This window comes from Chiloscyllium plagiosum, unplaced genomic scaffold (assembly GCF_037043375.1).
Source record: "Chiloscyllium plagiosum isolate Xiang-an unplaced genomic scaffold, Cpla_swu_hap1 HiC_scaffold_12, whole genome shotgun sequence".
Lineage (NCBI taxonomy): Eukaryota > Metazoa > Chordata > Chondrichthyes > Orectolobiformes > Hemiscylliidae > Chiloscyllium > Chiloscyllium plagiosum.
In genome coordinates, this window is record NW_028270150.1 from 94287464 (window position 1) to 94359552 (window position 72089).

The following is a 72089-nucleotide window of genomic DNA, read 5'->3' on the forward strand; positions in this document are numbered from 1 at the left end:
CTTACATTGAGTATCAGGGGCCTCCATTTTTACAGCGGGAGGGAGGACCAGAGGGCTGCTGGGAAAATAAGTTGAGCATTTTAAAGCTTATCTTGAGCATCAGAGGACTCCATTTTTACAGCGGGTGGGAGGACTAGAGGGTTGCTGGGAAAAAGTTGAGCCTTCAAAAGCTTCTCTTGAGCATCAGTAGCTTCCATTTTTACAGCAGGAGCGAGGACCAGAGGGAACGTAAATCAAGCATTAAAAGCTTACCTTGAGTATCATGGACCTCTACTTTTACCTCGTGTATAGGAGGAGTAGGAGTGGACACAGGACGGCTGGGTAAGTAAGGTCATATATTTGTGTGGTTGCTTTACCCGAAACACAAATATGGTTGTGTCTCTCGCCCATCCTCCTCCATGAACCAAAAAAAAGGATTATGTAGGCGGGCTTGGTAAGTTACTCGCTTTATTTCTCTAATAGTCTCTTTGGGAATCAAAACACTGGACAGCGAATCCACCACCATCCTCAGAACAACATCGAAAGTACTCAGGCCTGGGCGACTGTGGGATCCTCAATCCTGTAAGTAGCTTAAAAAGAACATTGTTAGTAATTTTTATGGAGTTAAATTTTCTGCTGCCTTGAGTGGTCTGAGCAAAGGCAAGAAAGTTGGGGAAATATGGCAAGAACGAAATTAGATTTTGTCATGAAAAGTATTTCCAATTTCCACCTTTCTGGATTAAACAGCAAATTCTGAATCTCACGAGTGAGGCTCGACAACTTCATTTCATGCCGTTCTATGTCACTATGATTAATATATACAGGATGTAACTGGGCAATTTTACACATGGTTGGTAAATACCAATGTTATAACTGTACTGGAACAGCTTGGCTTGGGGAGCAACAAGTTCTGGAGCACATGACTCCAGTATTATTGCTGGAATGTTGTCAGGGCCTATAGCCTTTGCAGCATCCAGTGTATCCAGCCATTTTGTGATGTCATGTGCAGTGAATCGAATTGCCTTAAGACTGGTACCTGTAATACTGGGCAACATTGGAGGAGGGTGAGATGGATCATCCACTCAGTACTTCTGGCTGAAGTTTGCTGCAAAATGTTCATCCTTATATTTTTGCACTGATTTGCTGGAATCTTCCATCATTCAGGATTGGAATATTTGTGGAGCCTCCTCCTCCAGTGAGTTGTTTAATTGCCCATCCCCATTCACGATTGGATGTGGCAGGACTGCAGAGCTTTGATCTGATCCATTCGTTATGGGTTCGCTTAGCTCTGTCTGTCACTTGCTGTTTATGCTGATTGACATGCAAGTAGTTCAGTTTGGTGGCTTCACCAGGTTGATACCTCATCTTCAGCTGTGCCTGGTGTTACTGCTGGCATGCTCCCCTGCACCTTCCATTGACCCAAGGGTGATCCCCTGGCTTGTTGGTCATGGTTGAGTTGACGATGAGCTGGACCATGAGGTCACAGACTGTGCTTCTGTTAATGGCCCACATCACACCATGGATGTCAACCCATGAGTTGTTAGATCTGTTTGAAGTCTGTCCCATTTAGCATTGGGATAGAACCACTCAACACGATGGAGGTTATTCTCAATGTGAAAGGGAGACTTTGTCTCCTTAAGGACTGTATGGTGATCGCTGTTCCTGACACTGTCATGGACAGATGTATCTGCTCATGGCAGATTGCTGAGTGTTACAACCAGGTCAGACACCCTCAAAACATTTCAAGAAAGTAGTCAAGACCCTAACTATGCTCGTTATTTAAAGCAATTGTAACGTGGCTATTCCAGGAGGTATGCAGTTGGTCAAACCACATAGTTTTAAATAAAACAGAATTTATTTCCAAGATTGCTGAATGAAATACAAACAAAAGACAACTGCATACCAGCAACGCCCAGATGCCACCAATGAATAAATAATGTCCTCTACACACCTCCATGCTGTCCTTGATACAGATTCATCCCCTGCACTGTGTGATACTGTGACTAGTGACATGAAAGCCCAACATATTATCCCACCTTAATGATGCTGTTTCAAATACCTGCAACAAAACCCTTAAAACACCTTTGGGATCCATAGGTAAACTAAACACAGGGTCTTCCAGGAGAGACGTCAGAGAGAGAGAGAGAGGAGGATCAGCATGGACCTGCTCCTTTGGGTCCAGCAGCTTTACAACAATGAATAGCTAGACTGCCAAAACTCAAACCAAACCACAGGGAAGCTGAGCTGTGAGAACTGGCCTCTCCACTTTCATTCTTTAAATATAAAACCTGAAAGCCTTTTGCCTGAGGCAGTATCTGTTATTTGTTAATCAAACTGGCCCAAAAACCCATTCAAGCTCAGACTTTTCAGACTCTGTGTTTTTACAATCTTTTGAAACTAAAACCAAGTATAACATCACCTTGTGTAAACGAGCAGCATCATCGTACCTCACCCTAAAATGAAATGAATCCCCAAAACCAAAGCACTCTTCATACTTCATAACAGACACATACATTACAATGACAACAATCACACAAACATGCATTGGTACATTTTGTTTCAGTCTATTTTATTCCTGCCATGAATGCCTCCATTTCTCATTCAAGTCTCGCCACTGCATCTGCAATCATGTTTTGTCATCCTGCCACGTGCACAATTTTCAAATTGAATAGCTAAGCAACAGGCTCCATCTGAACAGACTGCATTTTTGCTCTTAAATTTCTCCAGAAATTTCAATGGGTTATGATTAGTGTGTAAGATTGTCTCAGATACGTATCTTCCCACAAGAGCACAGCATTGTCGGTGTGTGTGGGCATCACCAAACCCCAGCCTCACCACATCATTCTGGCTGCTTTCAGATTAACTCACCCTTCACTGTGGAGCTCAGAGACAGTGATGTTGTACCTGTTTCTGCCAGGTTGGTTCACAGTCAGGGGCATGGGCACATTTCATGCAGCGACATAGGATGTATCATCTGGCTCTGAGCTAACTTTCTAAAGGCTCATTCACTTTGTGTTACTTGTGGGCTGTCAGGTTTATCTCAATGTTTAGTGCAGAGTGACAGGCATTCACCATGTCACTAGTCAGAGTATCACACAGTGCAGGGGATGAATCTGTATAGAGAACAGCATGGAGGTGTGTAGAGGACATTATTTATTCATTGGTGGCATCTGGGCGACGCTGGCTGGGCCAGTATTTATTGCCTGTCCCTAGTTGCCCCTTGAGAAGGTCCAGGTGAGTTTCCATCTTGAACCACTGCAGTTCACCTGTTGTGGGTTGACCACAATGCCGTTAGGGAGAGAATTCCAGGATTTTGAATCAGTGATGGTGAATGAACGGGATGTATTTCCAAGTCAGGATGGTGAAGGGCTAGGTGGGGAAATTGAAGTTAGTGGCATTCCTATATATCTACTGCCCTTGTCCTTCTAGATCGAAGTGGTTGTGGGTTTGGAAGGTTTTGTCTGAATATACTTGGTGATTTTCTACAGTGCATATTGTAGATACGACACACAGCTACCACTGAGCCTCAGAGATGGAGTGAGTGCATGCTTGTGGATGCAGTGCCAATCAAGAGGGCTGCTTTGTCTTGGATGGTGTCAAGTTTCTTGTGTGTTGTTGGAACTTAAATCATCAGGCAAGTGAGGAGTATTCTAACACACTCCTGATTTGTCTCTTGGTGAGTCAGGAGGTCAGTCACTCAGCATTAGCCTCTGAACTGCTCTTGTAGTCACTGTGTTTGTGTGGTGAGTCCAGTGGAGTTTGTCGTCAATGATAACCCACAGGATGTTGGTATTGGGGGATTCAGTGATGGTCACAGCATTGGAAGTCAAGGGGTAGTGGTTAGATTGTCTCTTACTTGTGATGGTCAATCACACTGCTGTGGGTCTGGAGTCACATGTAGGCCAGACCAGGTGAGGACAGCAGATTTCCGTCCCTGTCAGATATTGGTAAACCAGATGGGTTATCCCAATTTATGGCAATTTATGCAGATGGGAAAGCCAATTAAACTAACCATGCACACATTATGAGCAGGTTGGTGTTAAACAGTAAGTTTTAATTAACATTGAGCACTGGGCCAAATGAACTACAAAACAAGGGTTCAGCAAGTCTCCCCTCCCTCCCTTTTATCTTAGCCTGCTGGGCACACTTTCCTCATTCCTGAAGAAGGGCTTGTGCCTGAAATGTCAATTCTCCTGTTCCTTGGATGCTGCCTGACCTGCTGCGCTTTTCCAGCAACACATTTTCAGTTCAGCACCATCTCCCTATATCCTGGGGGAAGTTGAAGTGTGTTCCTTGACCAGGATGGGTTTTGTTCGATCAAAGGTATGCCTTTTTTGGGTTTAGCAACTTTCAAAGACAGGAGTCAGGGGCTTTTCTCCATGTGAGCACTTGAGGTGTTTTGTCTCAAGGAAGGAAGTGATTTTGTATCCCGGAGTTAGGTTTCAGACCCAGTTTGATGCCTGTCTTATATTTATGATGAGGATAATTGGGCAAGTGAATGACAATGAGAACAGGGACACTTAGTACAGGACTGAAGGTGTCATACCTGAATGCACACAGGATAAAGAATAAGGGAAATGAGATTGTGATGCAGATCGAAATTGGCAGGTATGACATGGTGGGCATCACGGACACTTGGCTGTAAGGGGTTCAGGATTGGGAGATGAATGTTCAATGATATGCATCCTATCAAAAAAAAAGCCAGGTAGGCTGAGGGAATGGTGATGCCTTATCAGTAAAAAATAAAATTAAATCAATAGTAAGAAACAAAGTAAGGTCAGATGGCGTTGAATCTGTGTGGGCAGAACTGAGGAACTGCAAATTTTAAAAAAACATGTTTGGAGTTATGTACAGACCTCCAAACAGTAGTCAGGAGCTGGGGTGCAAGATACACAAGGAGATAGAAAAGATGTGTCAGAAAGGCAAAGTTACAGTGATCATGGGGGATTCCAATATGCAGGTGGACTGGGAAAATCAGGTTAGTGGTGGGTTGCAAGGAAAGGACTTTGTGGAATGTCTGCTGATGGCTTTTTGCAGCAGCTTGTGGTGGAGTTGTGTGGATTTAGTGCTGTTCAATGAGGCAGACTTGTTAAGGGAGCCTCAGGTGAAAGAACACTTAGGAAGCAGTGATCATAACTTGATTGAATTTACACTGTTATTTGAGAGGGGTAGAATTGACCAGGAGAGGAGCCGAGCAGGAAAGACAGTGGAACAGTAATGGCAGGGGTTTCTGGGAGTAATTCAGGAGACACAGCAGAGATTCATACCAAGGAAAAGGAAGCATGGTACAGGGAGGATGAGGCCATCATGGCTGACTATGGACGTCAGGGATAGCATTAAAACAAAAGAGAAAGCGTATCATGTGGCGAAGGTCAGTGGGAAACCAGAAAATTCGGAAGTATGCAAAGACCAACAGAGGGCAACAAAAAAGAAATAAGTATGAAGAAGATTAAATAATCAATTATATATAAAATAAATTAAATATTTAGAAGGGAGTAAGGCAAATGATGGAAAATGACAGACCGATTAGCCTAGCCTCAGTCGTGGTTGTGATCCATGAATCCATTGTGAAGGATGAGAGTTGAAAAATGTGTTGCTGGAAAAGCGCAGCAGGTCAGGCAGCATCCAAGGAGCAGGAGAATTGACGTTTTGGGCATAAGCCCTTCTTCAGACATGAGGAAGGTGTGCCAAGCAGGCTAAGATAAAAGGTCGGGAGCAAAATAAAAACACCAATTCGACTGGGACAACACATCTATCCTGGGACAGGCTAAGCAAAAACATGTCAGAGAATTCCTCGACGCCTGGCACAACGCCATAAACAATCACATAGATCTAGATACCATCTATCAACCCCTCAGAAAACGAACAGGAAATGACATCACCACAAACCCCAGGAACCCCATCCAGGACAAACATACAAATAGAAAGCAGGAGACAACAGCTTCGCTTCACTTGGAGGTCGCCACTGATGATGTTACCGAGCCAGGTAATGAAACGTCTGGATATCAAACCTACAGCTCAGCAAGCAAACCTACACCCTAAAGAATACAGAATGGCCTGGACAGAGTAGATTTTGGGAAGATGTTTTCAATGGGAGGAGAGATGAGGACCCAAGTGCAAATTCTTAGAGTAAAGGGAAGACCTTTTGGAATAGAGATAAAGAGAAACTTCTTCAGCCACAGAGTGGTGAATCTATGGAATTCATTGTTACAGAAGGCTGTAGAAACCAGGTCATTGAGTATATTTAAGACTGAGATTGATTGGTTCTTGAGTATCAAAAGGATCAAGGGTTACAGGGAGAAAGTGGGAGAATGGGTTTGAGAAACCTATCAGCCATGATTAGATGGCAGAGCAGACTCCTCTGTTTTATGGTTTCAGAACATTGTCTCTTGCATGTTATTTCAATAGAGTTTTGTTGTCAGATGAGTCAGCTTTACTTAAGGAAACTTAACACAATCAAATATTGTTTACTATTTCAGAGACCCTGTCTTGGCTCATGTATAGTTGAGTTAACTCTGTAAACTTCCTTTTAAAACTGACAAAGTATTTGTGGCAGCACATACAACATGTGTTTTGCCTCACTGTACAATAGTGTGTGGAATGATCTTCCAGATAACAGTGGAGGCAGGCTCATTGATGACTTGTATGGAAGCGTTATGTGACTTCTTCACCAGGGTTGGAAAGCAGGTGGAAAAGGGGATTAAGGCAGTAGTTAGATCAATCATGAACTGATCAAATGGCAGATCAAGACTCAAGGGCGAAATGACACACTCCTTATTCATATCAGTATGTTCACATGTATCCCAGAGAGAGCGGACTAAACTCACTGTGTCTTTGTCACAGACCCAAGAGAGGACAGATTGTCCCTACTGTATTAGTGTCACGTACTTTGAGTAGAGTAGATTGAATGCACAGTGTCTATATCATTGACCCAGAGACAACAGACCATTTACTCTGTGTCTGTGGTAGATCACCAGGACTGCCAACTGAAGATAATCAGTCTGTATCACAAAGATTGGGGAGGGCAGATTCCCCTCACTGTGTCTGTTTCAATGACCCCACGGAGATGGATTGCATAGAATCTGAAACTGAATTCTTCAAACTACCTCATCATTTAATGAATTTCACAATTTGAGTACAAGGGTATTTTACAATGCTCTTAAGCTGTTTCCTGAACTTAGTCTGGGTCACAACATATATACAAGTGTTTGTGCAGCAACTTAGGAGCTGGAGAATGAATCCGATATCACGTTCAAAATAATGTAGATGTATGGCCCGATACCCCATTTGACTCATGCGTTTCCATAGAGAGTATGCCATGAACACTGACCATAACAGGATGAAATTCCCTGAGATAACAAACAATAAAATGATGGACTTCCTTCGAGTCCCCAATTCTGGGTCACTGGGATTCTCCCCACTGCTGTGAGCCTGAAGTCTCCTGCGGACTCTGCTGGCCACTAAAATGTACCTGACACTTAAAGCATTGAGCAGCAGAATCAGAACAAATGACACTGCTGTGTTCAGGATATAATTAAGGCACTCGATTGTTCCCCAGGCTGGAGATGACAGAATATCAGTTGGTACTAAACAAAACCAGGGCTGATTCCTGAGCAAATACTGAGATGTGAACATAAAGTTCCAGAAAATGTTCTTCAAACCACTCAGCACAGTCACTGTTCCCAGAACCACAGCTGCTGTCTTCTCAGTACAAAATTTAATTTGCAGATTTGGGCAGCAAATGGCCACATATCGATCAAAGGTAAAAGTGATGGTAAACCAGACAGAACAGTCGGTGGCTGCATAAAGGAAGACAGCGTGGATATTACAGATGGGGATGGCCCATATGAAACGTACATTTCTCTTATAAACAATTGGAATGTGCCTCAACAGTGGATCGAGGATAATAACCAGGATATCTGCTGCTGACATCGCCACCAGGTATCGAGTAATACATTTTGACAGACCGCACTTTCCTTGTAACAGAATTATAATTGTTATGGTGTTCACTGTGAGGAAGGAAAATAAACTGAAAAAAATAATCAAGCTTCTGAAAATGTTACCAATTAAACAGAGTACATCATGTAATTTCTATTTGTGTCTCTCTTTCTGAAAAATGTATTGAGATATTTATTCCTATGTTTATCCAATCTACTGGATCAAAAAAAACATCAATTATGAACTCCAACTTGGGATGAAACAGAAAATGAGGAAATGCAGTTTATAACAAGTGATGGGGAGATTGACACTACCCTGACAGGTTATTGAAATGTCAACAAAAGAATGCAAGAAATATCACAAAGACCACGAGAGATATGCTTTAGTTTCTGAAGTGGATCAGAGATCAGTGACCCTGTATTGGGGTGGTGGAAATGTCCAGGTTCCTGTTCTTCATCTTTACAGAGTCATTCAGAATGAGTTTGGAAGAATCAGTCCCAGTTCTCCTTCATTGGTATCTGGTGATCATGGTGGGTATCATCACACATTTCCTGCTCCTGATCATCATGCAATGAAGGACAATTAATACAGGGCTATCTCAGTCTATGTTATAGTCTGACACCTATTCAGAGGTAGTTTCCTTGTCCAGCTAATTGATTTGAGACGGCAGAGTTTGCTACTTTGGAAAATTCTATCAACGGGCTCTTACACATCTTCCACATGCCGCACATTGCTGCTGGGGTGCAGTGAGGGTGGAAACCGGCAAAGTTTGTGGATCTGGTGCCAGTCAAGGGCACTGCTTTATTATCAAGTTACTTGAGAATTGTTGGACAGACCTCACCTTAGAAAAGTGAGGAGTATTCAATCACAGTCCTGACTTGCACTTTATCGATAATGGGCAGACTTTGGGGTATCAGGAGGTGAGATATATATCATAGAATCACCAATTTCTGACATGATCATGTAACAGTGGTAATTAGATAACTAGACCAGTTCAGTCTATGGTCTATTACAACACCTTCCCTCCCCCGCCACTCCCCCCCCCCCCCCCCCGCCCCCTCCCCCAGGACGCTGACCGTGAGGAATTCATTTATATGAAGAGAAATGGTTACAATCTCTCTTTTTGGAGATACCTGACACTTGTGTGGAGCAAATGGCACTTGTCAGCTCAGACCTGAATATTGTTCAAATGTTGTTTCAAATGGACATAGTGTTTGACAAGGAGAAAGGGAGGACTGCAGATTGTGAATATCAGAGACACAGAGCATGGTGCTGAAAAACACAGTCGGTCTGGCAGCATCCAAGGAACAGGAGACTCGACATTCCTGATAAAGGGCATTTAACTGGAACATCAATTCTCCTGCCCCTCGGTTGCTGCCTGACTGGCTGTGCTTTTCCAGCACCACACTCTTTGATAGTGTCTAACAAGGCTGAAAGGGGACTAAACATTGTGGAACAATCAACAAACATCCTGAATGCTGACCTTATGATGGAGGAATTGAAAATGATGAAGCAGCTGAAGCTAACTGGGCCGAGAACACTTCCCTGAGGAACTCCTGCAGCGATGTCCTGGAGCTGAGGTGACTGACTTCCAACAAACACACCCATCCTCCAACGTGCCAGGAATGACCTCAACCAATGAGAGTTTCATCCCATTTCTCATTATTTTAGGTTTCTTTCAGGTAAGACTTGGTCACTTGCTGCTTTGATGTCAAGTGCAGACTCTCTCACCTCAGGGGTCCAGCTCTTTTGTCCTTGTTTGGATATTAGTTGTTATGAGGTCTGGTGCTGAGCAACCCTGCAGAGCTGGACACCATTGAACAAGTTATTGCTGAGGGAGTGCAGCTTGATAATACTCTTGATGACACCTTCCACCATGTTGTTAATTCTGATCAGACTGATGGGGTGGTAATTATTTGTATTTGCTTTTTTCTACACTTTGAAATTTACCTGTTTAAATCCCTATATTAATAGGTGGTTGCTAGTTTTGTAATTGCACTGGAACAGTTCAACTCAGAGCATGGCGAGTATTGGAGCTATTAACCACTGACAAGATATTTTCAGAACCATTGCTATATACAGTGCCTTAGCTGTTTCTTGTGTTATCTCCTGGTGAACATTAGATAACCTCTACTGAAGCACAGTCCAGCATGCAGACTACATACCCAGGAAATGGAAAGGGAGATTATGTTTAATAATCACCCCATTACCAGAAAGAAGCCATTCAGCCCATCAGATTTGCAAGGGCTGTCTACAAGTTTGGACTTAGTGACAACCACTTGCTCTTCCCCATCACCCTGCACATTGATTCGATTTCAATAATCATTTCATCCCTTTTCATTGTCTCAATACAACCTGACCAACCTTGCTTCTCCATCTACTATCAAGTTAATTACTTATTCGGAATGGGACCTGAAAATTTATTATTTGTCAGAAACGGAAACCATCAGCTCAACATACTCTCTTTCACAGGATATCTAGTGATCCAAATTTACAGCAACATTCTAATAATTTATTAGGTTAGGCTAAACCTGCGGAGAGCTAAGATAACATTTCAGGGTGATGATGTTCTGTCAGCACTCCCAGCCTTTTCTGTCCTTATTTCAGACTTCCAGCATCTGCAGTATTTTGCTTTAGTTAAATCATTTTATAACTTTCCATTAATATTGACAGAATTTATCCGAAATCTCATGAACTGTTTTGAGTGACCTCAATGCAATTCTGGGAATGCTTTCTCAACCCCGTGGTGAATGGCGAGACTTTTGAAGAGTCTTGGATTGCAATACATCTCAAACTGGTAACAGGTCTCTGTACCTCAGAGTAGGATTCATTTTATTATGGCACTGTCAAATTAGTGATCATATTGTTCAGTATAAAATTGTATTCTATATGTAATATAGTCAGAGAAGTGAGATGGATAGGCTCAACTGAACATTAGTTACAATTTTGTACAAGTCATGTGATGCGGTAAAATGTTGGAAAAGATTAATTCAGAGGATGTAAAGATCCTTTAGTTCAAAGTTGATAGAACATGGATTTGCATATTCGCCAGTGACACCCACAGACTGGAACAGCCAAAACAGCCATGAAGAGGGGCACGTGCATCATAGTCTCACTAATTGGTCATTTTAATAAATAAACAACAAGGAGAAATGGATTTCAAAACCAGGGTATTATCACAGAAAGGACAGTTAGGTAACAAGTTAATTGAGTAGATACAGAGCTTTACTCAATATAACACAGAACCAAGTGGCAAACTGTGTATAAAGTAATGGTTTGTAAGGCACTAAACATATATCCTGAGGGAAAGGCAGCGATAGGCTGCAGTTAAGGGACAAGGTTGAGGACTGCAGCTTGAGGACGGGTGTTCCATTGTGAATGTGACAACTGACCACTGCCCTTTGCTCAGTATCACAACTTTGTGTCTATTGTGGGAAATGTAATCAAGACTGTGAAACTTGTGAAAACGCTCATTATGCTCATTTTTTTGAAGCTAATCCAACTAAAATTTCCTTTTGATTAGCTCTGCCATCTTGGTGTGTTATTGTAATTGACCTAAGGCTTGCAATGACATGATAGCAAAGGTCAGAAGTTATATCAGTTTTAATCTGGTTAAAATCTTTACAGTAAGGACGAGAAGGAAGAAAAGAAAATGATAGAAAGTAAACAGGAAATGCTGGAAATTCTCAGCAGCTCTGGCAGTGCCTGAGGGGAGACAGAGTTAACATTTCAGGCTGCTAACCCTTTGTCAGAACGGGAAATGTCCTGAAACAGGATGTAAACCAGTCATGGAAAGGAAGGAACAACAAATGAAAAGATCTGTGGTAACCAGGGAGACAGGAGACATTAGATGGGAGAAGGGATGAAAACGAAAAGCAAAATGGGATTGTACCAGGACAAGTAAAGGAGCAAAAATTATAAATAAGAAAATCCAAAATCATCATCAAAGATGTTTCCCAAATAATGGGACAATGTTTACATTAAACACTGAGTTCAACAACTTCAGATCAAAAGCTCGAAACCATTCTATTGTTGTGACAGAATGATGATTTTGGATTTATACATCTTCAAGATATATCTTTTCTCTCTTTACCATTCATGACAATTCTTGCTATCCTTTAATCTCTCCTGTCTTCCACCCAAGTACAGACCTTTCCATGTTCTCCCCAGCCATCTCATTTCCCTTCCCTATTTAAATAAATACCCCTGACCACTCTGAGTTCTGACTCCAGGTCTCTAACCTGAATTCCTATCTGCCTCACTCTCCATGGATGCTGCCCGATCTGTTGAGTACTTTGGGAGTTGTGGTTTTATTTCAGGTTGGCAGAATCTGCGGTATTTTACTCCATACGGGGAGTTAAATGTTGGACTCTCTGATAAATCCCCACACCTCTAATAGGCCGGACAGAATTCCATTACGACAAAGCAATGATTGGAAATGAGTCCGCTGCAAAATCAATGAAAACATAATCACAACTGACACCTCATTGTAAATCAGGGAAGTTGGACATCAGGTTTGGAGCAAAAGGAACACCTGAGGATGAAACAGGGATTTCCTCAGTAGGTTGAGGAGTAAATAAACTAACAGGATCATATTGAATGGGAAAAATAACAGGTTACTCCATATCATTGAGGATTGTGACAATGTTCCGATGGACTTTAATCAGAGTTGTGTTGAACAGATATTACACAGACTGGACGCTTACAAACATCAGTGACCCTGTACTGTTCCACTGGGACTGGTGAGATACACTTATGGCTCCAACTCTGAGTTGTAGGGCAACATTTCAAACTTTGATGACATTTCAAACTCTCCTGCAAATCCTCCTGCTACATGTCTCAGCTCTGGGCCATAGAGTCATAGAGTCACAGAGCACACAAATAAACCTTACTGTCCAACTGGTCCATGCCAACCATGTTTCCTGAACGGAGTTCGTCCTACTAGCCTGTATTTGTCCCATATCCCTCTGAACCTTTCCTATCCATATATCTGTTCAAAATTACTTTAAATGTTGCCATTGTCCCAAACACTAACACTTCTTCTGGTAGCTCTTTCCATAGAAACACCACACTTTGTGTGATAAAGTTGCCCCTCAGGTTCCTGTATTTGTCCCATATCCCTTTGATGACACGTGGAAATAAGTGAGGAAAATTGTACAGGAAATCAGGTTGCATTGACAGGCAGCGAAATGAGCAGATGCATGTCAAATGTGAGAGGTAACACATCTTGTCCAGAAGAATATTTATTATCTATGAGCACACAGAGTCACAGAGCTCAGCAATAGCTTTGTCAGTGACTAGACCGAGTTCTGTAAGCCCACCATCAGGTTTAGACAATGGACACTCTTGTTCAGTCAAAGGTATTGTTTGGACGGTACTATAGCTATAGCCTCAGATGGTTTCTGCATTCTCACTGATGTTGGTATCTGCACATAGGGCTGAGCCAGGCTGGAAACAGTGTAAAACACCCACTGTTGCTCATGGGAGATGAAAGCGATTGGGTATGTAGTGGGGTCTACAGTGAGGGATTGGTGTCTGCTTAATGTTCTCTCCTGCAAATCCTCCTGCTACATGTCTCAGCTCTGGGCCATAGAGTCATAGAGTCACAGAGCACACAAATAAACCTTACTGTCCAACTGGTCCATGCCAACCATGTTTCCTGAACGGAGTTCGTCCTACTAGCCTGTATTTGTCCCATATCCCTCTGAACCTTTCCTATCCATATATCTGTTCAAAATTACTTTAAATGTTGCCATTGTCCCAAACACTAACACTTCTTCTGGTAGCTCTTTCCATAGAAACACCACACTTTGTGTGATAAAGTTGCCCCTCAGGTCCCATTCAAATCCTTTCTTTCTCGCCTTAAATCTGTACCGTCTGGTTTTGAACAAGTTTGCCAAATGCCTTCTTCATGACCCTGTCTAACTGTGATGCCAGTCTCATGGTACTACGTGCCTGTACCCCTTGGTTTCTCTGTTCGACAACTCTCTCCATAGCCCTCCTATTAACTGTGCTGACTCCTTGGTGTGGTTAACTACATGGGGGTGGTGTGGAGGAAAAAGAATTGCAGCTGGGGTTGAGCAGGTCATTGAATAAGCTTGTGTTGGAGACGATCTTCTCCAGTACAAATACAGGAAGACTCTCTCATAGCCAACAGGCATGGCACTGAGACCTTTGCCTGGCTTTGGATTTAGTCAGACATTGGTTTGGACATACTCAGCAGTTTGAACAAAAGAGGGGTCATGGGTCACTTGGAGCATGGGAATAGATTGGCGCACAAGCAGTGAAACCAATAACAAGTCCAAGAACAGGCATTGTCTGGGTAAGTTAATCGTAATTGAGCAACAACTTTGAGAAACAATGCAAGGCAAATTCTGAAAGTCCCCAGTTTACCTACAACTCTGTTTTCTTGGCTGCCAGTCTTGAGAGAGCATACTTGTTTACGCCTGATGTAGCAGGAATGGGGGTGGGTGGGTGGCGTGGTCGGATATGTTGGTCAGGATGAGGAACTGAGAAGGTGAGTTGACTGAAAAGGTCCTTGTGATGAGACACACTGTGGAAACAGTGGCTATCAGAATCAGTGCCAAGAAGAGCATGAGGTTGACAAAGCTTGGGTTCAAATCCCTCCTATCGGAAGGATGTTGTGAAACCTGAAAAAGTCCAGAGAAAGGTTACAAGGATGTTTCGAGGGCTGGAGGATTTGAGCTACAAAGAGGGTCTGAATAGACTGGGGCTGTTTTACCTGCAGTGTTGGAGACTGAGAGGTGGCTGTAGAGCGTTTTAAAAATCATGAGGGGTCTGGATAGGTTAAAAAGACACGGTCTTTTCTCTGGTGCAGGTGAGTCCAGAACTGGACGGCATAGTTTTAGGGTGAAAGGGGAAAGGTTTAAAAGGAACCTAAGGGGGAACTGTTTCATGTAGAAGGTGGTGCGTATCTGGAATGAGCTGCCAGAGGAAGTGGTGGAGGCTGTTCTAAAATTACAGCATTGGGATGGTTATATGAATACGAAGGGTTGAGAAAGATATGGGCCAGGTGTTGGCAAATGGGACCAGATTAGGTTGGGATATCTGGTCAGCATGGATGGGCTGGACTGAAGGGTCTGCTTCCGTGCTGGACATTTCTCTAACTCTTTGACTCTAAATGGATCGGTAAGATTCTGAGCAATCTCACTGATCCTCATGACTTGGCCAAGGATGGGGTGAGCGTCAATGGATAACGATGAATGACAAGAACATTAATAGAGTGAAACATGATTTTCAGATCTAAAGGGCGGACATATCCTCAGCAGGGACTCCAGTAACAGTAGCAAGGAGGAGAGAGGAACTGGCAGGAAAAGCACTGCAGTTAGTCATGACTTATAGAGCTAATAGCAGGGCTAGAGACTTACCAGGAACACCAACAATAACAAGGGTGGGATAGCAAATACGTTGAATAATCAGGAGTATATAACGGATCCTGGTTGTTAATGACATCATGTGGTAATTTGCAGAAATATAATCAATTGTTGCTGAGAAACTCCTGCCCATTGTTGTAAAATTCCGATTTTCTGTGTTCAGATTCCAACCCATGGTTGTAAAATTCCAATCTATTGTTCTCAGATTCAAATCCTTCTTCTCCTGAGCTCCCAGTCTCTGGAGCTGCCAGTCCCTGTTAGTGCTGGGGGTGATGCTGGAGGTGATGCTGTCACTGATACTATCGCTTCGTACATTGTAAGGAATTTGTAATTAATAGAAGAGGGAAACCCTCCTGGGACACAATTATGGTCCACAGAGTTTGGCATTAAATGCAGTCACAAAGCAAACAGGTTCAGTTGAAGTGTTTCAATCCAGTAAAGTATTCCCCATGACAATAGGACTTGTACCCACCTTGGACAATATGGTTATGAGTTACTGAGAGGACAGATCGCGGAGGCATTGACCATAATGTTTCATTTCTCTGGAGATATTTAAGTGGTTCCAAAGAGATGGATGGTTATATACAATGGACACCTCCTCAAAAAAATGTGAGAGGAATAATTGCTGTTCCTCCAGCCAATAACAAGGAGAGAAGAACGAGGAGCAGGGGTAGGCTGTCTGCCCCTTCAAGCCTGCTCCGCCGTTCAATAAGATCATGGCTGGTCTTTTCATGGCCTCAGCTCCACTTACCCGCCCTCTCACTGTGTCCTTTAATTCCTTTCTTTTTCAAAAATATCGATCTTTGTTTAAAAACATTTACTGAACTAGTGTCAACTGCTTCCCTGAGCAAGGAATTCCATGGATTACCAACCCTCTGGATGAAGACGTTCCTTCTCAACTTAGTCCTAAATCTGCTCCCTCGAATCTTGAGGCCATGTCCTCTCATCCTAGTTTCACCCTCCAGTGAAAAAGTCCTTTCTATTACTATCTTGCTTATTTCCTTCATAATTTTATATTTGTCCAGAAGAACCCCCCCCCCTTATTCTTATGAATCCCAATGAATATAATTCTAATCCACTCAGTATTTCCTCATAACCCAACTCCCTCAAACCTGGAGTCAACCTCGTCTCCTCGAGGAACCCCCTCTGCACCCCCTCCACTGCCAGTATATCGTTTCTCAAGTAAAAGGAGACCAAAACTGCACACAGTACTCCAGGTGTGGCCTCACCAGCACCTTGTACAGCTGCAACATTACCTCTCTGCTTTTAAACTGAACCCTTTTAGTAATAAAGGACAAAATTCCATTTTCCTTCATAATTACTTGTTGTACCTGCAGACCAACCCTCTGTGATTCATGCACAAGGACACCCAGGTCCCTCTGTATAGCAGCATGCTGCAACTTTTTACCATTCAAGTAATAACCGATTTTACTGTTACTCCGACCAAAATGGATGACTTCACATTTATCAACATTGTATTCCATCTGCCAGATCTTTGCCGACTCACAGCCCACTCACTCAGTGTATCTATGTTCCTCTGCAAAGTTTCACCATCCTCTGCACACTTTGCTCTGCCACTCATCTTAGTATCAGCTGCAATCTTTGACACCCTACACGTGGACCCCAACTCCAAATCATCGATATAAATTGTAAATAAGTGCTGTCCCAACACCGATTCCTGAGGCACACTGACTAGTCACTGGTTGTCACAACCATCTCCCTCTGTGTCTGGTCTGACTCCAACCACCGGAGAGTTTATCCCCCATTGATTCGCGTTTTGCTCGGACTCCTTGATGCCACACTTGGTCCAATTGGCCTTGATGTCACAGTCCGTCACTCTCCCCTCCCCTCTGGAACTCAGCTCTTTTGTCCATGTTGGAACCAAGGCTGTAATGGGATCAGGAGCTGGGTGGTCCCGGTGGAACCCAAACTGGGCGTCACTGAGCAGGTTATTGCTGAGGAGGAGCTGCTCAACAGCACGGCTGATGTCACCTTCCATCACTTCACCAATGGACTGATGGGACGGTAATTGGCCGGATTGGATTTCTCCTGCTAAATATATACATGGCGTACCTGAGTAATTTTCTACTTTGTCGGGTAGATGCCAGTGTTGTAACTGTACTGGAACAGCTTGGCCAGGGGAACAGCAAGTTCTGAAGCACACATCTTCAGTATTATTGTTGGAATGTTGTCAAGGCCCATAGCGTTTGCAGTGTCCAGTGTATCCCATAATTTTGTGATATCACATGGAATGAATCAAATTGGCTGAATACTAGAGTTTGTAATGTTGGGTACCATTGGAGGAGGGTGAGATGGATCATCCACTCAGCAGTTCTGATGGAAGATTCCTGCAAATGCTTCATCCTTATCTTTTGCACTGATGTGTTGGGGTCTTCCATAGTTGAGGATGGGAATGTTTGTGAACCTACTCCTCCAGTGAGTTGCTAAATTGTCCATCGTCATTCATGATTGGATGTGGCAGGACTGCAGAGATTAGATCTGATGCCTTGATTGTGGGATCTCTTAGCTGTGTCTGTGACTTGCTGTTTATGCTGATTAGCTTGCAAGTAGTTCCATTTGGTGACTTCATCAGGTTGACGCCTCATCTTCAGCTGTACCTGTTATTGCTCCTGGCATGGCCTCCTGCACTCTCCTTTGAACCAGGGTTGATCCTGTGGCTTGATGGCCATGGTTGAGTGGGGGATGTGCTGGACCATGAGGTCATTGCGCTGCTGTTGATGACCCACATCACATTCATGGATGCCAATGCCTTAGTTGCTAGATCTCATTTCGCACGGTGATAGTGCCACACAATGGAAGCTATTCTCAATGTGAAAGTGGGACTCTGTCTCCTTAAGGACTGTACGGTGATTGCTCTTCCTGCTACTGTCATGGACAGGGGAATCTGCAGTCATCAGATTGGAAAGTGTTAGGGACCAGGCCAGACCCTCTGAAAACATTTCAAGAGAGTAGCTCAGAACTTAACTGTGATAATTTTTTATCGGAGGTATAATGCGGATATTCCAGGAGGAATGCAGTTGAAAACCCAACAAGCTGGCCCAACATAATGATGCTGATCCAAATATGTGCAACATTCCCACTCAGCACACAAGGTAAACTCAAACACAGGGTCTTCCAGGAGAGATGTCAGAGAGAGAGGAGGATCAGCATGGACCTGCTCCTTTGGGTCCAGCAGCTTGAAACCTGCCTGACTGCTTTCAGTGAATAACCAGACTGCCAAAACACCAAACCAAACTAATGTGGCCTTAGAGTGAACCAGATGGGTTTTGCCATGGTCATCTGTATGTTTTTCACTGCAGATTTTATTTTTAAATAGAATTCAAATTCCATCATCTGCTGTGGCAGGAGTCAAACCTGGGTCCCCAGATCATTGGCTGAGTTTCTGGAGAGATAGTCTCATAATAATACCATGAGATCATCACTTCCCTGACTCCACTACATGGAGGTGTCGAGGATATTTCTTGGAGATTTATAGAGGACTGTATGGAGGAGTATAGAGCACTGTATGGGGGGTATAGAGGACTGAATGGAGGTGTATAGGAAACTGTGTGGAGGGGTATAGAGGACTGTATGGAGGGGTATAGAGGACTGTACGGAGGGGTATAGAAGACTGTATGGAGTGGTATAAGAGACTGTATGGAGGGGTATAGAGGACTGTATGGAGGGGTATAGTGGACTGTATGGAGGGTATAGGAGACTGTATGGAGGGGTATAGAGGACTGTATGGAGGAGTATAGAGGACTATATGGAGGGTATAGGAAACTGTATGGAGGGGTATAGAGGACTGTATGGAGGGTATAGGAGACTGTATGGAGGGGTATAGAGGACTGTTTGGAGGGTATAGTAGACTGTGTGGAGGTGCATAGAAGTTTTTGTTGAGTTCTAAAGAGAACTGCATGGAGATGTAGAGAGAATTTCATGGAAGTCACAACAGCAAATCTTCTTTCTCAGAAGGCGAAGGAAATTCAGCACGTTCATAAGGACTGTCACTGACATTTATAGCTGCACCATAGAAAGCATTGTATCTGGGTGCATCACAGCTTGGTACGGTAACAGCTCTGTCCAGGACCATAAGAATCTACAGAAAGTTATGAACACAGCCCACACCATGACACAAGCCAACCTTCCATCTATCAACTCCATCTATAGTTCTCGATGCCGCGGAAAGACAGCGAACGCCATCAAACACCCCTCTCACCCGGTCAGACTCTCTTCCAATCACTTCCATCAGGCAGAAAATGCAGAAACTTCAACACACATAGCCACAGCTTCTTCCCTGCTGTTCTTAGACTGCTGAATGGACCTCTATAATTTCAAACCGAATGCTGATGTGTTTGTACATCTCCTGTGTAGCTGTAACCCTATTGTATCTCAATCTGTCGAAATACCTAATGATCTGTCTGTATGTTATGATTCTTAGAACACACAACATTATACTGCAGTACAGGCCCTTCAGTCCTCGATATTGTGCTGACCTGTGAAACCAATATGCAGCTCATCGAACGTACATTATTCCATTATCATCCATGTTCAGTTAATGACCATTTAAATGCACTTAAAGTTAGTGAGTGTACTTCAGTTGCAGGCAGTGCATTCCAAACCCTTACTACTGTCTGAGTAAAGAAACTACCTCTGACATCTGTCCTATATCTATCACCAATCAATTTAAAGCTATGTCCCCTCGTGCTAGCCCTCACCATCCGAGAAAAAAAAAGCTCTCCCTGTCCAACCTGTCTAATCCTCTGATCATCTTGTACGTCTCTATTCCGTCACCCTCCACCTACTTCTTTCCAAAGAAAACAGCCTCAAGTCCCTCGGCCTTTCCTCTTAAGACCTTCCCTCCATAGCAGGCAATACCCTGGTACGTTTCCAATGCTTACATGTCCTTTCTATAATGTGGTGACCAGAAATGTACACAATATTCCAAGTGAGGCTGCAGCAGAGCTTTGTACAGCAGCAACATGCCCTCATGGCTCCAAAACACAATCCCATTACCAATAAAAGCTAACACACCGTATGCTTTCTTAACAGCCCTATCAACCTTGGTAGCCACTTTCATAGAACATAAAACATTACAGCACAGCACAGGCTCTTCAGCCCTCGATGTTGCGCTGACCTCTGAAATTAATCTGATTCCACTCTAACCTACACCGTTCCATTACTTTCCCTATGTATGTCCAACGCACATGTAAAGGCCCTTAACATCAGCGAGTCTACCTCCTTTGCAGGCAACGCATTCCACGCCCCTACTACTCTCTGAGTAAAGAAACTACCTCTGATATCTGTCATACATTTATCACCCTTGAATTTAATGCTATATCGCCACATGTTAGCCTTCACTATCTGAGGGAAAAGGCTCTCACTGTCTTCCCTGTCTAATCCTCTGATTATCTAATAGGTCTCGATTTAGTCATCTCTCAACCTTATTCTCTCTAATGAAAGCAGCCTCAAGTTCCTTAGCCTTTCCTGTTCAGACCTTCCCTCCATAGCAGGCAACATCCTAGTAAATCTCCACTTTCCAAAGCTTCTACATGCTTCCTATAATTCAGTGACCAGATTGGCATGCAATATTCCAGGTGCGGCCTTACCAGTGTCTTTTACTGCTGAAGCATGAACTCATAACTCCAAAACTCAATCCCCCTCCCAATAAACACCAACACACCATATTCCTTCTTAACAACCAATCAACCTGAGTGGCAAATTTCAGGGATTTATGCACCTGGACAGCGAGATCTCTCTGCTCATCTACACTGCCAAGAATTTTACCATCGGCCAGGTACTCTGCATTCCTGTTACTTCTTCCAAAGTGAACTCCCCCACATATTTCTGCATTAAACTCCATTTTCCACTTCTCAGCCCAGCTCTGCATCTTATCAATATCCCTCTGCAACCCACAACATCCTTCAGCACTACCCACAACTCTGCTGACCTGAGTGTAATCTGCAAATTTACTAAGCAATCCTTCTCCGCACAACTCCAGATCATTTATAAAAATGACAAAAAGCAGTGGCCCCAAAACACATCCTTGCAGCACACCACCAGTAACTGAGCTCCAGGATGTGCACTTCCCAACAATCACCACCCTCTGTCTTCGTTCAGCTTTCCAATTTCTGGTCCAAACTGCTAAATCACCTTCAATCCCAAAACTCCATATTTTGTGCAATAGTCTACCATGTGGAACCTTATCGAACACCTCACTGAAGTCCGTATACACCACATCAACCGCCTTACCTTCATCCACCTGTTTGGTCACCTTCTTGAAGAACTCAATAAGGTTTGTGAGGCATGACCATTTTGACAGAACCATTTTGACTATCCCTCATCAAATTATTCCTTTCCAGATGATTATAAAACTTATCTCTTATAACCTTTTCCAACATCATACCCACAACCGAAGTAATGCTCACTGGCCCATAATTACCAGGGTTGTTCCGATTCTCCTTCTTAAACAAGGGAACAACATTTGCTGTTATCCAATCTTCTGGCACGACTCCTGTCGACAGCTATGACATAAGATTCGAAGCCAAAGGCTCTGCAGTCTCCTCCCTGGCTTCTCAGAGAATCCGAGGGTAAATCCCATCTGGCCAAGAGGCCTCATCTATTTTCAGACCTTCCAAAATTGAGAAAACTTCTTCTTTGTTGACCTCAATCCCATCTAATCTTGTAGCCTATATCTCCATATTTTCGCTAACATTGCCCTTTTCCAATGTGACTACTGACGAAAATTATTTATTGAGCGCTTCCCCTATGTCCTCAGATTCCACACAGAATTTTCCATTACAATCTTTGATTGGCCTTAATTTAGCTCTAGTAATTCTTTTCTTCCTGATATACCTACAGAAAGCCTTAGGGTTTTCCTTGATCCTATCCGTCAACAACTTCTCATGTCCCCTCATGGCTCTTCTTCGCCTCTACTGCCCACAAAACAAAACCTTTCACTGTACTTAGGGACATGTGACAACAATAAATCAAATCAAATGTTGTACATGGGTCTGAAAGGGTTAATACTGATTGAGTTTAAAATAGACAACCCACAGCAATCAGGACATGGTGGGAAGATCGAGGACGAGTCAAACAAAACATCGGATCCTTCTAACAGTCTCTGTTACAGTGGACAACACATCCTTCTGATGTGTAAATAATCACTGAGAGGCAATGAGCTATCCCCTGTATGATATGTGAGATTCACGTTCTGGTTAGGGAGCAATTCTCAGGCCTCTCGTATATCTAGAAGATTGGAAGTAATTGGAGATATAGGATTTAGTATAAAATTTATATAATCTTGTGTTTTTAGAGAAGCTTTACAACTCTTCACATTTGTTAATCTTACACAAGCGAAAGAGGCCACTGTTTCCTTTCCAAAGCAGTCTACATAAAGTAAGCCATCTTTTACAGTCACACAGCTGCACTGAATCCCAGAGCAGTACCACACCAGTCTGTGGGTCTGAACAAAGCAACTACATTAGAAAACACTTACATTATGCTGGAAGTGACAAGTAAATAAAGCACTTGAGATGTTTTGTCTCAAGGAAGGATGTGATTTTGTACCCATGCGTTAGGTTTCAGACCCAGTTTGATGCCTGTCTGGTATTTATGATGAGGGTAACTGGGCAAACGAATGGCTGCAAGGGGATCAGGATTAGGAGCTGAATATTCAAGGATTTACTTCCTATCGAAAAGATAGGCAAGTAGGCAGAGGATTCAGGAACTGGGACACAAGATACACCAGGAGTTAGGAAATGTAAAGTTACAGTGATCATCGGGGATTTCAGGTGGACGAGGAAAATCAGGTAGGCAGTGGAGTGCAAGAAAAGGAATTTGTGGAATGTCTACAAGATGGCTTTTTGGAGCAGTTTGTGGCGGAGCCCTCTCGGGAACAGGCAATTCTAGATTTAGTGTGAAAAGCAAATTTTTAGTGTTGTTCAGTGAGGCAGACTTGATAAGGGAGCTTAAGGTGAACAGATCCTTAGGAAGCAGTGATCATAATGTGATCGAATTTACTCTGAAATTTGAGAGGGAGAAGATAAAATCAGAGGTAACAGTATTACAGCTGAATAAAGGCAGCTCCAGAGGCATGAGGGAGGAGCTGGGGAGAACTGACTGGGAGAGGAGCCGAGCAGGAAAGACAGTGGAACAGCAATGGCAGGGGCTTCTGGGAGTAATTCAGGAGACACAGCAGATATTCATCCCGAGGGAAAAGAAATATGTTGCAGGGTGGATGAGGTAACCATGGCTGACTCGGGACGTCAGGGATTGCATAAAAGTGAAACAGAAAGTATATAATGTGGGGAAGGGCAGTGGGAAACCAGAGAACTGGGATACTTACAAAAAACAACAGAGAGTATGGAAAATAAAGACCATGAAAGCATGGGAAGGGTTAAAGTATGAAGACCACTGGCGATCTGTGCTCTGTGGAAGGCAGGATGGGAGAACCATAGTGGAACATTCTTACACTAATTAGCAGAGTAAGGTTAAGGCTGAAAGATCACTATGGCGTGATGAGATAACACAAGTAATAAAGCAAGTTTCTCTGTTCAGTGTTATTATTATAACAGGATATTTGGCACATGACATTAACATATCCAGTTAATAGTTAGTAGAGTCAGCTTGAGACAGGAGACTATTGTAATAGATGGAATAGCTAAATATCTATCGTGACAAGTTAGTCTTGAATGCAAAGATCACTGTAGCAAAGTTAGCAATAAATATCTAACCGTGACAATAGAATAACATTAAGTAGAATGTACAACTAAAGAGATAATGGGAACTAAAATCACTGGCTTATTGTGTAGCTAGAATGAGGTACTTTGATTAATATAGTTGGACATGCTGATAAGCTAACAGAAACATAATAAAAACAAATCCACAGACCCTCAGGTCCGTAGGCATTTGAGAATCTGCTTTCTCAGTGTCACGGTTTTTTGTTTGCAAATAAAATACCTACTTCTAGAAGAACTCTCTGCATCTCCTGGTGTTTCTCTATATTTTCTTCACAACAACGGCAACAAAAAATAGAAATAAGGAGGGAGAAGATTAAATGTGTGGGTAAACTAACCTACAATATAAATGAAGACTGTGAGTTCCTTTAGATACATGAAGAGCAAAAGAGAGGCAAAAGTGGATATAGAACTGCTGGAAAATGACACTGGAGGGATAGTGGTGGGGAACAAGGAAATGGCTGAGGAACTTACTTTACATCAGTCTTCATGGTGGAAGACAACAGTAATATCCCAAAAATGCAAGACAGTGAGGAGGCAGAGTTCGAAATGGTGGCCATCACCAAGGAGAAGGTGCTAGACAAACTGAATGGCCTGAAGGTGGATAAATCACCTGGACCAGATGGACTACACCCCAGGATTCTAAGGGAGATAGCTGAAGAGATAGTGGAGCAAAGTTAGCATGGTTTAATCAAGGGAGGGTAATGTCTGACAAATCTTCTAGAATTCTTTGAGAAAGTAACAAGCAGGTTAGACAAAGGTGAGTCAATGGATATTATCTGCCTGCACGTCAAGAAGGCCTTTGACAATGTGCCTCACTGGAGGCCACTGAGTAGAATAAGGGCCCATGGTGTTGGAGGCATGGTGCTAGTGAGGATCTAAAATTTGAATTTAGGGTATCGTCAGAAGCAACAAGTATATGTAGACTTTTATTAAGCACAAAATGGCTTTTCAAATTAAAATAACAGAACAAAATGTCTTTAGATTTTTCTTTGACACTGTGAACTTGAACTGATGCTTTGCTGAGTTGGTTGTATTTAGAGAAAAGAGGAAACAATGGAGTTTTCATAATATGAAACATAAGACAGTGATTTGGTATTTGAACTAACCTTGAACTAGCAAGCACGGGATAATTGGCGCTTAAAAGAATCTGTTTCTCAGGAAGTTTCATTGGAATAACCTGCTGTCAATCATGTCACCTTATTACTTTTGATTGGTCTTTTCTTGTAATTAAGGCTGTGCTGTCTCTTAAAAAATAAACATCTCAATAATGTGTAATTTTCGAATGTAATGGCACCATTTCTGCACGGAACAGAAACACTTTTAACCTCTGTGTTGCTGGACAAATCTGCGCCAGGCTTCCTTAATTTATTAAACTGGTAACCTTGCTTTAAACAAACCGTACTCATAGGGATTCATTTGACTGATCTTGAGACCGTGGGGTCCGCCCTGGGATTCGAGATTTTAACAAACATGGATAGAAGCCTGGCTGTCTGGCAGAAAGCAGAGAGCGGGGATGAAAGGGTCCTTCTCAGGATGGCAGCTGGTGACAATTCATGTTCCGCAAGACTCAGTGTTGGGACCACAACGTTTCACTTGATACATTAACGATCTAAATGAAGGAATCAAGGACATTCTGGCTACGTTTGCAGATGATACAAAGGTAGGTAGAGGGACAGGCAGCATTTTGGAGGCGGGGAGGCTGTAGAAGAATTTAGACAGATTAGGAGAGTGGCAGATGGAGCACAATGTTGGAAAGTGTGATGCACTTTGGTAGGAAATATAGAGGCATAGACTATTTTCTAAATGAGGAGAAAAATCAGAAGTCTAAAGTGCAAAGAGACTCTAGTCCAATATTTTCTCAAGTTAAACTTGCAAGTTGAATTGGTAGCTAGGAAGGGAAATGCGATGATGGTGTTTATCTTGAGAGGACTTGAATACAAAAGCAGGGATGTATTTCTGAGGCTCTGCTCAGAGCACATTCAGAGTACTGTGTGCAGATTAAATTCCACATTTCAGGAAGGATGTACTGGCCCTGGAGCATATTCAGAGGTGGTTCACAACAATGTCCCCAGAAATGAAAAGCTTAACATATGAGGAATGTTTGAGGAGTCTGTGTCCATAATTGATGGAGTTTAGAAGGATGAGGAGGGATCAAGGGGAAACATACAGAATACTGAATGGCATGAACTGACTGAATTTTGGGAAGATGTTTCCATTGGGTAGGATAGACTAAGACTGAGGGCACAGCCTTAGAGGAAAGGGAAGACCTTTTAGAATAGAGATAAGGAGAAACCTCTTTCGACAGAGGGTGGTGAATTTAAGACGGAAATACACAGGTTCTTGAGTATCAAGGGCATCAGGGGGCATGGTGAAAAAGTGGGAGAATGGGTTTTAGAAATGTATCAGCCATGATTGACTGGCAGAGCAGACTCACTGGGCTGAATGGCCTAATTTCTGCTCCTCTCTCTGAAGGTCTTATACCATTTGTGTTTCTTGCATGTTCTTTCAATCGAGTTTTTTTGTCACATGAGTCAGCTTTACTTCATGAAACTTAATACAATCAGATATTATTCACTATTTCCAAATGCCTGTCTCACCTCATGAATATTTCTGCTGAACCTGAAACACTTGAACATCACAGTTTGAAGCGATTTGTCCAAGAGTCCTTCAAACACATTGAACTCATCCAAATTCTGTAAATTCCCTTTTAAAACTGACAAAGTATTTGTAGCAGCACATACAACATGTGATTCACCTCACTGTACAATAGTGTGTGGAATGATCTTCCAGATAACAATGGAGGCAGGCTCATTGTTGCCTTGTCTGGAAGAGTTATGTGGACTCATCACTAACAAGGGATTCAATGGGGATAGAAAGTGGGTGGAAAAGAGGATTAAGACTGCAGGAAGACCAACCATGAACGATGGCAGATCAGACTCAAGTACTAACTGACTTACTCTTCATTCATATTAGTGTATTCACATATATCCCAGTGAGAGAGCAAACCAAACTCACTGTCTCTTTGTCATAGTCCCTGGAGAGGGCAGATTGTCCCGACTGTATTGGTGTCACATATATTGGGTAGAGTAGACTGACCGCACTGTGTCCATATCATTGACCCAGAAATAACAGACCAATCACACTTTGTCTGTAGTAGATCACTAGGACTGCCAACTGAACACACTCAGTCTGTGTCACAAAGATTGTAAAGAGCAGGCTCCCCTGACTGTGTCTGTATCACTGACCCTATAGAGAGTGGATTGGATGGATTCTAAAACTGAATTCTTCAATCCATCTCATCATTTCGTGAGTTTCCCCATTCGAGTAAGAGGGCATTTTACCATGTTCTTCAGCTGTTTCCTGAACTTAGCCTGGGTCACAACATATATACAAGTGTTTGTGCAGCATCTCAGGAGCTGGAGAATGAATCCGATCTCTCGCACAAAATAATGTAGATGTACAGCCTGATACCCCATCTGGCTCATGCGTTTCCATAGAGAGTTTAGAATAACACTGACCATAACAGGATGAAATTCACTGAGATAACAAACAATAAAATGATGAACTTCCTTCGAGACCCCATTTCTGGGTCACTGGGATTCTCCCCACTGCTGTGAGCCCGAAGTCTCCTGCGGGCGCTGCTGGCCACTAAAATGTACCTGACACTTAAAGCATTGAGCAGCAGAATCAGAACAAATGGCACTGCTGGGGTCAGGATATAATGAAGGCACTCGATTGTTCCCCAGGCTGGAGATGACAGAATATCAGTTGGTACTGAACAAAACCAGGGCTGATTCCTGAGCGAATACTGAGATATGAACATAAAGTACCAGAAAATGTTCTTCAAACCACTCAGCACAGTCACTGTTCCCAGAACCACAGCTGCTGTCTTCTCTGTACAAAATTTAATTTGCAGATTTGGGCAGCAAATGGCCACATATCGATCAAAGGTAAAAGTGACGGTAAACCAGACAGAACAGTCAGTGGCTGCAAAAAGGAAGACAGCGTGGATATTACAGATGGGGATGGCCCACAGGAAATATAACTCTCTCTTGTATATAATTAGAATGTGCCTCAACAGTGGGTCGAGGATAATAACCAGGATATCTGCTGCTGACATCACCACCAAGTATCACATAATACAGTTTTAAGGACCACACATTCCTTGCAACAGAATTATAATTGTTCTGATGTTTGCTGTGGGGAAGGAAAATAAACAGGAAAATTAATCAAGCTGGTAGAAAAGTTACCAATTACACAGAGTACATTGTGTGATTTCTGAGTCTGTCCCTGTTTCTGAAAATGTATTGAAGTATTTATACGCATTGTCATGGAATCTGCTGGATCCAAAAAAATCAGCCATTATTTAGAAACACAGAAAATGAGGAAATGCAGTTTGAGAGATGATGTGAAGATTGACACTATGCTGACAAGTTATTAAACTGTAAACAAGGGAATGCAGGAAATATCACAAAGACCATGAGATATATACTTTAGTTTCTGAAGTAGAACAGAGATCAGTGACTCTGTATTGGGCTGGTGGAAATGTCCAGGTTCCTGTGCTTCATCTTTACAAAGTCATTCAGAGTTAGTGTGGAAGGATCAGCCCACTAGATTCTTTCGTATCTAGTGACCATGGTGGGTATCAGCAGACATATTATACCCCTGATCATTATCCAGTGAAAGTGGATTAATGTGAGGGTATCTCTGTCTATGTTATCCTCTGATAACTACTCAGAGGTCGTTTCCTTGTGCAGCTGATCGCCTATTGATTTGAGACGGTAGAGGTTGCTACGTTGGAAGATTCTATCAAAGGCTCTTATACACCTTCCACATGCTGCACATTGCTGCTGGGGTGCATTGATGGTGGAAGATGGCAGTATTTGTGGATGTGGTCGCAATCAAGGGCGCTGCTTTATTATCAAGTTTATAGAGAGTTGTTGGAGCAGACCTCACCCAGACGAATGGGGAGTATTCACTCACACACATGACTTACCCTTTGTCGATAGTGGACAGACTTTGGGGAGTCAGGAGGTGAGGTATGTACTATAGTATCACCAATATCTGACATGGTCTTGTAACACCGGTAATTATGTAACTGGTCCAGCTCAGACTGTGGTCTATTGCAACCCCCCCGCCCCTCCCCCAGGATACTGATACTAGGGAATTCATTGATGTCAAGAAAAATGGTTACAATCTCTCTTTTTGGAGATAACTGACATTTGTGTGGGGCAAATGTTACTTGTTAGCCTACAGCTGAATAGAGTCCAAATGTTGTTATGTATGGACATAGTATCTGACAGAATTTGGAGATCAGAATCAAAGAGGTGTGGCATTGGAAAAGCACATCCAGTCAGGCAGCATCCAAGAAGCAGGTGAATCGACATTTCAGGAATTCTGATGAAGAGCTTATGCCCGAAACGTCGATTCTCCTGCTCCACAGATGCTGCCTGACCTGCTGTGCTTTTTCCAGCACCACACTCTTTGATAGTGTCTGATGAGTCAGGAATGGGTCTAAACTTTGTGATCAATCAACAAACATCCTGAATTCTGACCTTATGATTGAGGGATTGTCCATGATGAAACTGCTGAAGATATTTGGCCTTGGACCTTTCCCTGAGGAACTCCTGAAAAGATGTCCTGAAGTTGAGGTGTCTGACTTCTAACAACCACACCCAACCTCCTATGCACTAGGAATGACACCAATCAATAAAAATATCATCCCATTTCTCATTATTTTAGGTTTCCTTCAGGTCAGGCTTGGTTAATTGCTGCTTTGATGTCAAGTGCAGACTCTCTCACCTCACCTCAGGAGTCCAGCTCTTTTGTCCTTGTTTGGATGTTGTTATGAGGTCTGGTGCTGAGCAACCCTGCAGAGCTGGACACCAGTGAACTAGTTATTGCTGAGTGAGAGCAACTCGGTAGCTCTCTTGATGACACCTTCCATCGTGTTGCTTATAATTGCGATTAGACTGAGGCGGCGATAATTATTTGGATTTGATTTGTTCTACTCTTTGAGATTTACCTGTTTAAATCCCTTCATTAATAGGTGGTTGCCAGTTTTGTAACTGTACTCAGTTCAACTCAGTGCATGGCGAGTATTGGAGCTATTAACCACTGACAAGGTATTTTCAGGGCCATTACGACACACAGTGCCTTAGCTGTTTGTTGTGTTAGCTCCTGGTGAGCACTGGAGAGCCTCTACTGAAGCACAATCCAGCATGTGGACTACACACCCAGGAAAGGAAAAGGGAGATCAGGTTTAATAATCACCCAGTTACCAGAAGGAAGCCATTCAGCCCATTGTATCTTCACAGGCTGTCTACACATGTTGACACAGTGGCGACCACTTGCTCTTCCCCATCACCCTGCACATTGACTCTATTTTAATAATCATTCAAGTAGCTCCTCATTGTCTCAGTACAATCTGACCAATGCTCCTTCCCCATCAACTCTCAAGGTGATTACTTATTAGGAATGGGACCAGAAAATTTAACATATTTCAGAAATGAAAACCATTAGCTCAACTTGTTCTCTTTCACAGGATACCTCGTGATCCAAACTTACAACAAGATTCCATTACTCTGTTGGATCAGGTTAAACTTATGGAGAGATAAGTGAACATTTCAGGTTAATGCTGTTCCAACAGCACTCCCAGCCTTTTCTGTTCTTATTTCAGATTTCCAGCCCCTGCAGTATTTTGCATTTGTTCATTGATTTTATAACTTTCCATTAATATTGGCAGAATGGTCCATTTCTCTGAAATCTCAGGAACTGTTTTGAGTGACCTCAAAGTAATTCTGGGAATGATTTCTCAACCCCCGTGGTGAATGGTGAGACTTTCAAAGAGTCTTGGATTGGAAAACATCTCAGACTGGTCATAGGTCACTGTACCTCAGTGTAGGATTTATTTTATTTCAGCACTGTCAGAACGTGGTGACCATATGGTTCAGTATAAAATTGTATCTATATGTATTATAGCCAGAGAAGGGAGATGGATAGGCTCGACTGAACATTCGTTACAATTTTGTGCAAGTCATGTGATGCAGTAAGATGATGGAAAAGATTAATTCAGAGAATATAAAGATCCTTTATTTTAAAGTTTATAGAATGTGAATTTGCATATTAACTAGTGACACCCACAGACTGGAACAGCCAAAACCATCATGAAGAGGGACAAGTGAATGATAGTCTCACTAATTGGTCATTTTAATAAATAAACAACAAGGAGAAATGAATTTCAAAACCAGGGTTCTATCACGGGAAGGACAGTTTGAGTGGGAGCAGCGGCCGAGTTGAGGTGAACCCGGGAGACTACAGCTAAGGTAAGAGTTTTTTTCAAAATTACTTACCTGTAGCGGGCATCGGTGTTTTGTTTTCTCTCTCCTTCACAGAAAGAGCGGGAGCAGCAGAGGAAGTGACGGCAAGCAGAGGGGCAGCCGGGATAGGTATATGGAGGATAGTGGGTTAGTGTAGTTTAGGTGGGCTTGGATCGGCGCAACATCGAGGGCCCAAGGGCCTGTACTGCGCTGTATTCTTCTATGTTCTATGTTCTAATAAATTAATCAACTGCCTGAATAGATATAGAGCTTTAACAATACAATACATATCCAAGTGGCAAATTGTGGATAAAGTAATGGTTTGTAAGACACTAAGGATATATCCTGAGGGAAAGGCAGCGATAGGCTGCAGTTGAGGGACAAAGTTGAGGACTGCAGCTTGAGGATTGTGAATGCGACAACTGACCACTGCCCTTTGCTAAGTATCAAAATTTATGTTTATTGTGGGAAATATAATCAAGTCTGTGAAACTTGTGAAAATGTACATTATACTCAGGTGGTTGTGGAGCGAATCCAACTGAAAGTCCCTTTTGATTCGCTCGCCCAACTTAGTGTGCTATTGTAATTGACCTCAGGCTCGCAATTATATCACATCCAAAATCAGAAATTATATCAGTTCCAATCCGATTAAAATCTTTACAGTAAGAGCAAGAGGGAAAAGGTAAGATGATAGAAAGCAAACAGGAAATGCGGGAAATTCTCAGCAGCTCAGGCAGTGCCTGTGAGGAGACAGAGTTAAAATTTCAGGCTGCTGACCATTTGTCAGAACGGGGAATGTACTGAAACAGGATTTAAACCAGTGGCAACCCAAGAGATAGGAGACATTAGATGGGAGAAGGGATGAAAACGAAAAGCAAAATGGGATTGTAACAGGACAAGTGAAGGAGTGAAAATTATGAATAGGAAAACCCAAAATCATCAAAGATGCTTCCCAAAAAATGGGACAACGTTTAAATTTAACACTTGAGGTCAACAACTCCAGATCAAAAACTCGAACCCGTTCTTTTGTTGTGAGAGAGTGATGATTTTGCATTTATACTTCTTCAAGATATAAATCTTTTCTCTCTTTACCATTGTGTCTTTCATGACAATTCTTTTTGTCCTTTAACCTCTCCTGTCTTCCACCCAAGTAGAGACCTTTCCATGTTCTCCCCAGCCATCTCATTTCGCTGCCTAATTTAAATAAACTGCTCTGACCACTCTCAGTTCTGACTCCAGGTCTCTAACCTGAATTCCTGACTCTCCCACTCTCCATTGATGCTGCCAGATCTGTTGAGTACTTTGAGCATTGTGTTTTTATTTCAGATTAGCAGAATCTGCAGTATTTTATCCACACGGGGAGTTAAATGTTTGCCTGGCTGATAGATTCCCTCACCTCTTATAGGTGATACAGTATTCAATTACAACAAATCTATGATTAGAAATGAGTCGGCTACAAAATCAATGAAAACATAATCACAACTGACACCTCATTGTAAATCAGGGAAGTGGTACATCAGGTTTGGAGCAAAAGGAACACCTGAGGATGAAACAGGGATTTCCTCAGTAGTTTGAGAAGTAAATAAACTAACAGGACCATATTGAATGGGAAAAATAACAGGTTACTCCATATCATTGAGGATTGTAAGAAGGTTCCGATGGACTTTAATCAGGGTTGTGTTGAACAGATATTACACAGACTGGAGGCTTATAAACATCAGTGACCCTGTACTGTTCCACTGGATCTGCTGAGGCACATTCTGGGTTGTCGGGCAACATTTCAAACTTTGATAACATGATTTGGGGAAATAAGTGAGGAAAATTGTACAGGAAATCAGGTTGCATTGTCAGGCAGTGAAATGATAGGATGGATGGCAAATGTTTGAGACAACGCATCTTGTTCAGAAGAATATTTATTATCTGGGTTTACACATGGTCACTGAGCCCAGCAATAGCGTTGTTAGTGACTGGACAGAGTTCTGTAAGCCCACCATCGGGTACTGACAGTGGACTCTCTCAAACAGTCGAAGGTACTGTTTGGACTGTACCATATCTGTAGCCTCGGGTGGTCTCTGCATTCTCACGATGTTGGTATCTGCACAGAGTGCTTAGCAAGTCTAGAAACAGTTTAAAACACCCACTGTTGCCATGGGAGATGAAAGCGATTGGGCATGTAGTGAGGTCCATAATGAGGGATTAGTATCTGGTTGATGTTCTCTCCTGTCAATCCTTCTGCTATGTGTCCTCAGCTCCGGGCCATAGAGTCACAGAGCAGAGAAACAGACCTTTCTGTCCATGCCGACCATGTTTACTGAACTGAGTTAGTCCTATTTGCCTGTATTTGTCCCATATCCCTCAAAGCTTTACCTTTACCTTTACCTACATGTCGCTTTTCAAAATTGATTTCAATGTTGTCATTGTCCCAAATACTAACACTTCTTCTGGTCGCTCTTTCCATAGAAACACTATACTTCGAGTGATAAAGTTGCCCCTCAGGTCCTGTTTAAATCTTATCGTTCTCACCTATAACCAATACCCTCTGATTTTGGACAAGTTTGCAAAATGCCTTCTTCACCATCCTGTCTACCTGTGATGCTCCTCTCATGGTGCTATGTGCCTGCACCCCTTTGTGTCTGTGTTCGATAACTCTTCCCACGGCCCTACCATGAACAGTGCTGACTCCTTGGTGTTGTTACCGACAGGGGGGTGGTGTAGAGGAAGGTGGATTGCAGGTGGAGTTGAGACGGTCATTGAATAAGCTTGTGGGGGAATAGACCTTCTCCAGTACAAATACAGGAACATTCTCTGATAGCCAACAGTTATGGCACTGAGACCCTTGCCTGATTTTGGATTTTGTCAGACTTTGGTTTGGATACACTGGGCAATTTGGACAAAAGAGGGATCACGGGTCACTTGGAGCTTGGGAACAGATGAGCACACAAGCAGTGAAACCAATAGCAAGTCCAGAAACAGGCATTATCTGGATAAGTTAATCGTAATTGAGCAACAGTTTTGACAAACAATGCAAGGCACTATCTAAAAGTTTCCAGTTTGCCGACAACTCTGCTTTTTTGGCTCCCAGTCTTCAGAGAGCATGCTTGTTTACTCCTGATGTAGCAGGAATGGTGGTGGGTGTGTGGCATGGATTGATGTGTTGGTCAGGATGAGGAATTGATATGGTGAGTTGACTGAAAAGGTCCCTGTGATGAGACACATTGTGGAAACGGTGGCTATCAGAATCAGTGCCAGGAAAGAGCATGAGGTTGACAAAGCTTGGGTTCAAATCCCTCCTATTGGAAGGGTGCTGTGAAACTTGAAAGGGTTCAGAAAAGATTTACAGGGATGTTGCCAGGGTTGGAGGATTTGAGCTATCAGGAGAGTCTGAATAGGCTGGGGCTGTTTTCCCTGCAGTGTTGGAGACTGAAGGGTGACCTTACAGAGATTTATAAAATCATAAGCGGCACGTATAGGGTAAAAAGTTGGTGCGGGAAGTCCAGAACTGGACGGCATAGTTTTAGGGTGAGAGGGGAAAAATTTAAAAGGAACCTAAGGGGCAACTTTTTCATGCAAAGTGTGATACGTGTATGGGGTGAGCTAGCAGAGGAAGTGGTGCAGGCTGTTGTACAATCACAACATTTGGATGGGTGTATGGATACGAGGGGTTTAGAAGGATATGGGCCAGGTGCTAGCAAATGGGACTAGATTAGTTTGGGATATCTGTTCGACATGGATGAGTTGGACTGAAGAGTCTGTTTCCCGACTGTACATCTCTCTAACTCTTTGACTGTAAATGGATTGGTAAGATTCTGAACAATCTCACTGATCCTCATGATTTGGCCAAGGATGGGGTTTGAGTCAATGGACAGGGATTAATGTCAAGAACATTAATAGAATGAAACATGATTTACAGATCTAATTGGTGGACATATGCTTCAAAGGAACAATAGCAACAGCAGCAAGGGAGACAGAAAAACAAACTGGCAGGAAAAGCGATGCAGTTAATGATTAGATTAGATTAGATTACTTACAGTGTGGAAACAGACCCTTCGGCCCAACAAGTCCACACCGCCCCCCCCGAAGCGTATACCACCAAGACCCATACTCCTACATTTACCCCTACACCTAACACTATGGGCCAATTTAGCATGGTCAATTCACCGAACCTCCACATTTTTGGATTGTGGGAGGAAACCGGAGCACCCGGAGGAAACCCACACAGAAACGGGGAGAATGTGCAAACTCCACATAGAGAGTCGCCTGAGGCAGGAATTGAATCCGGGTCTCTGGCGCTGTGAGGCAGCAGTGCTAACCACTGTGCCACCGTGCTGCCCACAACTTTTTAGCATTACTTTTAGCGTTAATAGCAGACAAGAGACTTAGCAAGAACACCAACAATAACAAGGGTGCGATAGTAAATACATTGAGTAGCCAGGAGTATATAACGGATCCGAGTTGTTGATTAGATTCCCTACAGTGTGGAAAAAGGCCCAACCAGTCCACACCAACCTTCTGAAGAGGTAACCCACCCAGACACATTTCCCTCTGACTAATTCCCCCAGTACTATGAGCAATTTAGCATGGCCAATCCACCTGAACGGCATATCTTTGGACTGTGGGAGGAAACCAGAGCACCTGGAGGAAACGTACACTGACACAGGGAGAACATGTAAACTCCACACAGACAGTCACCCGAGGCTGGAATCAAACCTGGAACCCTGGTGCTGTGAGGCAGCAGTGCTAACCACTGAGCCACTGGTTAATGACATCAAGTGGTAATTTGCAGAAATATAATCAATTGTTGCTGAGAAACTCCTGTCCATTGTTGTAAAATTCCGATCTTCTGTGTTCAGATTCCAACCCATGGTTGTAAAATTCCAATCTATTGTTCTCAGATTTGAAACTCTCTTCTCCCGAGCTCCCAGTCTCTGGAGCTGCCAGTCCCTGTTAGTGCTGGAGATGATGCTGGAGGTGATGCTGTCACTGATACCATAGCTTTGTACATTGTAAGGAATTTGTAATTAATAGAAGGGGGAAACCCTCCTGGGACACAGTTATGGTCCATGGAGTTTGACATTAATTACAGTCACTAAACAAACCAGTTCAGTTAAACCCTTTCAATCCAGTACACTATTCCCCCAATGGAATAGGACTTGTACCCACCTTGGACTGCACGTATGTGAGTTACTGAGAGAGGGAAAGATAAAGGCATGGACCATAATCTTTCAATTCTCTGGAGATATTGAAGCGGTTCCAAAGAAATGGGTGATCGCAAACAATGCATCTCTGTTCAAAAAAATGCAAGAGGACTAATTGTTGTTCCTCCAGATAATCATAAGAACATAAGGACTAGGAGCAGGAGTAGGCCGTCCGGCCCTCCAAGCCTGCTCCACCATTTAATAAAATCGTGGCTGGTCTTTTCCTGGACTCGGCCCCATTTACCGCCCTCTCACCGTATTCCTTAATGCTTTTATTTTCAAAAATATCTACCTTTGCTTTAAAAACATTTACTGAACTAGCATCAACTACATCCCTGGGCAAGGACTTCCATCGATTACCAACCCTCTGAGTGAAGAAGTTCCTTCTCAGTTCAGTCCTAAATCTGCTCCCTCTAATCTTGAGGCTGTGTCCTCTCATCCTATTTTCACCCTCTGGTGGAAACATCCTCTCTTCTTCTATCTTATATATTCCCTTCATAATCTGATATGTTTCCACCCTCACTCCTGTGAATCCCAATGAATATAATCCTAATCCCCTCAGTCTGTCCTCATAAACCAACCCTTCAACTCTGGAATCAACCTGGTTAACCTCCTCTGCACCCCCTCCAATGCCACTACATCCTTTCTCAAGAAAGGAGACCAAAACTGGACCAAAATTAGTACTCCGAGTGTCGCCTCACCAGTACCTTGTACAGTTGCAACATTACCTCTCTGCTTTTAAACTCAATCCCTTCAGCAATGAAGGATGAAATTCCATTTGCCTTTCTAATTACTTGTACCTGCAGACCAACCTTCTGCGATTCATGCACAAGGACACTCCGGTCCCTCTGCATAGCAGCAAGCTGCAACTTTTTACCGGTCAATTAATAATCTGCTTTACTGTTACTCTTACCAAAATGGATGACTTCACATTTATGAACATTGCATTCCATCTGCCAGATCTGTGCCCACTCACTCAGCCCACTCACTCAGTGTATCTACATTCCTCTGCAAAGTTTCACAGTCCTCTGCACACTTCATTCTGCCACTCATCTTGGTGTCATCTGCAAACTTTGACACCCGACACGTGGTCCCAAACTCCAAATCATTGATTATAAATTGTAAATAATTGCTGTCCCAACACCGATCCCTGAGGCACACCACTGTTTACTGATTGCCAACCAGAATAGCACTCATTTATCCCCAATCTTTGCTTCCTGCTCATCAAACAAGCCTCTATCCAGACTAATACACTACCGTAACACCATGGATCTTTACCTTTTGCGGCACTTTGTTGAAGGCCATTTGGAAATCTCGGTACAACATCTCCACTGGGGCCCTGCTGTCCACCTTGCTTGAAATGTCTTCAAAGAATTCCAAAAGATCTGTCAAGCATGACCTGCCCTCCATGAATCCATGGTGCATCTGTCCAACGGGACAATTTCTATTGAGATGCCCTTCCATTTCTTCCTTAACAACAGACGCAAGCATCTTCCCCACTACATGGATGAAGCTCACCAGTCTATAATATCCCATCTTTTCTTTATATCCCTTTTTAAGCAGTGGTATCATATTTGCTGTTTTCCAATCTGTTGGGACTGCCTCAGAATCGAGTGAATTTTGGAAAATTACCGCCAGTGCACGTGGTATTGTTCCCGCCTTTTTTTTAGTACCCTGGGCTGCCTTCCATCAGGGCCAGGAGACTTATCTATCCTTAGCTCCATGAGCTTACCCAAAACTAGCTCTTCCTTAATAATGATTGTTTCCAGGTCCTCACCTATCTTTGTCTGTTTGTCAATTACTGGCTTGTTATTAGTGTCCTCCTCTATGAAATCTGAGACAAAATACCTGTTCAATGCCTCGGCCATTTCCTCATGTCCCATTACTAAATGCCCCTTCTCATCCTCCGAAGGACCAACATTTACTGAAGCCACTCTTTTTTTCATTGTATGTATTTGTGTAAACATTTGCTGCCTGCCTTTATATTCTGCACCAGTTTGTTGTCATGTTCTATCGTACTTTTCTTAACAGCTCTTTTTGTGGCTTTCTGTTGGCGTTTAAAGTTTTCCCAATCTTCTAGTTTCCTGCTGTTCTTAGCCACTTTGTATGCATCCTCTTTCACTTTGATAGCTTCCCTTATTTCCTTAGACACCCAGGGAAGATTACCCCTTTTCTTACAGTCCTTCCTTTTCACTGGAATACAGTTTCCCTTCGCACTTTGAAAGATTTCTGTGGAAGTCCTCCAATGCTTGTCAACTGTCCCACCATGAAAGTTTTGTTTCCAATCCCCTTCAGCCAGGCCCTCCCTCGTTCTATTGCAGTCCCCCTTGTTCAAACACAGGACCCTGGTTTTGGATTTTGTCTTCACACTCTCCATCTGTATTCTAACTACACCCACACTGTGATCACTCCTTCCAAAAGGATCCCTAACTGTGAGGTCATTAATTATCCCTGTCTCGTCAAACAGGACCTGGTCTAAGATAGTTTACTCCCTCGTCAGTTCCATTATATATTGTTCAAGAAAATTAGCTTGGATATGCTCAACGAACTCCTCCTCACGGCTCCCCTTCCTGAGCTGGTTCAACCAATCTACGTGTAGATTAAAGTTCCCCACTATCATAGCCGTACCATTTTTACAGGCATTAGATATTTCTTTGTTTGTTTCCCAACCCAATGTGATGGCATTATATAGACTCCACCTATCAGTGACTTTTTCTTCTTAGAATTTCTAGTTTCCACTCGAATAGATTCAACCTGATTCTCCTATATCATCTGTCAGCACTGCCCTGATGTCGTCCTTGAATATCAGAGTTACATCACCTCCCTGAAATTCCTGTCTGTTCTTCCGAACCGTCTGGTATCCCTGGATATTTAACCCGCAGTCAATCAGTTGGGGCACTCTGCCTCCCCTTGTTGAAAGTAAGCACAGCGTCAGTGACATGTTGTCTCAGGCACTGACAGCAGCGGAGCATATTGAAAAGCTGTGGATCAGGGTGAAGGAAGACACATTGATTGATTGATTGTCACGTTTCCCTCAGTGCAGTGAAAAGCTTTTTTACAAGCAGTGCCCGTAGATCACAGTAAGCTGGGATATCCAGATCATAGGGTGAGTAAAGACTTGAACAGAGGCGTACAGGTTACATCCCACAGGGTGTGCATGAGGCAAGATCAACATTAACAATGTCAGCGTTATTTGAAATTAGAGATTCAATTCATCAGTCTAATAACGGCTGGGAAGAAGCTGTTCCTGAAGCTGCTGGTGGGTGTGTTCAAGCTTCTGTACCTTCTGCCTTATGGGTGAGGTTGTAGGAGATCATTACCGGGGTGGGAGGGGTCTTCAAAGATGTTGGCAGCCATTCCACGGCAACAAGCCGTGTAAATGGAGTCCATGGATGGAAGGTTGGCTTCCGTGATGGTCTGGGCTGTGCACACAACCCCCTGTAGTTCCTTACCGTGCTGGGCAGAGCGGTTGTTACACAGGGACAGGATGCTCTCTGTGTTGCATCTGGAGAGTTTGGTGAGGGACCTTATGGACAGGCCAAATTCCCTGAGCTGCCTGAGGAAGAGGATGCGTTCTTGTGCCTTCTGGATCATCACAGCTATGTGAGAAGGCCAGGACAGATTGCGGGTTATTGCCACTTCTCGGAACTTGACACTCTCCACCCTCTCAGCCTCAGATCCATTGATGTAGAAGGAGGCATGTTCTCCTCCTGTCTTTCTGACGTCAATGATCAGTTCTTCAGTTTTGCTGATGCTGAGAGAGAGGATGTTCTCACTGCACCATGGCACCAAGCTCTCTATCTCCTTCCTGGTGTTTGATATCCATCCTCCCACAGCGGGGTCTGCAGCAAACGTGGAGATGGTGTTTGTACGGACTTTAGCCAGACTGCCGTGGGTGTAGAGGGAGTACAGTAGGGGCTGAGAACACATCCTTGGGGGGCTCCAGTGTTGAGGGTTATCGTGGAGGAGGTGCTGCTGTCTACCTTCACTGATTGTGGTCTGTGGGTCAGGAAGCTGGGGATCCAGCTGCAGAGGGTGGAGCCGAGACTCAGTCTCTGAGTTGGGCCTCCTAGGGGTCATGTAGCCGATGCCATTCCAGGTCGAGATCAGGACGCAGTGGGGTCAGGGGTCAGATCGTGGTTCAGGGAGTAGATCCAGGATCTACTCTGGATCCTACAGGATGACCAGCATTGAAAGTACTCAGGTCTGAGCCACCGTTGGATCATCAATCCTGTAAGTAGATTAAAAAGAACATTGTTAATAATTTTTACAGAGTTGAATTTTATGCTGCCTTGAGTGATGTGAGCACTAACAAGAAAGTTGGGGAAATGTGGCAAGAATGAAAGCATCAGATTGAGTTGTGAAAAGTATTTCCAATTTCCCCATTTCTGGTTTAAACAGTGAATTCTGAATCTCATTAGTGAGGGGTGACCACTTCATTTTCATGCTGTTCTATTTCATTTGGAGCTGGTCTTGCCTCATTTCGATGGAGATTCTAATCCTTCCTTCAGTTCCGATGGAAACCAGGCAGTTACCTGGAGGCAGGAGCTCACTTTTTGCTGCACTGGGTCTTCATCCATCTCCACCATCAGCACCATTTCACTGCATGCTCCATCAACACTGTCCTCTCCCACACTTTGTCGGTGTGTGTGGGCATCACCAAACCCCAGCCTCACCACATCATTCTGGCTGCAATGATGTTGTACCTGCTTCTGCCAGGTTGGTTTGCAGTCAGGGGCATGCGCACATTTCATTCAGTGACATAGGATGCTTCGTCTGGCTCTGAGTGAAATTCTAAAGCCTCATTCACGTTGCATTTACTTGTGGGCTGTCAGGTGTATCTGAGTTTGAGTGCAGAGTGACAGGCATCACACAATGCAGGGGATGAATCTGTATGGTGGACAGCACAGAGATGTGTGGAGGACATTACTTATTCGTGGATGGGATCTGGGCATCATTTGCTGGCCAGTATCTATTGTCCATCTCTAGTTACTCTTGAGAAGGTGGTGGTGAGTTCCTTCTTGAACCGCAGCAGTTCACCTGCTCTGGGTTGACCCACAGTGCCATTAGGGAGGGAATTCCAGGATTTTGACCCAGTGATAGTCAAAGAACCATGATGTATTTCCATGTCAGGATGGTGAGGGTCTTCGTGGGGAACTTGAAGGTGGTGTGTTCCTAAATATAGCTGTTCTTGTCCTTCTCGATGGAAGTGGTTGTGGGTTTGGAAGGTGCTGTCTGATGATCTTTGATGATTTTCTACTTTGCATTTTGTAGATACTACACACTGCTACTACTGGGCGTTAGCGATGGAGGGAGTGGATGTGGTGCTAATCAAGAGGTCTGCTTTGTCCCGGATGGTGTCAAGCTTCTTGAGTATTATTGGGGCTGCACCTATCCAGGTGGGTGGGGAGTATTCCATCTCACTCCTGACTTATGCCTTGGAGATAGTGGATAGGCTTTGGGGAGTCAGGAGGTGATTTACCCACTTTGGTACACCTCTCTTGTCTCTGACTTACTCTTGTAGTCACTGTGCTTATGTGTTGAGCTCAGTGGGAAGGTTCTTATGGGGACCTTATCATGAAGCAGCTGGAGATGTTTGAGCCAATAACACTACTCTAAGGAACTCCTGCAGCGATGTCCTGGAGCTGAGATGACTGACCTCCACAACCACAACCATCTTCCTCTGTGCATGATCGGAATCCAACCATCGGGGAGCTTGTACCCAAGTGATTCCAGTTTTGCTCGGACATTTTGATGCCACACTTGGTCCAATTGGCCTTGATGTCACAGGCTGACACTCTCACCTTCCCTCTGGAACTCAGCTCTTTTGTCCATGTTGGAACCAAGGCTGTAATGAGGTCAGGAACTGGGTGGTCCTGGCAGGTCTCAAACTGGCCAGGGTATTGCTGATCAGGAGCTACTCAATACCACTGCTGATGTCAACTTCCATCACTTCACTGGTGGTCAAGAATTGACTGATGGGGCAGTAATTGGCTGGGTTGGATTTGCCCTGTTAAATATGTACAGGACATACTTGGGTAACTTTCCATGTTGTTGGGTAAATGCGAGTTTTGTAACTGGACTGGAACAGCTTGGCTAGGGGCACGGCAAGTTCTGGATCAGATGTCTTCAGTATTATTGCTGGAGTGTTGTCAGGGCCCATAGCCTTTGCAGTTTCCAGTGTCTCCCACCATTTTGTGATATCATGTGGAGTGAATCGAATTGGCTGAAGACTGGTATCCGTAATGCTGGGGCCTATTAGAGGAGGGTGAGATGGATCATCCACTCAGCACTTCTGGCAGAAGATCCCTGCAAATGCTTCATCCTTATATTTTACACTGATGTGCTGGAATCTTCCATCGTTGAGGATGGGGATATTTGTGAAGCCTGTTTCTCCAGTGAGTTGTTAAATTGTCCACCACCATTCACAACTGGATATGGCAGGACTGCAGAGCTTAGATCTGATACATTGATTGTGGGATCACCTAGCTCTGTCCATCACTTGCTGTTTGTGCTGATTGGCATGCAAGTAGTCCAGTTTGGTGGCATCACCAGGTGGACACCTCATCTTCAGCTGTGCCTGGTGTTGCTCGTGGCTCCCCTGCACTCTCCATTGAACCAGGGTTGATCTTCTCTCTTGATGGGGTCATGACTGAGTGGGGGATATACTGGGCCATGAGGTCACAGATTGTGCTGCTGTTAATGGCCCACATCACATCATAGATGCCAACTCTTGAGTTGCTCGATCTGTTTGAAGTCTGTCTCGTTTCGCGCAGTGATAGTGCCGCACAACAGGATGGAGGTCATTCTCAATGTGAAATTGGGACTTTGTCTCCTTAAGGGACTGTTTGGTGATCATTCTTCCTGATACTGTCATGGACAGATGTATCTGCAGACGACAGAGCCACACCTTCTTCCCTGCTCTTCTGAGACTGCCAAATGGACCTCTCTATCTTCAAATCTAATGAAGATTTCTATATCTCCTGTGTAGCTGTAACCCTGGATGCCTCGCTCTGTCTAAATAAACAATGATCTGTCTGTATGTTATGATCCATAGAACATAAAACATTACAGCACAGTACAGGCCCTTCGGTCCGCGATGTTGTGCCGACCTGTGAAACCAATGTGAAGCCCATCCAACCTACATTATTCCATTATGAGCCACATGTTGAACTAATGATCATTTAAATACCCTTAAAGTTGGCAGGTCTACTACAGTAGACAGGCCATTCCACATCCTTATTACTCTCTGAGTAAAAAACCTACCTCTCTCATCTGTCCTATATCAAGCACCATCAACTTAAGGCTATGTCCCCAATTGCAAGCCATCACCATTCGAGAGAAAAGGCTCTCACTGTCCAATCTTTCGAACCCTCTGATCATCTTGTATGGCTCTATTACATCACCCTCAACCTTCTTCTTTCCAACGCCTTCCCTCCATGCTAGACAACGTCCTGGTACCTTTACTTTGCACTCTTTCCAATGTTTCCACATCGTTCCTGTAATGTGGTGACCAGAACTGTACACAATACCTCAAGTGCGGCCGCAACAGAGTTTTGTACAGCTGCAACATGACCTCATGGCTCCAAAACTCAATCCCATTACCAATGAAAGCTAACACACCATATGCCTTCTTAACAGCGCTATCAACCTGGTGGCCACATTCTTAGAACATAGAACGTAGAATGTTACAGCACAGTACAGGCCCTTCGGCCCTCAATGTTGCACTGGCCTGTGAAATTAATCTGATGCCCATCTAACTTACACTGTTCCATTATTATCCCTATGTATATCCCATGAACATTTAAGTGCCCTTAACATCGGTGAGTCTACTCCTGTTGCAGGCAGTGAATTCCACGCCCCTACTACTCTCTGAGTAAAGAAACTATCTCTGACATCTGTCCTAAATCTATCACCCCTCAATTTAATGCTATGTCCCCTCGTATTAACCTTCACTGTCTGATGACAAAAGCTCTCACTGTCCTCCCTGTCTATCCCTCTGATTATCTTATATGTCTCGATTAAGTCATCTCTCAACCTTATTCTCTCTGATGAAAACAACCTCAAGTCCCTCAGCCTTTGCTCTTCAGATCTTCGCTCCATACCAGGCAACATCTTAGTAAATCCCTTCGGAACCCTTTCCAAAGCTTCCACATCCTTCCTATAATGCGATGACCAGACCTGCATGTAATACTCCAGGTGCAGCCTTACCAGTGTCTTGTACAGCTGAAGCATGACCTCATGACTCCAAAGCTCAATCCCCCTTCCAATAAACGACAACACAACGTCTGCCTTCTTAACAACTCTGAAAGTGACAACTTTCAGGGATTGATGGACCTAGATACCAGGATCTCTCTGTTCATCTACACTGCCAAGAATTTTACCATTACTCCAGTAATCTGCAATCCTATCACTTCTTCCGAAGTGAACTACCCCACACTTTTCTGCATTAAACTCCATTTGCCACTTCTCAGCCCAGCTCTGCATCCTATGTATGTCCCTGTGTAACCCACAACATCCTTCGACATTATCCACAAATCTGCCGATCTTAGTGTCATCTGCAAATTTACTAACCCATCCTTCTACGCCCACCTCCAGATCATTTATAAACATGACAAACTGCAGTAGCCCCAAAACAGATCATTGTGGCACACCACTGGGAACTGAGCTCCAGTATGAACATTTCTCATCAACCACCACCCTCTTGAGCTCCAGGATGAGCACTTCCCAACAATCACCACCCTCTGTCTTCTTTCAGCTCGTCAATTTCTGATCCAACCCGCTAAATCACCTTCAATCCCCAAACTCCATGTTTTGAGCAATAGCCTACCATGTGGAACCTTATCAAACGTCTTACTGATGTCCAGTAACACCACATCAACCACCTTACCTTCATTCACCTGTTTTGTCACCTTCTCAAATAATTCAATGAGGTTAGTGAGGCATGGCCAACCCTTCACAAAACTATGTTTGCTGTCTCTCATCATATTATTCCTTTCCAGATGATTATACATCCTATGTTTTGTAACAATTTCCAATACCTTACCCACAAACAAAGTAAGGCTCACTGGCCTATAATTAACACTGTTCTTGTAGGAGAGAGAAGATGTCTCCAGTCTTTTATCAGATAAAACTGCCCTTGCCACTTAAAGCCACAGATACACCAATGAATAGAGGCCTGTCGTCCTGAGATATAACAACATATCTGTTTGAACATGGCCCAATCAGCCAATTCTAGACAGCACTGGAGTTGATCCTCTGCCTCCTCCGACCAGCACTGGATTTGAATCCGCGAGGGGGTCTCCTGCTTGAGCTTTTGCCTGTAAACCAGGATAAGAAACATGCATTGTGGTCGGAGTTCCTGGAAATGAGGGTGGGGGGTGGAGTGATAAGCATCCTTGACAGCGGTGTAGCCGTGGTCTAAAATATTCAGGCCCCTGTGGGGCAGGTACTGTTCTGGTGGTACTTGGGCAACACCTTCTTAAGATTGGTTTGTTTGAAGTCGCCAGTCATAATCAACAGGGCCTCGGAGTGTTTGTCTCCAGGGTGTTAGTGGTGGAGTACAGCACATCCAGAGCTTCCTCAAACTTTGCTAGTGGCAGTCTGTATGTAACAGTTAGTATAGCAGCAGTAAATTCCCGTGGGAGATAGAAGGGGCGGCATTTGACGGTGAGGAATTCAAGGTTTGGGGAACAATGGCTGCTCAGGGTTGCAATGCCCATGTACCACAAGTTGTTGAATCCAAAGCAAACCCCTACAGAATTGCCTTACCTGAGGACAATGCACAGTCCATACGATGGATAGAAAAACCATCAGCCTGAAGTGCGCAGTCGGGAATGGATGGGTTGAGCCCGATTTCTGTGAAGCAGAGGGTGCAGCTTCCTGCCGTTCACACTGGAAGCTGAGCCATGATCTGAAACTGGACGGATCACCTGGCACTGACCTAGGCACCGAAAAATGCAGAAACAGCCCTGTCGATCCTGCATTCCCTGTTTGCTTTCTATCATCTTTTCTTGTCCTTCTTGCCCTTACTGTAAAGATTTTGATCTGATTGAAACTGATATAACTTCTGACCATTGCTATCATGTCATTGCAAGCCTTAGCTCAATTACAAGAACACACCAAGTTGACAGAGCTCATCGAAAGGGACTTTCAATTGGATTAGCTCCACAACCACATGAATATAATGAGAGTTTTCACACGTTTCACAGACTTGATTACATTTCCCACAGTAAAGACAAAGTGGTGACACTGAGCTGAGGGCAGTGGTCAGTTGTCACATTCACAATGGAACACCCATCCTCAAGCTGCAGTCCTCAACCTTGTCCCTTAACTACAGCCTATTGCTGCCTTTCCCTCAGGATATATGTTTAGTGCCTTACAAACCATTACTTTATCCACAGTTTGCCACTTGGTTCTGTGTAATATTGTTTAGGCTCTGTATCTACTCAATCAGTTGATTAATTTGTTCCAGTACAAAACTGAAACCACTGACTAACATAGGGATCTAAACAGGTAAATCTCAAAGAGTAGCAAAAATAAACCCAGATAATTACCACCCCTTCGGTCTGATCGAAATTAACAGCAACATGATGGAAGGTGTCATCAAGAGAGCTACCGAGCTGCACTCCCTCAGCAATAACTTGTTCGCTGGTGTCCAGCTCTGCAGGGTTGCTCAGCACCAGACCTCATAACAACTATTATCCAAACAACGACAAAAGAGCTGGACTCCTGAGGTGAGAGAGTCTGCACTTGACATCAAAGCAGGAAGTGACCAAGTCTGACCTGAAGGAAATCTAAAATAATGAGAAATGGGAAGAACCTCTCATTGGTTGTGGTCATTCCTGGCACATTGGAGGATGGGTGTGGTTGTTGGAAGTCAGTCACATCAGCTCCAGGACATCGCTGCAGGAGTTCCTCAGGGAAGTGTCCCAGGCCCAGTTATCTTCAGCTGCTTCATCATGGACAATCCCTCCATCATAAGGTCAGAATTCAGGATGTTTGTTGATTGTTCACAAAGTTTTTCCCATTCCTGACTCGTCAGACACTATGCCGGTATATAGCAACACTTGGGCAGTATTCAGACCTGAACTAAAAGCAGCATGTGTGCCACACAAGTGTCAGGTATCTCCGAAAAGAGAGAATCCAACCATTTCTCTTGACATAGATTGGTCTTACAGTTACTGAATCCCGCACTGTCCACATCTGGGGCGGGGTTGAATGGGGTTACCATTGACCACAGACTATAAATCCCATTGTTACAAGATCATGTAAGAGATTGGTAATTCTGTGATACATTTCTCGTCTCTCGCCTCCCCAAAATCTGTTCAATATCTGCAAAGGGCAAGTCAGGAGTGTGATGGAATATTCCTCACTTGCCTGGGTAAGCTCTGCTGCAACAACAGTCAAGAAACTTGATAATATCCAGAATAAAATGCTCTTGTCTGGCACCACATCCACAAATATTCATAGCTTCCACCAAATATTCACCCAGCAGCAAAGTGTGGCACGTGGAAGATGTACTGCAGCAACTTTGCGACAGCCTTGTCACAGCATCTTCCAAAACAGAATCTCAGTGTTTATGCTATACTCTCTATGGAAATGCACATATCGGATGGGGGACAGGGACCTATACCTACATTATTTTGAAGGAGATATCGGATTCATTCGCCAGCTCCTAAGTTGCTGCACAAACACTTGTATATATGTCGTGACCCAGAATAAGTTCAGGAAACAGCTGGAGAACATGGTAAAATACCCTTTTACCCAAATGGTGAAATTCATTAAATAATGAGGTGGATTGAAGGATTTAGGGATTAGAAATGTGTTCTGTCTCAGAATCCATCCAATCCACTCTCCGTGGGGTCAGTGATACAGACACAGTGAGGGGAGTCTGCACTCTTCAATCTTTGGGATACAGACTGAATATGTTCAGTTGGCAGTCCTGGTGCTCTACAGAGTAAATGGTCTGTTCTCCCACAGTCAATGATATAGACACAATGGGGTCAGTCTGCTCTATCCAATGTGTGTGATATAGATGAAGTAGGGACAATCTGCACTCTCTCGGGTGTGTGACAAAGACACAGTGAGGTTGGTCGGCCCTCCACGAATATGAATGAGGAGTAGGTCAGTTAGCCTTTTGAGTCTGATCTGGGATTTGATCAGTTCATGGTTGATCTTGCTGCAACCTTAATACTTGTTTCCACATCCTTTCCAACCCCACTGACTTCCCTTGTTAGTGACGAGTTCATGTTAATCTTCCGGACAAGTCATTAATGAGTCTGCCTCCATTGTTATCTGGAAGAGCATTCCACAGACTATGTGAACAAACAAGTAAATATGAAATAAGTATTGGAGCCATTTGCCACTGACAAGATATTTTCAGGACCATTAATTTATTAATATTAATTTAACAAATTAGCCCCTGCATTATAATCTGCCATTTGATAAGATCATAGTTGATCTGGCAGCAGTCTTAATCCTCTTTTCCACCTACTTTCTAGCCCCATGAAATCCTTTGTTAGTGAAGAGTCCACATAACTCTTACATAAAGTCATCAATGAGCCTGCCCCCATTGTTATCTGGAAGATCATTCCACAAGCTATTGTGCAGTGAGGTGAATCACATGTGGTTTGTGCTGCCACAAATACTTTGTCAGTTTTAAAAGGGAATTTACAGAGTTTGGATGAGTTCAATGTGTTTGAAGTCTACTAATTAAAAGACTTTTGGACTAATTGCTTCAAAATGTGATGTTCAAGTGTTTCAGGTTCAGCAGAAATATTCATTAGGTAAGACAGGTCCTTGGAAATAGTGAATAATATCTGATTGCATTAAGTTTCGTGAAGTGAAGCTGACTCATCTGACAACAAAACTCTATTGACAGAACATGCAAAAGTCACAAATGTTATAAGACCATAAAATAGAGGAGCAGAAATGAGGCCAGTCAGCCCAATGAGTCTGCTCTGCCAGTCAATCATGGCGGATATGTTTCTCACACCCATTCTCCCACTTTCTCCCCATAACCCTTGACCCCCTTGAAAATCAAGAACCTATCTGTGTCAGTTCTAAATATACTCAATGACCTGGCCTCCACAGCCTTCTGTGGCAATGAATTCCATAGATTCACCATTCTCTGGCTGAAGAAGTTTCTCCTTATCTCCATTTTGAAACATCTTCTCTTTACTCAAAGCTGTGCCCTTGGGTCCCAGTCTCTCCTCCCAATGGAAACAATTTCCCAACATCCACTCAGTCCATGCCATTCAGTATTCTGTATGTTTCCCTTAGATCACCCCTCATCCTTCTAAACTCCATCAAGTATAGACCCAGACTCCTCAAACATTCCTCAGATGTTAACCTCTTAATTCCTGAGATCATTGTCCTGATCCTCCTCTGAATATGCTCCAGGGCCAGTACTTCCTTCCTCAGATGGGGGGGGGGGGGCAAAACTGCACACTGTACTCTGAATGTTGTCTGACCAGAATCTTATAGAGCCTCAGAAGTACATTCCTGCTTTTGTATTCAAGTCCTCTCAAGATAAATGCCATCATCGCATTTTCCTTCCGAGCTATTGATTCAACCTGAAAATTTAACTTGAGAGAATCCTAGACTAGAGTTTCTTTGCACTTCAGTTTTATGATTTTTCGCCCCATTTAGAAAATAATCTATGTCTCTATTATTCCTACCAAAGTTATGACCTCACACTTTCCCACGTTGTACTCCATCTGCCAATTCTTTGCCTACACTTCTTACCTGTCCAAATCCTTCTGCAGCCTCCCGGTTCCTCAATACTACCTGTCCTTCTAACCACCTTTCTATCATCTGCAGCTGAGCCAGAGTACCCTCGATTCCTTCATTGAGACAATTAATGTAGAAAGTGAAAAGTTATGGTCCCAACACTGAGCCTTGCGAATAGCAAATTCTCACCAGCTGCCATCCTGAGAAGGACCCTTTCACTCCCACTCTCTGCTTTCTGGCAGACAGCCAGACTTCTAACCATGCTAGCACCTGGCCTCTAACATCATGGGTCCTTATCTTATTCAGTAGCATCCAATGAGACACCTTGTCATGGATGCAATAGATGATATGTGTGGAGGTACAGGTGAATCTGTGGCGGATATGGAAGTTTCCTTTGGGGCCTTGGAGGGAGGTGAGGGGGGAGGTGTGGGCGCAAGTCTTGCACCTCCTGCGGTTGCAGGGGAAGGTGCCGGGAGTGGAGGTTGGGTTGGTGGGGGGTGTGGATCTGACGAGGGAGTCACGGAGGGAGTGGTCTTTACGGAATGCTGATAGGGGAGGGGAGGGAAATATATCCTTGGTGGTGGGGTCCGTTTGGAGGTGGCGGAAATGATGGCGGATGATGCGCTGTACATGGAGGTTAGTGGGGTGGTAGGTGAGGACCAGTGGGGTCCTGGTGGCGGTTGGAGGGGCGGGGTTCAAGGGCGGAGGATCGGGAAGTGGAAGAGATGCGGTGGAGGGCATCGTCGACCACGTCGGGGGGGAAATTGCGGTCCTTGAAGAAGGAGGCCATCTGGGATGTGCGTTTTTGGAACTGGTCCTCCTGGGAGCAGATGCGGCGGAGTCGAAGGAATTGGGAGAATGGGATGGCGTTTTTACAGGGGGCAGGATGGGAGGAGGTGTAGTCCAGGTAGCTGTGGGAGTCGGTTGGTTTGTAGTAGATGTCCGTGTTGATTCGGTCGCCTGAGATAGAAATAGAAAGGTCGAGGAAGGGGAGGGAGGAATCTGAGACTGTCCAGGTGAATTTGAGGTCGGGGTGGAAGGTGTTGGTGAAGTGGATGAAGTGTTCAACCTCCTCGTGGGAGCATGAGGCGGCGCCGATACAGTCATCGATGTAGCGGAGGAGAAGGTGGGGGGTGGGGCCAGTGTAGTTGCGGAAGATGGATTGTTCCACATATCCTACGAAGAGGCAGGCATAGCTGGGGCCCATATATTCCGTGAGATCTAACTTTCCGAACCAGTCTCCCATGGGGAACCTTGTTGAATGCCTTGCTAAAGTCCATGTAGATCACATCCACTGCTCCGCCCTCATCAATCCCCTTTGATACTTGGCAAAAAAGATTTGTGAGACATGATTTCTCACACACAAAGCCATGTTCACCTTCCCTAATTAGTCCTTGTCATTCCAAATACATGTACATGCTGTCCCTCAGGACTCCCTCCAACTTGCCGACTACAAACGTCAGACTCGCTGGTCTATAGTTCCCTGGCTTGTCCTCGCCACCTTTCTTAAACAGTGGCACCATGTTAGCCAGTCTCCAGTCTTCCGGCACCTCACCTGTGACTATCGATTACACAAATATCGCAGCAATGGTCCCAGCAATCACTACCCTTGCTTCCCACAGAGGTCTAGGGTACACCTGATCAGGTACTGGGGATTGATCCACTTTTATGCATGTTAAGATATCCAGCACTTCCTCCTCTGTAATATGGACGTTTTGCAAGATGTCACCATCTATTTCCTCACATTCTGTACCTTCCATGTTCTTTTCCACAGTAAACACTGATGCAAAATACTCATTTAGTGTCTCCCCCATCTCCTGTGGCTCCACACAAAGGCCGCCTTGCTGATCTTTGAGGGGCCCTGTTCTCTCCCTAGCTACCCTTTTGTCCTTAATGTATTTGTAAAACCCCTTTGGATTCTCCTGAATCCTATTTACCAAAGTCATCTCATGTCCCATTTTTGCCCTCCTGATCTCACTCTTAAGTATCCTCCTACTGCCTTTATACTCTTGTAAGGATTCACTCGATCGACCTTGTCTATATCTGAGATATGTTTCCTTCTCTTTCTGAAGTAAACCCTCAATTGCTTTCGTCATCCAGCATTCCTTACACCTAACAACCTTTCTATTCACCCTAACGGGAATATACTATATTGGACTCTCGTTATCTCATTTTTTATGTTTTCCCATTTTCCAGCCGTCCCTTTCCCTGTGAACATCTGCCCCCAATCAGCTTTTGAAAGTTCTTGCCTAATACCGTCAAAATTAGCCTTCCTCCGATTTAGAACTTTCACTTTTAGATCTGGTCTCTCCTTTTTCATCACTAATTTAAAGCTAATAGAATTATAGTCACTGGCCCCAAAGTGCTCCCCCACTGACACCTCAGTCACCTGTCCTGCCTTATTTCCCAAGAGTAGGTCAAGTTTTGCACCTTCTCTAGTGGGTACATCCACATACTGAATCAGAAAACATTCTTGTACACACTTTATAAATTCCTCTCCACCTAAACTCTTAAGACTATGGCAGTCCCAGTCTATGTTTGGAAAGTTTAAATCCCCGCCCATAACCATCCTATGAAAACAGTCCGTTTATTTCCAAACTCCCTTCCTGCCTTCTCAGTAGCTTCATTAGCTGACACTGTGTGTTGGGGATCTCAGTATGCTCATTCTCATTGGGTATGGGTAGGAGGTTTACTTGATTTCTCTGGACCAGAGCTGCATTTTCAATTCTAACTCCGGGATTTCCCTTTTTCCGTCCCTTGGTTCCTTACGGATGGAATTTAATTCCCGCTCTGTCCCTAAGAATTGCCCTTGACAGCACATTATCGCTGTGAACTCCTCGAGTTTGGAAGCACGTTTCCCTTGAGTTCTGATAAAATTATCCCAATACTTCTGCCCTGGGGATCCTGGGCCCATTTCATCGCTACAACAAAATTCTGCCCATGTGGACCGCTTTTTCTAACTAATATACTGTCTCAGTGTTGTTACCCATACTCTACTCTCGTGTCATTCTCTGCCACTTTCAATTAAACTATGGGGTATAAGGGGTGGCTAAGACTGAGGGTATGGCTTTTGTTATGAATCGGTCCTAATCACATCGGGTGTCTACTGACATTCAGTGTTTTACCTTACCGGTCACACACACACACACAGTACAGACGTTTGTTGGTTTAGGAGTAAACATCTGTGGTTTTATCTTTTAAAGCACAGTTCAGTTTAGACCATTTTGTTCTCTTTGATTTACTTGAACCCCTGGCCTTCGCGTGGGACAGCTGTCCTCTTAACAACCATCTCAGGCAAAATCTCAAGGAATCCTAGGTTCCATGGGCTTCGATCTCAGAGCGACAAAGTCACTTCTTATCGAGGTCTGATCTTGGGGGGCCAATTTGTTGTCCCTGCTACACAGTGTGTTTTAAATCATATCCAGCAAAAGAACTGAGAAAACTCTTCATAATAATAAACAATAATAATCATTTATTTAACACAACTAACACTATCATAACAAAATACAATATATTTTAACCATTTACACTACAAATGCTATCTTGTGCTTTACCTTAACTCTGGATCATATCCCCCCACACTAGAACTCGACCGTGCCCCACATCATGATGTCACCTGGTCATCTCCCAATGATTTCAGGGGTATCTTCCTATCTTGGTGGTTTGTCTCGAGTTACCGCTCTCGAACGTGGTGTTGTGGCAATTCTTACACTCTAAAGTCTTTGTGTCCTTTTGGGAGGGTCTTCACCATTAACCAATGGATTGATCAGGCTCAATCACCCTGATCAATCCGACCCAGCCAGGCGTTGGCATGACGATGGTCGGGTCATCCTCAGGTCTCCATTCCTGGAGGTGCTGGGAACACATACCCTCCTCCAAATAAGGGTGTGAGGTGCCCCCCCCCCCCTCTCCCCCCGTGTCTGGTACGTATCTCAATGTTTCCGATCACCCTGAGGATGACATTGCATCGACACCATTCAACCCTGACTTCAGGTGTGTATTGTAGAGTCTGCAATAACCAGGTTTGTAACAAACTGTCTGTTGCTAGCTGCAGCCTGTCTGGGTTCTGCAGCATGTGGATTAGCACAATCACTTTGGTCAAGGCCGGTTTCCATTTCCCAGCATGCTTTAGTCCATGTCCATTTTACATCAAATTAATCACAGATTTAATCTTTTTGAGCACATCTTCCTTCAATTCCTGCATTCAATTCTGTTCCTGATAAGCCACAATGTTCTATTAGATTTTCCTGATTACTTGCTGTATCTGCATTCTAGCATTCAGTGATTCATGGGCCAGGACTCCCAGATCCCTCTGCCCCTCAGAGCTCTGCAACCTCTGACCTTTCAGATAAGGTGTTTGTTTTTAATTCTTTCTGACTCAATGGACAGTTTCCCAGTTCCCCACATTTTCCTCCATTTGCCAGATCTTTGCCCACTCAATGAACCAATCCATACCCATTGTCGGCTCCTCATGTCCTCTTCACAACTCACTTTCCACGTTAGCTTTGTGTCATCAGTACATTTAGCTCCATATCTTCAGTACCTCCATCCAAATCATTTCTATAAATTGCAAAGAGTTGAACCCATTGTTTCCCATTTCCCTGCCTGCCGCTAAACACTGTACATTCAGATGTGGGTCCTGATTGCTGACACCACGGGTCCCTCTCCTGCCTGAGCAGCTGCCTGGTCACTGCCGGTCCCTCCGAGTGCCAGCGGCCTGGGGCATTTCTTCCTCAGCCAGCTGCGGAGCTGTGGCAGTGAGGTGCTCACCAGCTTGTGCTGCCACACTCTCTAAGGCTAACCTTCCCACCGAGGTCTCAGGGTCTGAGCTGGTGGGGTGCCTTTTATACCTCAGTACTCTCGTCCTCATATGGAGGAGATGGCTTGTGTGGGAAACGGCAAAGTTACTGTGGGGGTGGTGGAGATGCTGGTGGTACCCACAAGGCACAGAGAGAGAGAGAGAGAGAGAGAGAAAGAATTACAGCCACTGAATGGAAGTGGTGAGCAATGAATGAGACTGACAGAGCAGTTAATGGGAGAGTGGGAACACAGCACAGCATAAGCTTGAGGAACAACATCTCATTTTCTACAGAGGAACTTTCCAGCCTCGAGGATTCAATATCGATCTCCCCAGCTTCAGATCTTGACTGTATGATGTCTCTGATTCCAACAATCTCCTTCGCACACACAGTTTTCTTATTTGTGCCGTATTTACATTGCTTCATTTCCTCTTTCAACCCCATTAACAAATTCCTTACCTTTTACACTGGACACCATTTCACACATCGTCTTCCTCTGTCGAAACAATAAAATATCCCATTTTCCCAGCCCTTTCAGCTCCGAACTGAATCATTAATTCTACTTCCCTCTCCAATGCTGCCTGATCTGCTGAGTTTCTGCAGCATTCTGTGTGTGTTTTAGTTTTGCAGCATCAGCAATATTTTGCTTTAAATGATGTTCTGATGTCTGATCCTGTCCTCCTCACTCTTCACTATCTTTCTGTCTCTCTTGTTATCTCCAAACCTTGAAATCATGTCCTTTAGAAATAACATATTAGCCCATGTCATTTATATATGTATTATAAACATCTCTGATTCTAATATTGGTCATGAGGGAGGAACAGTCTATGTTCCTGCAGTCTATCTACCTTCTCATCAACCTGTCCCCGAGATGCTTTTACACATCTCTGGAACAGGTGGGATTTCAGCACAAGGTCTCATACTTGGGGGACTATCACTGCACCACAAGAGCCCTTTACCTGAACAGTGTTTCTCTCTGAGTTATGTCCCTCAGTCTGTGTAAAAGTCAGAATGCCATTGGTCCTTCAATTCACATGTTTGAATTTTCCTAACCTGTCAATTAAATAACACTTCACCTTTTGGAAGTCATATTCCTTCTGGAACATGAAACACACTGAACTCAGCATTTCCAAAGAACTTTACTTTATCAAAGAACTCCATTAAGCCCATAGAGCTGTCACTTGTTCAACTCTTCTTCAAATAAATAAAACTATATTTTATCTTGGTCATCAGGGGACACTATTACAAACATCCAGCCCTCTTGGCCCACTCCCATATTTTCATCGTTCCTTTACTCAGCATCCCTCACACATTCTACCCAGACCAGGTATAAGTTTAACTTTACTCTGGGACAAAGGCACTGGATTGAAAGGAGTTCAATGAACCTGTTTGTTCAGTGACTGTAATTAATGTCAATCTCTGTGGGCCCTAACTGAGTCTCTGGGTGGATTCCTCCTTCTATTAATAAATGAGTTTCAGCTGCAACATTCCTAGAAACAGGGAGAGATGACAGATCAGAATCTGAGGAGAGCAGACTGCAATGTTACCACAATGGGCAGGAATCTCTCCGGGATAATCGAGTATTTTTCTACAAATTATCAACAGATGAATTTGAAACGTCGGATCCAATACATACTTCTGATTATTCAACACATTTACTATCCGACTCTCGCTGCTGTTGGTATTCCAGGTAAGTGTCTCTGTCTGGTTAGTAATTCTGTGAATCACGGTTTAACTTTATTAATGTTCTTGTCATTTCCCATTCTGCTGCTTGCTGCTCCTGCTGTAACGAAGTCTCTGTCTCCCTCCCAGTAGATTTATAAACTACGAGACTCCTGCTATTCTCACTTTAATCTTGTGAAGCCCAATACCATTGTCTTTGGTTCCTGTCACACATTCAGTTTTCTATCATTTGCCTTGATCCACCCCCTGGCTTCAGGCTGAACCAAAATGTTTGTAACCTCAGGACGCCCTTTAACCCTAACCTGAGGTTTGACCCCACATCCTCTCCATTGCAAAGCTTGTTTACCATCCCCTCTGTAATATCTCCGTCTCCTGCCTGCTTCATCCGGGATGCTGCACACTACACAGTCTCTGGGTTTGATTAATCCAGATTCGAGTATTCCACTGATATCATTTTTAACCTTACAGTGTCAAACCTCAATAAACCAGAACACATCCAAAGTTCTGCTGCCCGGTCTGAAATCTCATCATGTTTGGTTTACCATTTCTCTTTGTGCTAATTGACCAACAAACATTCCTGATCCAACAACTTCCCATTTTAATATTCTCATTTTTGAATTCAAATTCCTTCAAGGCCTGACCTGTCTAATTATTCCCACCCCCGGTCCCATCCTTATCATCCTGCACGTAGAGTCACAGAGACACAGCACCCTTCCCCTTCTCAGTTCTCTGCCCATCGTCCTGTAAATCTATCCTCTTATAATTTTTATCCAATTCCATTCTGAAAATTCATTTCTTTCGATTTGTCTCTCCATCTTCTACATCTTACTTTTTCCCTCTCCCTCTTCTCATATTTAAACCTCTCTCTCTGTGTCTCTCTCTGTCTCCCTCTCTCTCTCTCTCTCTCTTTCTCTCTCTCCCTCCCACTCTCTCTCTGCCCTCTCCCTGTTCTCTGTGTGGTCAGAGTGAGGGAGGTGCACCTGCCTCTGTTAGTCAGTGTGTGAGGGCCCTGCACACCCACCCAGCCCCAGTATCACCCAACCAGACCCTCCAAGGCCAATGGGCTCCAGTGTAGGGCAGGCTTTTTCCAGACCAGCCGCAGACCTCAGGAAGCACCTAGACCTGGTGGTAGAGCGAGAAAGCAGATGTGCTGGTGGCACAGGCGACATGTTATTGGAAATAGTTTTGCACATCTTTGAATTCACCCTTTACAATCAGCTATGTCTGTGAGTCTCTGTCCGGCTGCAAATCTGGCATTACAGGGACTGGAGCCAGCCATCCCTGTCACTGCTCACCGCTCCCTCACCCCAAGTGGGAGGTAACCCATAGCTACCGTATCCAGGCAATAGGGAAATCACAGGTCACTGTCACCCTGGCAGCTACGCTCTCACTTTTTAGTGACACCAATGTGCTGCAGAAATGACTGGACTTCCCGAGATATTCAAGTTATTCCCAAATTAACAAAACGTGCTGCTGAGAACTGACTGAGGAGGATTCTGGGAGGAATCAGCTCAGCCACCAGGAGTGAACAAAAAGGAGGCAAGCTCCAGCCGAGAGGCCATTGTTGGAGCGGCCATTTTGAGAAGGGCTGCTTTGCTGTTGAAGTGCTGCTGGAGATTTAAGTGTGGGTTTTGGTGGATACTGGGATACCCGGTGAGGAGGGTAATCAGCAACAAGGTCATGGTACAGTAAGATTCTGTTCTTTGTCTTCCTGTGAGGTGACAGAGATGGCAGTTAGGGCAGTGGAATGCTCCTCCTGCCAGATGTGGGAGATCAGGGAATAGTCTAGTGTCCCTGACGACTGTGTCTGCAGGAAGTGTGATCAGCTACAACTCCTTACAAACCGGGTGGTTGAGTTGGAGGGAGAGTTGGATACACTGAGGAGCATATAAGGGGCAGAGAGTGTGATAGACACTAGTTACAGTGATGTGGCCACACCACAGGTTCACTCAGGGAGATGGGTGACTGCCAGGAGAGGCAGGTAGTGCAGGAGTCTCCAGTGGCTATTCCCCTCTCTAACAGGGATACCGTTTGGGATACTGTTGGGGGGTATAACCTCTCTCAGGAAAGTACAACAGCAGCAGACAGGCCTGTGGTACCATGAATGGCTTAGCTGCAAACCTTTGGGAAGGCAATTACATAGAACATTAGGTGACTCGCCAGTCAGGGTCACAGACAGGGTATCTGTGGCTGTGACCGAGACTCCAGGATGGTGTGCTCCCTCCCTGGTGTCAGGGCTGAGGGCGTCTCTGAACATTGTATCGAATTCCTCAGGGGGAGGGGGAGCGGGCAGAGGTTATTGTACACATTGGTACCAATGACATAGTGTGGAAAAGAGGTGAGGTCCTGAAGAGTCATGAAAGGGAGTTAAGCAGATGGTTAAAATGTAGGATTTCAAGGGAAGTAACTTGGGAACTATTAGTTTCAGCGAGAACAAGAAAAGGGGGATTTAGCAGATGAAATGTGTGGCTAAGAGCTGGTGTAGGGGGCAGGGATTCAGATTCTTGGATCATTGGGCCATGTTCTGGGGCAGAGGTGATCTGCCCAAGTGGGACATGTTGTAACTGAACTGGAGGGAGTCAATATCCTGGTGGGGAGATTTGTGAGAGCCACTTGGGATGAGTAAAACTAATCTGGCAGGGAGATGAGGACAGGTGTTGGGGGACATCCAAAGGAGCAGGGAGACATAATAGAAGGTTGATGACAGGAGAGAAGATAATGAGAGCAAGTAAAACAGTCGAGGCAGTGTTGGTAATCGTCGTACTAGACAGGGCAGACAAATGTACGCAGGAAGCAGGGGAAGACAGAGTTAAACTGCAGTTATTACAAAGCAAGAGGCCTGACAGGGAAGGGAAGTGAATTCAGGGCATGGATGGATACATGGGACTGGGACATTACAGCGATTACAGAAACATGGCTGTGACCAGTGGGTGTGCCACAGGGATCAATGACGAGTCCACTGTTATTCATCATTTATTTAAAGAATTTGGCTGAGAATTTAGGAGGTATGATTCATAGGTTTATGGATGCCACAAAGATTGGTGGTACAGTGGAAAGTGAAGAAGGTTACCTGGGATTACAGTGAGATCTTAATCAATTGGGCCAGTGGGCTGAGGAATGTCAAATGGTGTTTAATATTGAGGTGTTGCATTTTGCTGGGTCAACCCAGTGGCACGGTGGCACAGTGGTTAGCACTGCTGCCTCGCAGCGCCAGAGACCCGGGTTCAATTCCCGCCTCAGGCGACTGACTGTGTGGAGTTTGCACATTCTCCCCGTGTCTGCGTGGGTTTCCTCCGGGTGCTCCGGTTTCCTCCCACACTCCAAAGATGTGCAAATCAGGTGAATTGGCCATGCTAAATTGCCCGTAGTGTTAGGTAGGGGTAAATGTAGGGGTATGGGTGGGTTACGCTTCGGCGGGTCGGTGTGGACTTGTTGGGCCGAAGGGCCTGTTTCCACACTGTAAGTAATCTAATCTAAGTAATCTAATCTAATCTAAAAACCCAGGGCAGTCCGGACCCAGTTATTGGTCAGGCCCTGGGGAGTGTTATAGAACAAGGAGATCGAGGGGTACAGGTATATTGCTTCTTGAAGCTGGTGTCACAGGTTGGCAGGGTGGTCAAGAAGGCTTTCAGCATGCTTGCATTCATTGGGGAGAGCATTGAGTATAAATGTTGGGACATCTTGGGGCAGTTGTGCAAGATTTTGGAAAGGCCACATTTGAAGTTACTGTGTACAGTTCTGGTCACCCTACTATAGAAAGGATATAATTAAAATGGACAAAGTGCAAAAAAAGATTTCCTAGGATGCTACCTGGACTGGAAGTTTTGAGCTTTAAGGAGAGTCTGGATAAGCTGGGAGGTATTTTTCCCTTGAGAATATGAAACTTTATACATGTCCATAAAATCATGAGAGGCAGAGATAAGGTAGATAGCCAACAACCTTTTCCAATGTTAGGGCAATCTAAAACTAGAGAACACAGGTTAAGGCCAAGAGGGGAGATACACAAATAGGTTGAGGGGGACAACATTTTCCCACAGAAGTTGGTGAGTGTCTGGAATGGGCTCCCAGAGGTAGTGATAGAAGTGAGTACAATATTGTCATTTAAGAAACATTTAGACAGGTACATGGTTGTGATAGGCATAGAGGGATATGGATTAAACCTATACAAACTGGACAAGTTTAATTGTACCAACCAGGTAGCATGGACATTTTGGGCCGAAGGGCCTGTTTCCATGCTGTAAACCAGCATGATACTAAATGCTCTGAGCTGTTTGGGAAATGAGCTGCAATGTATAATATTAAAGGGTCTGCCCTTCAGTGTCTGGGTGTGTGCTGAGTGACCTTGCCCTTTCAAGGGGCCTCCCATTGCACGGACTTGCAGATACCCCAACCCCACCCAAGGTCGCACATCCAAACACTTACCCTGCTGGCCTCATGTTCAGGTGCAGCCATCTTCATTTCTGAGTCACTACAGGATGGAAGGCAAGAGCAGGCTTCCCTCAGACACTGAGTTCCAGCCTCCTCCTCTGCACACAGGGGAACCCTCAAGGATAAAATGGCCCTTCCTGCGAGCACACCCCCCATATCCTGTTAACCTCTCAGACCTCACACTTCTCCGAGTCCCCAACCAACCCATCTGCATCTACATACCCTTCAGCCCTGAGCCCAGTCCCGTCAGGTCAATTTGCCAGGTTTGGGAATGCACTGGCCCCCTCCTTGTATCCAGGGTGTTGCTAACTCTCGCTGAACCCCTCCCCCTTATATAGTGAGTTGTCTCCCTGCAGTATCATCATTCCCCAGCTTCCCAACTCCGATTCCCACTATTATGTTCCCTAGGCGTCATTTCACAGGAGTGGTCTCCTTGGCAGCACCCTACGAGTGGCTCGGAGATGTGCCAGGATGGTGTGTGGTGAGACTAGCACATGTCAGATTCCAATGTCTGTGACCGTGGGCTGTGTGCGGTCACCACCCAGAAACCGGACCTTGAGCTGTTGGTGCTGGGGTTCCAAGCTGGAGGGCTGGAGGAACAAGCAGTGAGCTGGAGTCACCAGGTTCCCAGTCAGACCTCTTTCCATGACTGGAATTGTTAGTGTCTAGTTTCTATCCAGAGGATGATAGAATGTGCATCTGCATGTTAATGAGGTGAGATTTGGTGTTAATGTGGGTGATTATGAGCAAAGTCAATAAAGGCCTCTCACCACAGCCCACCTTGTTCTTGCCCCTGTATTACTCGCTCGGTTCCTCTTGTACTCTAACTGTTCACTCCTTGTCAATCGTTTTGCCATTTTGAGCTGACTTTTATTTTCTGTTCCTGACCTACCAGCCAACGTTTAGCAATTATCTGCTTTTTATTGAACTTCAATGTCATTTTAAACGCGGATGGTGGGTGCTCCATTTGGAAGTTTTCCTTTCTCATTTTGAATGTATTTATTGTGTGTAATCTGAATTATGTTCTTCAATGCTGACCACTACTGAGTTCTCCCTGAACCTCATTTCCATGTTCACTTTCATGCTCTCAGATCTACCCTTACTTAAATTTATAACACAGGTCTTGGACCTACCCTTCTCTCCCTCAAAATCTGTTTCCCCATCGGCTGCAATTTTTCCTGCTTCACATATTTCTCCAGTTACATATTTATAATTTACTATTGAATCGATATATGTCACTCTATTAGACTGTGTATTCCGAATCCGAATCACTCATTGTGTGGAACAAATATGTTCATGTCACCCTCTGCTTCTTTTGCCAATCATATTAAATCTGTGTGCTCTGATTATTGCCTTTACAGGTCTTTTGGAGCATAGAAACTGGAGGATGCCATTCAGCCCATCAAGTCTTCTCTGCCATTTAATTCAATCCTGACTGACCAGACACTTCAATGCCTTTTATAGACAATCCTCCTAACTCTTTATGTGATTGATACTCAAAGATTTATCAACCACTACTTTCGATAGACTCGTAGGCTGAGCTGCCACAGCCCTCTGTGAAAGAGCTTTCCAAAGATATTGAACAAAACAATTTCTCATGAACAGAGTCCTAAATGGCATGTTTCTTATTCTTAATCAATGCTTATTTCGAGTCTCCATGACCGATATATTCCTGTATCTATTTTGTATATCCTGCCAAGCATTCTGTAGATTTCCCACATGACAATAACTCCGATTTCCCTGGTCCATCCATGTATCTGTATTCCCTTCGTGCTGGAACCCGCACTGGTTAAAATGTCCTTATACCCATTGGAAAATTTCCACGTCTTTATTAAAGTGTGCTGCCTAGTACTGGTCACAGAGCAGAAAGCCCAAAGACATAAACATCAAATTCATCACTGATTGTTCTGACAAAACACAAAGGGCTTCTCCAACTCCATCACACTACCCTCTTGGTTCCAGCATAATGTAGCATTCCCCTCGGTAACTGCTGGGCCGATGGAATTGTTGAACTGACTGTTGTTCTGAATGTATATAAGATGGTCGTTGCGATGACTCTGTATTCCCCCATATGCCCTCCCTCCACAAGCGTTCTTTCTTGATTGACTCGGCCAGTGATGATCACGTGGTCGAATCCCTCAGTAAAACTGGTGATGTCAATCTCGATTCATTGACTTAAACAGCACTGAAGGAGGCTGGTCTACAAAGATCTGACAACACTAATGCCACTTTACACCTGTAGCTCTGGAGACCATCAAACAGAAGTGAATATTTAATGGCTAATTAAGGGTTAAAATCGTTTCAACTCAATACCTTTTCAAACGGTGAGTTCCAGATGCCCACCTCGCTCTGGGGATAAAAAAATCATTTTCTCTCCTCTTTACTCTCTGCTTCTCACGGTAAATCTATGCCTCCTGTTTATTGACCTCTTTACTCATGGCGAAAGTGTCTTTCTATTCACCCTATCTCCAGCCCTCATAATCTTGTACACCTCGATCAGGTCCCCTCTCACTCCTTACGGCTCCAAGGTAAACAGCCCCAGCCTTTCCAATCTTTCCTCATTGCTCAGACCCTCCAGCCCAGACAACATTCTGGTGAATCTCCTCTGTTTCCTCTCGAGTGCAATCACATCCTTCTTATAATGTTGGTGACCAGAACTACAGACAGGACTCCAGTTGTGGCCTAACCAATGCACAACACCACCACCCAACCCGTCCTTTTCATCTAAGCCTCTGCTAATAAAAGACAAGTATCTTAAATGCCTTCTTAACCAGGTTATCTACCTGACCTGCTCCCATCAGGGATGTGTGGATATGCATCCGAGGTCTCTCTGATCATCAGTCCTTTCCAGGGCCCTATCATTCAAAGAGTAATCCCTTGCCTTGTAAGCCCCTCCTAAAATAAAACATAGAACAATCCTGTGCAGTACAAGCCGCTCGTTCCTCGATGTTGCTCCAACTTAAGAAGTTAATCTGATGCCCAACCTACACCATTCCATTATTATCCATTTGTATGTCCAATGCCCATTTAAATACCCTTGCCATGCCACGCCCCTCCTACTCTCTGAGTAAAGAAACTACCCGTGATGTCTGTCCGAAATCTATTACCCTTCAATTTAAATCTATGCCCCCTCATGTTAGCCTTCACCATCTGAGGAAAAAGGATCTCACTATCCATCATATCTAACCCTCTGATTATCTTTGACGTCTCGATCAGGTCACCTCTCAACCTTTTTCTCTGCAACGAAAACCGCCTCAAGTCCCTCAGCCTTTCCTCATAAGACCTTGCCTCCATACCAGCAACATGCAAGTAAATCTCCACTGAACCCTTTCCATAGCTTCCCCATCCTTTCCCAGAACTCCACAAAATACTCCAGGTGGGGCCTTACCAGTTTCTTGTACAGCTGAAGCATGACCTCATGACTCTGAAACTCAATCTCCCTACCAATAAACTTCAACACACCATATGTCTTCTTAACAACCCTGTCAACGTGGGTTGTAACTTTCAGGGATTTATGCACCTGGACACTTAGAACTCTCTGTTCATCGACACTGCCAAGAATTTTACCATTAGCCCAGAACTCTGCATTCCTGTTACTTCTTCTGAAGTGAACTATCTCGCACTTTTCTGCATTAAACTCCATTTGCCACTTCTCAGCCCAGCTCTGCATCTTATCTATGTCCCTCGGTAGCCCACGACAGGGGCTGCATGGTGGCTCAGTTGTTAGCACTGCTGCCTCACAGCGCCAGCGACCTGGTTTTGATTCCAGCCTCAGGCGAAAGTCTGTATGGAGTTTGCACATCCTTCCCATGTCTGTGTGGGTTTCCACCCACAATCCAAAGATGTGCAGCTCAGGTGAATTAGACATGCTAAATTGCACATAGTGTTAGGTACATCAGTCAGGAGTAAATGTAAGGAAATGGGTCTGGGTTGGTTATTCTTCAGAGGGTCGGTATGGACTTGTTGGGCCGAAGGACATGTTTCCACGCTGTATGGAATCTTGTCTTTTGGCAATATCTGCAAAGCTACCTACCTCAGTGTCATCTGCAAATTTACTAACCAATCCTTCTACGCCCACATCCAGATCATTTATAAAAATGACAAACAGCAGTGGCTCCAAAACAGAAGCTTGCAGCACACTGCTGGTAACTGAGCTCCAGTATGAATATTTCCCATTTGCCACTACCCTCTGTCTTCATTCAGCTCGCCAACGTCTGATTCAAACCGCTGAATCAACTTCAGTCCTGAAATTCCATATTTTGTGCAATAGCCAACCATATGGAGCCTTATCAAAAGGCTTACTGACGTCCAATCCCTCGTAACCTTTTCCAAGACCTTACCCACAACTGAATTAAGGCTCATTGGTCTATAATTACCAGGGTTGGCCCAAATCCTCTTCTTAAAGAAGGGAACAACATTTGCTATCCTCCAGTCTTATGGCAGTACTCCTGTTGACATTGATGTCATAAAGGTCAACGCCAAAGGCCCTGCAATGTCCTCCCTGGCTTCCCAGAGAATCTGGGGGTAAATCCCATCCAGCCCAGGGGGCTTGGCTATTTTCAGATCTTCCAAAATGATAAAAACCTCCTCTTTGCCAACTGCAATCCTATCGAATCGAAGAGACGGTATCGTGATATTCCCACTGACATTGACCTTTTCCAATGTGAATACTGATGAAGGGAAAGTAACCCTTTTTCCAGGTTGAGTTCCTGTTGTCCCTGCTCTGCCCAGCTGCCCAGGCCATCGCTATCCTCCTGCAGGTTACAGATATCCTCCTCACTTTTTACCACCCTGCCAAGTTTCATGCCGTCTGTGAACCTCTTTATCATATTCCCTGAATTTAAGTCTAAATGATTCATTGACACAACAGGCAGCAAGCTCTGTGAAACCCCACAGGAAACAGACTTCCTGTCACAGAAACATCCCTCAACCATTCCCCTCTCCTTCCTGCCTCTCAGCCAGTTTTCGATCGAACATGCCACTTACCTGGGATCCCATTGGCCCTTACTGTCTTGACCAATCTGCATGAGGGACTTTGCCAAAAGCTTTCCTGAAGTCCATGTAGACCACATCAAATGCACTGCCCTCATCAACACACCAGGTTACCTCCTCAAAAAATTCAGCAGTTATCAAGCACAAACTTCCTGTAACAAACCCTGTGTCTGAGTAATTATTCTCTCTTCAGGTGCAGATATAGTCTCCCTGCCCTGTCCTTTTGGTCTCCTTTGTTGGTGTATTTCTCTTGCAGCTGCGAGACTGAAAGGGAACCGAGATTGTCGAGCTTGCTGTTCTGAAACCACGTTGGGAATTGGGGGCAGATGCCTTAAGCCAGTGTCTGCAGCCTGACAAGGCCACATGGGGAAATCCTTTTCCAATGCAGGGAGGCTTAGCAGGGAGACACCTCGACAGTTATGGCAATCTCTGCAGTTGCTCTTGTTCATGTACAGGGTCACAATCCTTGCATCACACACTCCCTGTGGAAATGTCCCCTCCTCCAGAAGAAACAGAGAGGTTAGTGCAGAAGCTGCAGGAGTGGGGGTTTCTGTGCTTGATGAGGACTGGGAAAAGTGACTGGAACTTTGTCCATGAGTGTGTGTTGAAAGCTTTGCTAAAGCCCTCCACTGTTGGTTTGATTCCCAGCTCTGCCATAACAGCGAGGCTGTTAATGGTGTCCAGAGCTTCCTCAGTGACAATGTTCTCCCTGTGTTATAGCTCAAGGTGAGGACCTCCCCATCACTCCAACTATTTGTTACAGAGGGTGATGATCTCTCCTGCCTTTGTTTCAGTCGAGCTGTTTCTTTTCCACATGCATCTTTCCCCTTTCCCATCCCTTCAGCCATACATTTCCCTGTGATGGACTAGCTGTGTATATTCCTGCAGAGTTAGAAATGTTATTATTGGATCATTGCTCAGCATTCTCTTATACTTGACTTCAAATGGCTCATTCTGCATTCAGAGATTCCTCACTCAGATCTCTCTTGTAATCGATGAGAGTGGAGATCTTGGCTTCAATGGCAGGCTCTATCACAGTATGTGTCACCTCAAACCAATCTGTGATGCTTAACTGCTGCTTCTTGTCTGTTCAGGGTGTGGTATTATAGATGATGGTGTCTCATATAGTCTGAGACTTCTGCTTTCTGAGTGGGAATGCTGCAAAGTGCCTTTCAGTCTTCTTGTTGAAGTGTTGCTATGTATTTGAGAAAGCAGTATGACTGACGTTAACATAAGGGCAGTACATCTGCTTTGAATGAAAAAGAACTTCAAGGGTTCCCCGCTTACTTTGGTACAAATCAGAGAGATGTGTGCTTCAAAGTATAAAGGATTTATTTTTGATGGCTCCTCTTGAGAGTTATCTTTTGATTTTCAGGGCTACCTTTACACTCTCACTGTCTCCTTTATTAATTGATGCAGTCAACATCTTACATTACCTTCTGTGTATGTTTTGCTGTGTTGGATACTTACATTTGTAAGCAGAATTCAAGGAACTTATCAATTTTATTATGGAGTATGAACCCCCAATCAAGCCACAATGTTCTTGGAAAAGATCAATTTCCTGGATGGATGCTGTATTAAGTTGGTACAAGAGCACAGGCATAACTTAGCAAAATATGTTTTTCCCCAGTACAGCTGACACACACTTCATGAGACACACAAAGCTGTAATGATAAACATCCTCCTTCTTACAGACTGGAGAAGTGACCGCTCATGGATTTCCACACATATTCACAAAATTGGAATATTTCTCCACCATATTGTTGCTACCTTTTTATTACTGAGATATGAGAAAATGAATATTTATTTCAATAAAATGTGGAGCTGGAAAGGCCCAGTAGATCTGACAGCATCAGAGAAGCAGGCAAGTCCTGATGAAGCATCCCGACCTAAAACATCGCCTTTCCTGCTCCTCTGATGCTGTCTGACCTGCTGGGCCTTTCCAGTTCCACATTTCATCCTCTCTAACGTCAAGCACCTGCACTCCTTATTATCTCCAATAAATATTTATCTGTTTGTTAACTGATCAGATAAAAATTTCGGATGTCAAATTCAAAATAAAATAAACCAACTTATATAATGTACATGACAATAGCATCCACTGATCACTCTCCCATCGAGTATCCCCTGACCATATGTAACCTTAATCTGGAAAGAGCTGAAAATGTGTTGCTGGAAAATCGCAGCAGGTCAGGCAGCATCCAAGGAACAGGAGAATCGACTTTTCGGGCATAAACCCTTCTTCAGGAAGATTTTAAAATCTTCTCGAAGATTTTAATCTGGAAAGACCACATCCATTTGCAAGTAATTAATTTCCTCAATGATTTCATGTTTTCCTCATTCCTGGTCAGCTGAATTTTTTTTTTATTAACGGTTTTGAAACTAGTCTCTGCTTGCAATGTCCCTCTTCTCTCTCACTTCAGACTTCACAACCTCTCGCTTCCTCAACCACCCTCTCGTAGTTTTTAACCCTTTCTCTGTCTCTCTCTTTCTCTCTCTCTCCCTACCACTCTCTTGCAGTATCACTCTCCCTCTTTCATTCCCATCCTTCCTCTCCCTCTACCACCCTCTCGTGGTTTTTAACTCTTTCTCTCGCTCTCCAATATCATTCTCTCTGTCTCTTTCTCTCCCTCCCACTCTCTTGCAGTGTCAGTCTCTCTTTTCCATCCCCCTCCTTCCTGTCTCACCTGTCTTCTTGTGGCCTCTCCTTGTTCCCCATCCCACTGGTTTCTCAGTACCCCTCAGCACCATTATGTCAGCACCATCTCCTGGCAGTTTTCTTATGGACTCCCCATAATTTCCCAATCCCAACATGGCCTTCTTGTCTCGTCTGGGATTACTTGGAACTTCCCTCTTGCCCCAACAACACTCCTGGACCTGTCTGCATTGTCTGGCTTGGCTCCTCCCTCTGGCTCTCCCTCCCATACCTGGTTTCCATCCACTTGCTCCAAGCCCACAACCCACCTTCCCCCAGAGAGACCCTTATTGGCAGCAATTACTGAGCTGCATACTGGACCTGCATCCAAACCCTACTCACCAATCACAAGTTGTTTCCCTCTTGCATTTGTCACTGATAGTTTTACTGATGAGCCTATCAACAGCAAGCATGCAGAGAAGCAGCTTATGTTTGGAGGAGCACCTGCTTTCCATTCTTACCAGCATCTGGGGACTTTTGGAAAATTAAAACCAGCGCATCTGCTATCTCATTCAGCATTCCCTTGAAAACCTTTGGATGCATTTTGTCAGAGTCTGGGATAAGTCAGTCTTTAGTTCAAATAATTTTCTGAGTAACCATTTCTCATGAATGTCATTGTTTTTATATCATACCTTCCTTTCAAGACTTGAAAATCACTGTCAGTCTCATAAATTGCTAACATTGATTTTATTAAGGTGTAACTTTACTCTCAGCTGGAATTAACATGTTCTTGTTTATCTTCCTTTCTCAAAGTTAACATAGTGACAATAGTGATTCTGTCGCAGAGAAAATGTGATCTTTCTAAATGTATCACTCGCTACCTGGTGGCCATGGCAGCAGTGGACTTACTGCTCATGATCATTGATCTGATATTGAGACACATTCCAATTATTTATAAAACTGAATTTACATTTCTGCAGACCATCCCCGTGTGTAACATCCACGCTGTCCTGGTTTTTGCAGCTATGGACTGCTCTGTCTGGTTCACTGTCGCTTTCACCTTTGATCGATTTGTGGCCATTTGTTGTCAAAAGATGAAAGGCAACTATTGCACTGAGAAAACAACAGCCGTGGTTCTGGGAACAATAACTGTGCTCAGCTGTTTAAAGAATATTTCCTGGTATTTTATGTTAACACCTTGGTATAGCCTGAGAAACCAGCCCTTTTTTTGTTTGGCAAAAAAGTATATTATGTTTTCTCCAATCTGGGGATCGATTGAGCTGATTCACTACATTCTGACCCCAGCACTCCCATTTGTTCTGGTTCTGCTGCTCAATGCTCTCACTGGGAGGTACATTTTAGTGGCCAGCAGAGCCCGCAGGAGACTCCAGTCTGACAGCAGGGGGCAGCATTCCAAGGACCGACACTTGGAGAGCCGAAGGAAATCCATCATTTTAATGTTTGTTATCTCAGGGAATTTCGTCCTGTTATGGTCCATGTTTCTGGTGTATTCTGTGTGGAAACGAATGCATCGTTTGGGTTTTAAGGCTGTCGTTTTCCAATACATTTTACGAGATGTAGGATTCATTCTCCAGCTCCTGAGTAGCTGCACAAACACGTGCATATATGCCGTGACCCAGACTAAGTTCAGAGAACAGCTGAAGAACATGGTCACATACCCTTTTGCTCGATTAGTGACATTTATGAAAAGATGAGATGGATTGATGCATTCTGGGATCAAAAACTGTTTGGTTGGGGAATTGTTGGGTTAAATGTTTTCATAATGAAGCATGTATCAGGCCACCAGGAATGGTCAGTTTTACATTTTATTCATCAAATTTCCCATGTAACACAAGCAGTCGGTCTGTACCAGTTCCAACTGCCTGGTCTTATGAAGGTGTAAAGGGTACATTGAACATTACAGTGCAGTACAGGCCCTTCGGCCCTCAATGTTGTGCCGCCCTGTCATACTTATCTGAAACCCATCCCACCTACACTATTCCATGTACGTCCATTTGCCTGTCCAATGATGACTTAGATGCACTGAAACTTGGTGAATCTACTACTGATGCAGGCAAAGCATTCCATACCCTTACTACTCTCTGAGTGAAGAAACTACCTCTGACATCTGTCTTACACCTATCTCCCCTCACTTTAAAGTTGTGTCCCCTCGTGTTTGCCGTCCCTATACTTGGAAAAAGGCTCTCCCTGTCCACCCTATCTAACCCTCTTATTATCTTGTATGTCTATATTAAGTCACCTCTGAACCTTCTTCTCTCTAACGAGAAAAGCCTCAAGGCCCTCAGCCTTTCCTCGTAAGACCTCCCCTCCATACCAGGCAACATCCTAGTAAATCTCCTCTGCATCCTTTCGAAAGCTTCCACATTCTTCTTATAAAGCGGTGACCAGAACTGTACACAATACTCCAAATGTGGCCGTACCAGAGCTTTGTACAGCTGCAGCATAACCTCCTGGTTCTGGAACTCAATCCCTCTTATTAATAAAGGCCAAAACACTTTATGCCTTCTTAACAATCCTGTCAATCTGGGAGGCAACTTTCAGGGATCTGTGTCCATGGACACCGAGATCTCTCTGCTCATCTGCACTCCCAAGAATCCTACCATTAGCCCAGTACTTTGCGTTCTGATTACTCCGGCCAAAGTGTATCACCTCACACTTGTCCACATTAAACTCCATTTGCCACCTTTCAGTCCAGCTCTGCATCCTATCTATGTCTCTCTGCAACCTACTACATCCTTTGTCACTATCCACAACTCCACCAACATTAGTGTCGTCCGCAAATTTACTAACCCACCCTTCTAAGCCCTCATCCAGGTCATTTATAAAATTGGTGAACAGCAGTGGACCCAACACCGACCCTTGCGGTACGCCGCTAGTAACTGGACACCAAGCTGAACATGTTCCATCAACTACAACCCTCTGTTTTCTTTCAGCAAGCCAATTACTGATCCAAACTGCTATGTCTCCCATTCCTAAGCATTTTGTATAATAGCCTACTGTGGGGAACCTTATCGAATGCCTTGCTGAAGTCCATACACACGACATCAACCGGTTTACTCTCATCTACCTGTTTGGTCACTTTGTCAAAAAACTCAATAAGATTCGTTCGGCACGACCTACCCTTCACAAAACCGTGCTGACTGTCCCTGATCAGATTATTCTTTTCTAGATGGTTATAAATCCTATCTCTTATAACTTTTTTCAACACTTTACCAACAACTGAAGTGAGAC